This window comes from Vicia villosa, linkage group LG7, assembly GCF_029867415.1.
Source record: "Vicia villosa cultivar HV-30 ecotype Madison, WI linkage group LG7, Vvil1.0, whole genome shotgun sequence".
Taxonomy (NCBI): Eukaryota; Viridiplantae; Streptophyta; class Magnoliopsida; order Fabales; family Fabaceae; genus Vicia; species Vicia villosa.
In genome coordinates this window covers 64,857,572-64,929,660 of record NC_081186.1, presented here as the reverse complement: position 1 = coordinate 64,929,660, position 72,089 = coordinate 64,857,572, and the positions used below count along the sequence as shown (strand labels likewise).

The window sequence follows — 72,089 nt, the reverse complement described above, 5'->3', positions numbered from 1 at the left end:
ACAAGTATTATTTAAAAGAGAATATTAAAAGAATATCAAAGATATTAAATTTATCCAGAGAAGGCCCAAACCCAGCAAGTTATGGAAATTAGGAAAACATGATTTCAGCTAGCTAGGATAAATAAAATAGACAAAGCTTATATCACGAGTTAATTTATTAAGATTACATGTCAAAATAAGTTTGAAGCTAATTATTTTCACAAAACATGGTGGTATAGTCAGTATTGTAACCAAATCGACAAGTTATGTCTTTTTAATCTTTTGCAGGCAAAATTTTCTAATCCCAAGGAATACAGTTTATACTCCTTAGAAAATTTCTCATTCAATTTTTCTGTTTCCAATCCCAGACTTGATATTTTCAATTCAATGGTTAGTACCAAAAACATGACATGTACCTGGTGACGGCGAACCAGAGGCGGAGGGAGAACGGCGACCCAGCGGCTGGGATGGAAAACCAGAGGCGGAGACGGCGAACCAGAGGCGGAGGGAGAACGTGGTGGAGTGACAGCCATAGCTGCAACTGAAGATGAAGGTCGTGGCGGAGGGACGGTCGGAGTAACTGTGGATGAAGGTGGTTAGGGTTTCAGACGCGAGGAGAAGAAGAGAGAATGAGAAATTAATTGGGGAAAAACGTGTTTTTGTGTTAATTAGTTTAATTAATTTAATTTTAAAATAGCTACGAGAGCGCTTTTGAAAAACGCTTTAGTAGCACCTCCTATACCAGCGCTTTTTAGGAGAAAAGCGCTTTCGTAGCCTACCCCTATAGCAGCGCTTTTGAAAGCGCTTTCATAGCCCACCCTATATCAGCGCTTCTATAAAGCGCTTTCGTAGCCCAACCTATACCAGCGCTTTTGAAAAGCGCTTTCGTAGGACCCCCATATACCAGCGCTTTTTCCCTTGTTTTATAGTTTTGTCTTTAGAGAAAGCTATAGCAGCGCTTTCTCTCAAAGCGCTGTCGTAGCTACGCTGCTAAATGTAAGATTTGGCGTAGTGTCAAAAGATTAATATTCTAAAAGTAAAATAAACTAGGGGTGGACAAAAATACGGGACCCGTTATATCCAATCCAAAATTTGTTGAAACGACGAGTATAGATGGGTTTCGGGTGAAAAAACTGGAAAATTCGAGTTCCAATGGGTATCTTTGGTTTGTTTCTGATGATGAAAATTGATCCAATGAAACCTATATCTGATCGAAGTGTGATATTACTTTGATTTGAATAGTATGCTAGTATGAATAGATAGCTATTTCCTAGACTTTGACATTCACAAATTATTATGTAAATGTTCTTTAATATAGTTTCTTTTAAAACAATGATGATGTTCATGTTCATATCTAACATGTTCCTCCTGATATAACAGTTACATAATACATCAGATCACCTCTATTACTAACAGTAACTAAGTGACACACCCAATCAAGCCCACCAAAACCATAAACTAACAAAAGAGCAAAAACCACGCCCAAATATACCAATAACTGTGAAATAGACACCTCAACTGTGCTACAACAAAGGATTCCTCCTAACAGATATACATATCACACTATTGAGAAGTATCGTCATGCCGTCGAAGAAAAAAATGCCATATCCAGCTTTTAAAACATGTTAATCTCCATGACGAGAGTTTTTTCTTCCACCATTTTTATTCCCCGTTAACATTTCTATACATTATTCTGTAACTATTTAATGACAAGAAGAAACACACATTGTTATATTGTTCTTGTACTCGGATCTTCTCTAAAGATACCATGCATTTCAAATCTTGCTTAAAAAATAAGAGTAATATATTTACAAATATTCAAAACAAAAGTTAATGTATTACTTTATTTTAGTTAATTTTTTTAGTGTTTCTCATTTCAAATGTATGTGTTTCTTGGTTGGTTGGTGCTTTTATCGTTTTTTATTTTGATTTTTTTTTCAATTTGTGATGTTCTCGGATGAACCCACTCGTGAAAACCGTTATCCTAAAGAACTGCCACCCACAAAAATTGATACGTGAAACAGGCGGTAGTGTATTGAAATATCAAATCTGGCAGTCTTGAGCGGTGGCAAATTTTTGGCCTAAAAACGTCTACAGTTGACAGTTGTCCACCCCTAAAACAAACCAACAAGATTAAAAATGATTATAGATGATAGTTGTCATTCAACACTCCCGTCGGATTTGGTAGCATTGCCAGAAAAAGTCTCATGTAATCTCTCTCTACTACTATCGATTCCATGAGAGGTATGATGAAAGCCATCAACCCCTAGTCTCCAAGCTGACAGCTCCATCCATATTAGGTATAAATAGAATAACTATTTATTATTCTTAATGGGTCCACATAGGGGTGGACAAAAATTCGGGACCAGCCCCAGATCCCTTATATCCCATATGAAATTTGTTGAAATGGACGAGTATAGATGGGTGTCGAGTGAAAGACTGGAAAATTTGAGTTCCAATGTGTACCTTAGTTCGGTTCGAATGATGAATATTTATCAAATGAAACCCATATCCGACCTAAGTGTGATATTACTCTGTTCTGAATAGTTGAGTTCCAATGTGTACCTTAGTTCGGTTCGAATGATGAATATTTATCAAATGAAACCCATATCCGACCTAAGTGTGATATTACTCTGTTCTGAATAGTGTCCTAGTATGAATAGATAGTTGTTTCCTAGACTTTAAAATCCACAAATTATTATTTAAATGTTATTTAATTTAATTTCTTTTAAAACCGTGATGAGTTCCATGTGTCTTTTATGATTGAATTTTACTTTTTCATTTATATACTCTCTATTCATTTTCTTCTCACATGATATCTGCATGACGAGAGTTTTTTCTTACACCATTTTTATGCCCCATTAACATCTATATACAATATATCATAATTATTTTCTGACAAGAAGAAACACACATTGTTATTTTGTTCTTCTACTCAGATCTTCTCTAAAGATAACTTGCATTCCCGATCTAGTTTAAAAAAGAAGAGTAATATATTTACAAATGTTCAAAAAAAGTTATTGTATTATTTGATTTTAGGTAATTTTTCACTGTTTCTCATTTCAAATGTATGAGTTCCTTTCTTTTGGTTGATTGGTGTTTTTTCGTTTTCGATTTTTTTCAATTTGTGATGTTACTCACTTGAACCCACCCGTGAAAACTATTATCCGAGAGAACCTCCACCCACAAAAACCGATATTTGAAACGGACAACAATATATTAAAGGTTAATACCTATTTTCACCCCTGCCATATGGCGTTGGTTTGAAAAATCCCTCTGCCAAAAAAAAGTTGCAAGAATTCCCCTAACAATTGAAGATTCTCTCATTTTAAACCTTGTAAAAAATTTATTTTTAAAACCAACCTTGCCACTTGAAGGATCTATCATTTTGAACCCTGTAAGTTATTTTTTTTTAGTAAAACCAACCTTGTCCATCATATTCCAGAGGGTTTAAAATGACATAATCTACAAGATTATAGAGTTTAAATTGAATGAATATTCAAATGGCAAGGTTGGTTTTAAAAACAAAATTTTTACAAGGTTTGAAACGAGAGAATTTTCAAATGTTAGGGGAATTCCTGCAACTTTTTTTTGGAAGGGGGATTTTTCAAACCAACCCCATATGGCAGAGGTGAAAATAGGTATTAACCCTGTATTGAAATATCAAATCCGACAGTTTTGAGTGGAGGACAATTTACATGTCAGAACGTTCGCAGGTGGCCATTGTCCACCGCTACCAATCACATTAGAAAGTGTTTCCTAGGGCCATTTTGTTTCAGCTTTAAAAAAATGGATTTTTTCTTTGTATTTTTTAAAATAGATTTTGTAAAACCGTTTTTCAAAATATTACAAATTTTTTTATATTCGTTTTTTCTAAAATGAAACATTAATTTTGACATCTTATAACATAAACATACATAATTGAAGACCAAAACTTAGTCAAAATCATAATTTTTTCAAAAAGTTGTATTTCAAAAATGATTTTTATGAAAATCTATTTGAAATAGCTTCAAAATTAAGTGATTTTTTGAAATTTTGATATCCAAATTTTTTTCCCATAAATAGATGAAATACCTTAAATCACATTTTAAGAATAACTGTTCAAACAAAATTTTCATTTGAAGCTTTTATAAAAAGTTTCTTTGTAAAAAATTTTTTCACAAAATTTGGTAACATTATAAAAATCATTTTTAAAAAAAGCCAAAACAAACGGCCCCTAATAAATCCAAAATAATATGAAGTAATTTGTCCACTTTGCAATAATTTAGGAACTATGATTGGAAACTTTGGTGTACGTGTTTTGCTATTCTTTTTAATATCATTAAATAGTACTCCCCTAAAAATGCGTGAAGATGGCAAAACACAACTTTCTATTTTACATTCCTTAAGATAATAATTTTATGCCATCAAGTTCTATCTATCAGGTGCAATTAGCCTATATTGTTTCTAAATAGGTTCCAAGAAATGCAGAAATTACTTTAATCTCGTGGGCAGAAACTGTCCCACTATTGATCGTGATTTGTGACCATTATTTTATGCAAGGAAGATAAAATATGAGTTGTACCTAACATTAGGTCAAAATTTAAAATGTTAAAAACTACATGTTGTAAGCCCACAACGACTTGGATAAAGAACTGTTAAAAATATGGATTACTACCTATTATTAGAATTGATTGTAGCATTCCTATGGTTATGACAGTTAAAGAATTAATTATAGGAATTATGGGTAGTAGTAGAATGTTACAAATATATATTAGATGTTACAAATTTATGGGTAGTTTTATTTCATTAATTTATGTTTGAGAATTTCTTGTATTTTAAGGTTGTTAGTAGCACTGAAATGTGGGTGGTTTCAGTTTTCAATTTCATAAGTTGTCTAAAATTGTTTCTGAATTTCATAATTTTTGAAGCATGGTGTCGCCATAAACCTTTTTTTCAAAAACTTCAAGTTTTTAGTTGTATTTGTGTTACTTATGTGCCAAAGGTAAATAAAGATGAAATAGATAAAGAAGGCAATGACAAGAATTCTTTCAACCACAAACTAGTAGGATTCTAATAAGTAGAGACATTCATTTGGCTGAAGATAAACATTGGAGTTGGGAGAAAGATGAACATAATCAATTTTTTGATTTATCTTTAATTAAAGATGAAAATGTTGATGATCCATCTGTTAGAGGAACTAGATTACTTTCTGACATTTTTGAAAAATGTAATGTTACTGTGTTAGAGCCTGAAATTTTTGCAGAAGAAAATAAGGATCCAAAGTGGATAGATGCAATGCAGGAGGAGCTCAATATGATCAAGAAGAATGAAACGTGGGAATTGGTATCTAGAGCCCTACACAAAAATGTTATTGGGGTAAAGTGGGTGTTTAGAACCAAACTCAACACAAACAAATCCATTAATAAGCACAAGGCCAAACCTGTAGTGAAGGGATATGCTCAAATATTTAGAGTTGATTTTTCTGAAACATTTGCTCCAGATGCTCGACTCGATACAATCATATTGGCCCTTGCTTTGGCATTACATAAGGGTTGGAAGGTGTTTCAACTTGATGCGAAATTCGTCTTTCTCAATGGTTATTTGCAGGAGGAGATATATGTTGACCAACCAAAAGGATTTATTGTTAAAGGGCACAAAGACAAGGTTTATTTGTTAAAAAAAGCCTTGTATGGTTTAAAGCCGGCTCCAAGGGCCTATATAGTAGGATTGATGAGTACTTGATGAATATTGGATTTACAAAGAGTCTCAGCGAGTCAACTATTTATTTGAAGTGCTTGAAATCTAATATTTTAATTTTTTCTTTATATGTGGATGATCTTTTAGTTATAGGAAACAATGTTGGGTTTGTTGAGGAGTTTAAACAAAATATATTGAAAGTCTTTGAAATGACTGATTGTGGAGAAATGGGAATCTTTATCGGCCATAAGAAATATGCAAAACATATTTTGAAGAAGTTTCATATGGAGAGCTATAAACATGTGGATACTCCAATGGTTCAAAAATTAAAATTATGCAAGGAAGATAGTGCATAAAAGGTTGATGAGACTGATTTTAGAAGTCTTATTGGCTGCCTTATGTACCTTATAACAACAAGACCCGATATTTTGCATGCTGTGAGCATTCTCTCAAGATTCATACATTGTGCAACAGAAATGCATCTTCAAGCTGCTAAACGCGTGCTTAGATATATCAAAGGAGCTCATGATTATGGTGTATGGTTCAATTACAATCAAGAATGTAAGTTTCATGAATTTTCTAACACTAATTAGGGATGATCATTGGATGATATGAAAATCACATCAAGATATTGTGTTACATTAGGTTCCAGAGTGTTTTCTTGGTCTTTGAAGAAACAAGAAATCGTGGCACGATCAACTGCAGGAGCAAAATTCATCACTGCTGCTGCAGCAGTTAATCAAGCTTTTTGGCTGAGAAAAATTCTAGTTAATCTACATATGGCTCAAACAAAATCAAGAAGGTGTTCATAGACATCAAGCAGCAATTTCAATCTCTAACAATTCACACATTCATAGTAAGACTAAGCACTTTTATATTAAGCTGTTTTTCCTTAGAGAAGTCCAAAAGGAAGGAGAATTCTTGTTGCAAAATTGCAAGACAGAAGACCAATTGGCAGACGTCTTCAGAATGGCTCTTTCAAAAGGAAAGTTTAAAAACTTGAGAGGGAAATTTGGTGTCAATAGCTACTAATTCAAGGAGGAGTGTTAAAAATATGGATCAATACCTATTATTAGAATTGATTGTAACATTCCTATGGTTATGACTGTTATGGAATCAGTTATAGGAATTATGGGCATTAGTAGAATGTTACAAATTTATATTAGATGTTACAAATTAATGGGTAGTTTTATTTCATTAATTTATGTTTAAGAATTTCTTGTATTTAAAGGTTATTAGTAGCAATGAAATTTGTGTGTTTTTAGTTTTCAATTCATAAGTTGTCAAAAATTGTTTTCGGAATTCCAACAAGAACTCTCCCATATATGAACCGAGTTTAGTTGGTAACTTTACTGTGTAGTTTATTTGATATAGACATCATAGATAATGATATAGATAGGGAGACTATGATTCTATTGAAAAAATATATTTCTAAACACAACTCGTATTGAGTAACCTTTCAATTTTGTTGCAAAAAAAAGTACATTGTCATTGATAAATTGAAAAGGAAGATGCTTTATAATATAATAATAAACTAAAAAATACAAAAACTTTTGATTAAGAAATTTATGATCACGTCAAAAAATATTTTGTGTGATCCATTACCTTCATTGTCCTCCTACATACTGCATAAGCCTAATGTGTCCAATTGCAAATTCGAATTGGAAGTGTAGGCTTTACTCTAGTTTGATACTTGGATAGACTTTATAGATCATTTCAATATTGTCCTACATTTCTTTGATAGAATTGCAAATTATAGACATAGAAAAATTGATTTTCATTTAAGGACATAACTAAAAAGTTTTTAGTTTCAAAATCAATTTCAAATTCTCTGTTTTCCTCTATGGTCCAAAGAAAATCTGATTTATCTATTACTTCACCATTAACATGGTGAGTAGGGACAAACAGATCATTTATTAAGTTTCCCATCATTCAATATCAAGACTCTGAATGAGTATTTTAAATATAGCTTTCCACAATTCAAACCTATCTCCATTAAACAGTGGATGTGTGTCTAGAAAAATCCTCTTATTAAAAATAGTGTTGGAAGTCATCTTTCTCATAAGATGGCTAGTCTTTAAACAAGAGGTAGGCCCTGATACCATTTGTTGAACATGTTACTCCATACACAAAGGGGGTGAGTGAATTATGGAGGTTTAAAAATAATTTATTCAAATAAAATTATTTTCGAAATTAGAGTTTGAAAGCATTTTTTCAAAAACGTTTGAATAAGTAGCAGAAATTCGAAGTAACAAAATTAAGTGGAAAATAAAATACATAAGAGAAGAGAGAACGACACCAAAATTTTATAGAGGTTCGGTCAAAAGAAGTGACATACTCCTTTTCCTAAGAGCTGGTCTTGAGAGTATCCACCATTTTCTTGAGAACTTTTAGAAGGTTAAGCCTACGAACCCCCTTATATAAGAAAGTGAATATTCAGGCTAACTTCCAACCAAATAACGAACTAAGGCTTGAAGCAGTTAGTCTTCAAACCAAAAAACAAACAGGGCTTCAAGCGGTTAGTCTCCAAGTCAAATGAGGATTTCGCCTAGGCGGATCTCGAACCAAGATGGATTTCTATGTTGACTATCCTCCGAACTGAACCAAGGTTTTATACTGGCTGATCTCGAACTAACTGAGCTTTTAACTGGGTTGAACTCATAAAATGAATGAGATTTTACACCATCCTGATCTCGAACCAATAAAGCTTTTTTTTTTCGGGCTGAGCTCAAGAACCTTTGTGAAGATTTTTCATTAGTTATTCTTCACGAATCTAAACATAGAGCTTTTCATCAATGGTGGAGGTCACAAACCAAATTGAGACTTATTCTAATCCCCAAATAATAACAAAGAGCATTTACAATGGTTTAGGTCACAACCAAGATAATCATTTCATAAGGAAGAGTGATTTACTCAAGAGAAACACTACTCTTGGTAAATTTACATTTAAACCCTCACCCAGAACAAAATTCCTCTCTAAACTAAAGAACACTCTCAAAGCAATATGGCTTAAATATGTTATAAACATATAAATGATTCAGCGATATTATGAGAGAAATGAAAAATGATATTTTTCATGTTTTTTTGGATGATTTGAAATGATTGAGAACTCTCTATTTATTGGCCAAGAAATGATGTAAATTTGGAAACAATATGCGGGTCAATTAATTGACCTAATCGATTAGGCAATGTAAATAATTGATTGTTGCTGCTCAGATTATAAGGTTTTGATAGAGTTATTTCCAATTATTAAAAGGCTATCACATTCTAGTATAAAATCGATTATGCATCACCCAATTGATCAGGCTATAAATCTAATCAATTAGACAACTTTAATAATTTTTCTTAATTAAGCAGACAGTCTCCTAATCAACTAGCTAGCTTCCAAAAATATTTTTTTGGTTGTTTTGACTAAAAAGTGAGATGATTCTCTATGTTTTAAGTGTACGTGTGATTTAGTCATAATTCTTTCAAAAATTCTTTTCTATCTTTATAATAGACTGATCACTCAAACAAACACAATTAAATGAGCTTTCACACTTCCTTTATTTCACACTTTGTTTTATTTCACACTTTAAAGCTTCAAGTCTGGCATTATCTTTTGACTTTATCTCCACAACCTTCGATCTAGTGACCAAACTTCCCACAGTTGAGACATAACAAATGCAACCCTTCCTATTCCACCTTATAAACTCTATCTCTAATCGTGAACATAACAAGTAACATTTTTGACAAGTCAACCTCCACACACAATCTCACATACTTACCATGTTCCTGAAGAACCAATATTCTTGTCCACCTTCATTATTCTACCAATTTTGTTAATATTGAATGTAAGAACTTTATCTTCATAATATTCAATTACTAACATAGACAATGTCACCCAAACCACCACCTTTTCAATTTGATCACTAACCAGATGAAAATCAAGACTCCATTCTCTAACATTGAGATAATGATCTTATACCAACCAAATGTCATCCAATAAAGCATGGTATTGGTTATCTTTATCAGAAAAAATTACAAGAAAATAATTCATCTTTCTTTCTTCTACCAATAGACAATTTTCCTCATCAACACTAGAGAGATTATTTATTTCTTCATTAGACAAAATAACTGTCTGTTGTAAATTTTAATTATATTTCAAAAGTTTTAAATAAGTTTATTTTTAATTTTTAAAGTGATAAATATTTTAAAGAAAATTATTATTATTATTTAATTTATTTATAATTTATGACAATATTTAATTTGGTTAATAAATATTTTGACTTGACTTAGTCAAAGTCATTAAACATATTTCTCTCTCTTTCTTACATAAAGGACTCTCTTACTTTTGGATTATATATAAAAATATGAACAAATAACATGAATTATATATATATTTTTCTTTTCTTCTGGTCACATCTTCCTGCTATATCTTTAAGATTACTTCTTGTTGTTCTGATGCATCATATTCATATTAAGAATATGAGAAGAACCTGTTGAATCCTGGGGGGTTTGCGCTTATGAGGCGGATAAATCCTTAAGGACAGTGTGCTTACACGCCTCAGGTTTATTTAACTGTTTATTATTTTGTAGGTTTAATACAAGAAAAGAGGATTGGAATATGTAGGTGACCAAATTCAACAACAATCTTAAGGATTTATTCTCAAGGTTGATGCTGTTAAATCTTCAGGTTCTATACTTTCAAACTCATGTTATATATATTTTTAATGATGGCTAAAAGAGGCTTATGATTTTAAATATTTTAATGTTATTTATCAGTAATAATATTATGTGAAAATAATTTTGTTCATGTTCCAAAATTATACATTTTTATATTTTGTTCTTGCATACTTTTCTAAACATATTATAGGCATAATATTTTGTTCGGCGTAATCAAATTTTATTTTTTAGAAATAAAATAAAAATGAAATATGACTACCCTTAAATTTGGTTTGTTTGATAAATCTATTATATGATTTTTTTTGTAAAGTATTATATGATACTTTTGTTATTGAGAAAATACAATACGGAAATATTGTTAAGAGTTGATCAAAAGGAAAAGTGGTATTATTATGAATTACCTGTTTAATTTTATTTGGATGGTACCATTACCAAATATCAACATAATTATTTTTTAAAATATTGATTATATATCATAATTATATAGTCTTAATTATTAAATTAGTATTATGTTATTAAAATAAACGTTTCTTTTTACATGGTATAAAAGTAACTTAAAAACGGACCTTATAAATGTTATTATACGGTCATTAAATATATTAATACAAATTGATTATGTTTCTAAATTAAATGCCTTTCACAATTGCTGATTAATTGTAATTTTTGTGCTTAATTGAAATTGAAATTTGTTATCAAATAAAATAAATATTTATAATAATAAATATTTATTAGATTATTATGTGACCTTGGAAAGTTAATATATTGTTGAATTTTTTATTTTGTCACAATTATTTAGTTGAATATAAATATGCAGTATATTCTACTAATAATTAGATAATTTTTTTTTAATTGTTATGCATTTAATTTACTTTTATAAGAATATTATTATTGAGAATATTTTTATAAAAATATGTTGTGAATATATATACCATTTTTATTAAAATTGTGTTGTAGTTGGACATTTTGGTTATTGTTTCAAAAGTTGCATCTATAAAATTTTGGACACGTTTCTATTTTGATTGAGTGGATATGAAGTACCTATTTATATGAAGTTTTTGTGCTAGGCTTATTTATGAAGAATTATTTGTGATATTGAAAATAATTTAGATGCTAATGACGATACATTTATTCAATTAATGTATTTTAGTGGTTTTGAATTTAGTATTTAATTCTTATTGATATTAGTTAAATATTTAATTAATATTATTTAATTTAAATACTTAATTGAGTTAAAAGTGTAGAATTGAGATATATTTTATTATGGCTCAAGTTTTTATGAGTATAAAATATATGTACTTTTGATTTTGCCAAAATATATTTTATTGTGGGGTATATAATATTAGGAGACTTTTTATTTGACATTTGGATACATGTATGAATAAAGCAATGAATAAAAAAAATTGAGATATTTTATTTTATTATCAAATATTATTTGATTATTTTATTGACTTATTAAATCATTTTTGAATATATGATATGAATGAGAAAAATAAATGAAACAGAAACGTGATTATTATTATTGATATATTTTTGTAAGTTTATAAGATATAATAATTAGAGAAACTTGAAATAATATTGTTCTTAATATGGGAAAAAATCCGTATTATTGAAAAATTATTTATTATTTATTGAGTAGTGTGAAAAATAATGGTATGGTGATTTTTAATCATATGATATATGATATATTTTTTGAATGATAATTTTGATATTTCTTATAGTGTGGATGATCCAATGTGTTACAATAATACATTGATGTAAATATATGATTCAAATGGGAATAAAACCAATGTGAAACTAATTTTCATTGTGGGGGTGTTGTTACTTGAAAAAAAAAATTCAAGCACACCTTTATAATAATATATTAAATGTGTTTATATTTATTTTATTGAGAAATAATGATGTCGCTTATAAGTCATATAAGCAGACCTGTATACATTTAATTATGGAGATCAAGTTTAATATTAAAACTTGAGTAATATTTGAGATTTATTGACTTAGAGACGTCTTAGTCAATATTTTTAGGAAGAAAAAGTGTGGCTTCCTCATTTGAATATAAAGTAGCTACTAAACGATGAGATAATATCGTCAATTTATTTGAAGTTAGATCAAAATGATTTCAGTTGATCCTCTAACAAAATCCCTAGGAAGAAATTAATTTGTGACACATCGAGGGGAATTGGACTTAGCCAATTGAAATTAACAAGTGATGGAAACCTAACCTTTGTGATTGGAGATCCCATGAAAAAGGTTCATATGGGTAAGAACAAGTCACTTGTTAGTTCTTCTAGCACCAAAAAATTATTTGATTAATTTTTGCTTGTGTCCTTTTCCTATGGTGTAGATGAGAAAGGGCTAGACACTGCATTACTGAGAGGATAAGCTTGCGTAGCTTTTAATGAATTTCATATCCTAATCGGAGGTGTATGATTTGCAGCATACACTTGATGAAATCACCTATATGAGTGTCGAGTGGGGCCGCTTGTATGAGATCTTGGCAAAATCTCTAGAGCACTCATGAAATAACCAGGCACGCGCACGGCCTATTAGCGCACCATAGCGACAACAACAAGAATTGTGGGGGTGTGATGTGAGTGATAGACCTCTAACATACGTTAAGTGATGTTGATTCATATAGCTTGCTACACCAATCTCACTGTATGTTAAGTACTACCATTCTAGGACTAGTTCATATAGCTTGCTACACTAGTTTGATGCATCACATTCATGATGTGAATCCAGAAAAATTTATTTATTCTACTTTTAAACTTTTGAAATATATGTGGGGGATTGTTGTAAATTTTAATTATATTTCAAAAGTTTTAAATAAGTTTATTTTTAATTTTTAAAGTGATAAATATTTTAAAGAAAATTATTATTATTATTTAATTTATTTATAATTTATGACAATGTTTAATTTGGTTAATAAATATTTTGACTTGACTTAGTCAAAGTCATTAAACATATTTCTCTCTCTTTCTTACATAAATGACTCTCTTACTTTTGGATTATATATAAAAATATGAACAAATAACATGAATTATATATATATTTTTCTTTTCTTCTGGTCACATCTTCCTGCTATATCTTTAAGATTACTTCTTGTTGTTCTGATGCCTCATATTCATATTAAGAATATGAGAAGAACCTGTTGAATCCTGGGGGATTTGCGCTTATGAGGCGGATAAATCCTTAAGGACAGTGTGCTTACACGCCTCAGGTTTATTTAACTGTTTATTATTTTGTAGGTTTAATACAAGAAAAGAGGATTGGAATATGTAGGTGACCAAATTCAAGAACACTGTCAAGGTACTATTACTCTACTCATCTCCATTAGAATTCTGCATAATTGAATCCTTATAAAAAATTTTAGGTGCAATTATTCCTTAATTATGCTTCTCTACTGCAATCACACCCTCATACGCCTAATGCATGCCAGAGCCTTGTTTGAAATCTTGGTCTCTCCTTTAATTTTCATAAAGTTGTGTTCCAAAACATCTTGTTCATCTTATAAAATTCCATGTTTTTCAGCCCAAACCTTAGCTGAGAATTTATAGCCAAGCAAAATCTAGCAGACATTTTAAACTTGTTTTCTATTGTTTCCTATAATTCTGAATTTGATATATTCAATCAATTAATAGTTTATAATCCAAATTTACAAATAATTATAACTTGAGTTTTTTTTTTACACTAATAATCAATTGAATTATATCAAATTCAAAATTATACGATGATAAAAAATAAATAAAGTTTAATAAAAGATTGTGTCCAACCAAAAAAAAAAAGTGAATTAGATATTTTCAATCTATTATTAGTGCAAAAAGATGATTTAAATAAAAGGTGACTGAAACTTGTAAAAGAAAAAAAAGATGATTTGACATAACTTCATCAAAAAAATTTAATAAAAACAATTAGGTTGACACCCTTGATCATTAATAAATCAAACGCTCCATATCCGGCACGTGTCTAATCTTTTTTTGATTAAAAAATTTAAAATTATAAAATAGTCAACATTAGAGGTTGACCCGCTTATCTCGCAAACCAGATCTGAAGCCTGATTCATCCAACGGCCGAAATTTCTCCAAACACATGAACCTTTCCCGCTCTAAACACAGCAAATCCGAACCCCTCATCATCTTGATTCTTGAACCATAACAAAAAAACCCTAATAAAAAAACGTGTTTCAGAGTCACTGAACCGAACCCATTCCTCGCCGGAGCTGCATCATCAGGTTCATCCTTCACCGAACCATTTCTTTATCCAATTCAATGTAGTTTCAATCATTGTAGAGTTTCGTATCGAGTTACCAGATTTTCAGATTTTCATTATATTATGCTTAATTTCATCAATGCTGAATATGATTCCGAAATTTTCAACAAGATTCTTCATCTATGATGTTATTTTTAGTCATGCAGTTAGTTAGTTGTTGAGTTTTCTGTTTAGTTAGTTTTCCTTTTTTCTATATATGCATGCAACAATAATTGCGGCATTATGCAGCTACCAAGGTTTTAAATAACTGGGTTGTGTTGTGGTCGCGTTCCGGCCGCGTAAAGTAAAGGCTTTCGCGATTTCAGTCTCCTTACCAAGGTTTTAAATAACGGTCGCGGTCGCATAACGGTTTTTGCGATTTCGGTCTGTATCGGTACAGACACTGCTTGTGATTGTTGCGGTCTGAAATAATCAATTTTTTCTTTATCATAAAATAGGTGAATAATGACATCGGTACTTTTTTTATACCGTTTTTGTAGCGGTCGTTTTTGCAGTATCGGAACGTTTTTCAAAACTTGCTTCTTACTCTGTTTTTGCTTAGAAATAAAGTTAATGAATAATTTAAAATGTTATTCACATGGATATTCAGTAAGCCTTTTTAAAGCATGTTGCATGTTTATTTATGTTGACATTTTTTTATCTATTGAAGCTTGAAGCAGAACTATTTTTAACCTCCATTAATCATGAATCAAGATGCTGCTCAAGAAAACAGTAACGTGAATTCGATTCCCAAGAAATCGATTCCACCCTACATGAAGGCACTTTCTGGCTCGCTTGGTGGGATTATGGAGGCTGCTTGTCTCCAACCCATTGATGTGATCAAGACCAGACTGCAGCTTGATAGGTCAGGGCAATACAAGGGAATTCTTCATTGTGGGAGTACGATTGCACGATCTGAGGGGGTACGGGCTTTGTGGAAGGGTTTGACACCTTTTGCCACACATTTGACATTGAAGTATACACTTCGAATGGGTTCAAATGCATTGCTTCAGTCTGCGTTTAAGGATTCTGAGACGGGGAAGATCAGTAATCATGGGCGGTTTCTTTCTGGGTTTGGCGCTGGGGTGCTTGAGGCTGTTGTGATTGTTACGCCATTTGAGGTTTGAGAATTTTTGTGTGTATTTAATTACTGATTTTTCAAGAGCATTTAGCTTATTATTAAATTAAATTTGAATTAAACAATCAAGAATGAATAATCCATGAAGAGAAATGCATACATATGCAAATTGCCATGATGCTGATTTCATATAAAATAAATTGGTAGTTATTTAAGCTGAAATTATGATGTGGATGAACAGTGATGATTGTCTGGATAGGAAGTGGTGATGTACTTGCAAAACGCTATGAAACCATACCATGCGTCCTTAGTGTTGTTTTTATAGTTAGGGTGGTAGGATATCGATAGGACCTGATAAGGCTATGTGGAATCTGTTTCCTTTATGGAGATAAGTTCTGCTTGTCTTTTGTGACTCAGTAGTAATCAAAATTATTGCGGTTATTGTGGGAAGGTAGAGAGTCTCTAATATGAAAATCTGCGTTGTCGATGGCGGATAGCCAAAAATCTTCCATATCTGCCGTAAAACTCCATGGCGCATTTATCCTGACAAATTGGCCATGGTGGTTGTCTAAAAATCCGCCACTGCACTCTGCCATTACGCCCCCATGGGTAATATTTGACAACACTGATAAAAATGATAAGGATTATCCTCAATATAGGCAAAGAGTGATGACATTCACATTTAATGGGGTTTCAGTCTGCAATGCTAGGCCTTGACTAGGAAACCAAGCCAGGATACTAGTATTTGACATTTGTTGCATTTCTCAGTTATGGTATTAGATGGGGAAATTAAAGAAATAATAATCAAAGAAATCACACTCTACCCTTTTATTTATATCAACTCTGATAGTTTTAGTTGTATAACAATTCTGAATTCCGGTTTGACTAATCAATGAGTGTAAAATATTTTTGGGATCGTTTCTAATTTTGAGGAAACGAGTCTTGGAGTGAACAGTAGTAACATTTCTGAATTACGGTTTGACTAATCAAGGAGTGTAAAATATTTTTGGGATCGTTTTTAATTTTGGGGAAATGAGTTTTTGAGTGAACAGTAGTAATTGGTGTCAAGATGTTAGGATATAATTTAGAAATTGAACACGATAGGGAAACGGAAATTTGGCTGCTGATGCACCGTCTAAAGTTGTTGCTGGGAGATACAATTGGTGATAGGCCACTCAGGGTAATCCTACAGGTTCTCACAATAGATCCTAATGCTCATCCAGGTTTTTCCTTTTCTAAGCTGTGTTTATAGCAGAAGGGAAGAGTGGTGATGTCATCTCAATCCTCATTAGTTACTTCTTAGCTAGCTGAATTTCATTCTTCTCCATGGGGTGGGCAGTTTCATTCTAAGGGGCGGCAGTCTCCGCATTAAACCATGTACATATAATAGCTCTTTTAATTCAGTTTGCAGTTTATCTCGAGTGTTGCAACTATGATTAAAAGCTTCTTATTTTTTAGTTGTCCAAGTGATTGCAACTAATGGCTAATAAGCATATAACATCAGACACATCCCTTCATAGTTTGTCCTTGGCGTGTGGAATTACAAGCTTGTATTGAATACCCTGTGTTCTTCTGCAGGTGGTGAAGATAAGATTGCAACAGCAGAAAGGGCTAAGCCACGAGCTTTTAAAATATAGAGGTCCTGTGCATTGTGCAGGAATGATCATAAAGGAAGAAGGTTTCCGTGGGCTTTGGGCTGGCGTTACTCCTACCATAATGCGCAACGGGACAAATCAATCTGTCATGTTTACTGCGAAAAATTCCTTTGATGTGCTTTTATGGAAGAAAAATGAAGGCGATGGTAAAGTTCTTCTACCATGGCAGTCAATGATCTCAGGATTCCTTGCAGGTACGGCAGGTCCTATTTGCACCGGTCCTTTTGATGTAGTGAAAACAAGGTTGATGGCTCAGGTTAAAGTGGGAGGTGAAGTAAAGTATAAGGGTATGATCCATGCCATCAGAACAATACATGCAGAGGAAGGACTTGTTGCCTTATGGAAAGGTTTGTTACCTCGGCTCATGAGGATTCCACCTGGACAAGCCATTATGTGGGCTGTGGCTGATCAAGTAATTGGTCTGTATGAGAGGAGATATCTTCAAACTTCATAATTTTAGGGTTGTTTTTCCTCTCTTTACATTACTAATGATTTCTCCATAATAGACAAATTCCATTGCAAGCATATAAAAATAATCATTTTAGCCTCAAGTCAACCCACATAGTGGAATAAGGCTAGGCGGCTGTTGTTGTTGTTGTTGTAGCCTCTAGTCAATATTTGTTTATTTTTCTCTTGGATTTTATTTGTTGATCTAAACACTAAAGGGTCATACAAAAGCTTCATTCCTTGGGGAATTTTAGCTTAGAGAAGTGTTAATAGTAATTGCAAAACTACTAGCAAAGCCCTTTAGGTCTTTTTTTGGCTATATGTTGAGATCTAAAGTAATGTGAGATGCTTTAGTTTTAAGGCTGCGGTTTTATGCACTTGTTGAGTTTGACTCTGAAGTTTGTTTGTTTGTATTTTCTTGAAATGAGTGTGTTAATTTTTTATTTGGTTGGAGGTTGTTATTAAACCGAAGACTATTTTGAATCAGTTTGTGTTTATAGGTTATGTTTTGAACCAATTCTAGACTTTAAATGTTTTTGAATCAGTTTTAGATTTAACGGTTTGTTAATGGATTACTTTTGAATCCTTTTTTAATGTGGATTGGTCTGATCTGAAGCTGTTAGAGTTGGCTTGACCAAATATAATTTTGCTGATTCAAAGATTATATGATTTTGAATTTCTTGAGTTCTTTTTTTTCTTTTCTTTTTATAGAGTTAATAATCATATGCTACATAGCCTTCACAATGTGTATATATAATCTATTCTAAATAGTTTGAACTTTACTCAAACTCAACCAATAAAAAGTCTTCAACTATTAGTTCAATGATATGGGTTAAATTATATTTTAAGGAGCCTTAAGTAGAAAGTCTTGCAAGTTCAATGATATGGGTTAAAGTATAATTCAAAGAGCATTAAGTAGAAAGTCCGGGTTTGTCCGCATTTCACATTGATAGATTGTCCAAATGTTGAATATACAAAGACAATTTCTTTATAGACCCCCCGAGGTGGAGTCCTTCTTGAAAACCCTAAAATATTCCTAAATTTCGGAGATGTATCTACGAAATCATTTTTTTTCTTCACATTTTCAATTATTTCGTTATTTCGGAGATGCATCTCCAAAATAACCCGTTTTTGGATGTTTTTCGAAAATGCATTTTCGAAAACAAATACCTTTCATGACCATGGTTCTTCTTCTCTGAAAATACACCCCCTTTCTCCCTCACGACCTCTGTTCATCGTATCTCTCTCTTCAGAGCTTCAAAACTCTTTCTACAAGCTCCAGTTCAACTACTTTCAAAGTGCATATCCGAAATCACTTTTATTCATAAAAATATCCAAATTATACAGACATTTATGGAACTTCACCGCGAGTTCCTAAGGAAGGGATCTATAAAAAAATTGTCATATATAAATGTGTTTGCATAACTTTGAGGATTTAACTTTACCGCCTCCAAGTTGAATCTACTATTTCTATTTTTTATTAATTCTTAAATTGCCCATAAATAATTTTGGGTGGCAAAAACAAAGTTTTCTATAAACTTTTTAAAATTTTCAATAGCTCATTTGTAACAAAGATATCGTCCAACTAGACAAACATTTGTATATTAACAAAATTATTTTGGAAAGCACGTTAGTGCTTTGAGCTTCGTTCCACTAACCAATTTTTATAACGACATGCTTCACAATTCTTTAAAAGAGAACACAGAAATCAGAGTACACATTGTTTCTCTTTCTTTGAGCCATTCCATTGAACATGTCAAAAAATTGCTCACAATCAATCACAACCAGGGATACAAAACAAGATACAAAGTCCCCATTCCAATAATAAATACGGTAAACGAGCTACCAAACTGTGCATCCTTCTTTCAAATAGAATAGCTTCTTTAACTATGCCATATACAGATACATTTTAAAACCACCAAAGGATTTTGAGGTTCTCTCTTTACAACAAAGTTACAAAATCACGAGTCATAGAAAGAAGCCTTAAATATAGCCTTTCAACCTGGGATCAAGCTTCATTGAAAGAAGCCTTACGTATAGCCTTTCAACCTGGGATCGGGCTTTTCTCATTTTCTTGACAATTTAGACCAAAAGTACACTATAGTAAAACAGATTAACGCAAAAACAACCACATGAACAATATGGTTTGAACCACTTTGGATAATGCTCTTGTTCAATCTTCTGAAATTATTCTTCACTCCAGCTTGAGCTTTTATCATTGTCATTTGCTGTATCAAAATAGATAAAACTATAATGTTAACAAGACAGTTGGACAATTACGGGCTAAATAGTAGATAAATTAATCAACCACTACTACTTAACATAATATAAAAATCAATTTTACTCTATTTTATAAATGACAGTATTATAGCAGCGCCACGAATGAGGTGGTGGTGTTCCTTTATCCAAACTCTTAAGACACTTAACACAACAGCAAGTTGATCCTAGTTGTCTAATTAAGAAATTATTCCTGTCACAACATTCAGCTTTCAAATTCTAAGGACATCAACATTTCAAGAATAAATCTATTTTCCTGAATATGCAACAGGTGTAATCATTTTTTTCCACTACAAAAAACACGCCTATGAGCCAACAAACAATAACAAAACAAGCGATTGTTCAAGAAATTATATACCAGTTGTTCAAGAAAATCTTTCTGATACTTCATTTCTGTCCCTATCTCCTCAGCAACCTGTGCCAGAAATATTTGATTTAGCATGATAACTAACAAAGCATAGAAGAAAAAGAAAAAGGGAGAGGAAATAAGTTTAGAAACATAACATGATTTCATCAAACTAGTTTCAATAACAGGAATTGTTAAGATCTGATAGGAGTCCAAACAGAATATTAAGGAATTAATGGATAAAATACTGAATAAAGGGAAAATAATGGAGAATGTATCAGTATGATATTTTTGGAAATGGAAAATACAATTTGTGGAATAACATCCACACTGCCTAGAGCTATGCACCTACAGAGAAGGATACTCTTAAGTCTTAACCCTCACGTCAACTACAGATATGAACAGAGCAATCTTGACAAGGCCGGATCAATTCTTATCTTTTAACTAACTAGAGGGGTTAAGTTAAGGCTAACCAACTTCTAGAAGCAAAAATTAGCAGGACATAGTTTAATAAGTTAAGCTGTATAACCGAAGAATCCATAACTAGTAGTAGTTGAAAATTTAACTTAACTTTCCATAAGTTACCACAACATCAAGCATATATGCTGCAAATTCGCAATTATAAATATTCTAATTCTACCAAATATTATTTTCTGGAATGTGGAAAGGAAAAAGCCAGATAGCATACATAAATCCATGATACAACAAGCATATTCATATTGTTCTCTCCGTTGACAATTTTTTTGAGGACATGAAAACACATATATAACATATTTCTTCTCAAACAATAAAGTAACCCAAAAGTTTAGATAATTATATCCCAAGTTCCAACTTCAAAAGCATTAAGATTCCGCCCATTTCTTTTGCAGTACTTAGAAAAAAACAAAACCGACACCAACACTTTTGATTACATTTAATCAATTTATTTTTTCAAATTATTAATGGCGTCAATGTGTCAATGTCGGTGTCGTGTTTATGGCGAAAAAAGATATCCCCTGCACAAAACCTTGTTTGTTCTACAGAATCTTTGGAACCAAAATGAAGAAGGTTTTTCATTGATCAAGGTTATCTCAAATCAGTTCCAATTATAATCAAATGTAAATAAAAATCAACATCATTTCAAAATTGCATATATACGCAACACAGCATCAACTACGAAGTGAAAAGGAGGTTGAAAACCCTAAAATAGCGGAAACTTACATGTTTCAACCTTCTAACTTGGTTATGAAGACCGGTGAGTTCATCGTCCAAGTCCATGGGATCAATCCGCAATTGGATCTCTTCGGATGCAGCACCGGGTCGGGTGCTAAGTCCATCTCTGCAATCAAACACATACACAATTCAATATATATACCACGAATTTCGAGGGATAGAGATAGAGATGGAGAGGGAGATACCTTGATCGGAAAGGGACGGCGCCGCCGTAAGAAGAACCAGCTCTAAGAGAATTTGCGGCCATAATTGGAAGAAAGAAAACCCTAATTGTGATGAGATGAGGATCGATTGTTGTACGGAGTGGTAGTTGAGTAATTGAGTAATATATGAGAAAGAAACTTTACAGAAAGAATTTGGGGAAGAAGGAAAGTTCGTCGATTTGGGATTTCACACGTTTCTTACCTTTTCAATTTTTTTAAAAACCCATAAATTGATTTTTTTTTTCTTTTTTTCTTTTTCAATATTAATTACTTTTAGTCAATGTTTTAAAATTGAAAAGGAGGTTGAACCAGCACATGTTTAATTTTTTTAAGAGCAAAAATAAGATTAAATTATAGAAAAGTTAAGACAACACATAAGACATTCCTAAACCATACAAATTACATTCAACTTATAATTCAACATATATAGTAAAGAATGTCACTACCCCTTGAAAAGATAATGAGCCGACCTAAATTCTAGTAAGCATATTCTTAACTAAAATTTTTATTTTATCATAAACTTAGTCGGGAATATATTTATTAGAATTTAGATCGTTTTATTATCTTTTGAGGTAGTGACATTTTTTTTGTTATATAAGTTGAATGAGAAGTGATTGACTACCTTTCAATTTGCATGTTTTTGAAACTTTGAGTCTATATCTCTCTTAATTATTTTTTCTCTCTCATCTAATTTTTTTTATAATCATTCATTTAACTTCTAATTTTTTTTTATAATCATTCATTTAACTTCTAATATATACTAAAGGCACCAAAAAGTATCAATAGTAAAGGTAGTTGATCCTGAGCCACATAACATACTATTCCAATCTCTACACCCTAAAGCATCGACAATTAATATAAACAGAAAGACACATAACGCTTGCTGAATAAAATACATAACAAATATGAAAATTGTCTAAAAATTTACTCATTATAAACCCTTTCAGACACGATGTGCAAATTGAATTCGGTCAAACTCCATATGCGCTTTGATGGAAGAAAACCATCTCTTATTGTATATCCACCAAGAATCACATCAGATAATCTAGAGAAACAACTACAACTCTTAGCAAACTTGTTGTAATTAAAACTCAGAGACTTCATAACAAACATCCCCAAGATGTCTTAAAATCACACAGGGAAAAAAAATAGGCAGCCTTGCCTAGAACCACATTCCATGCCTGCTAAAATCAATACAACTATAAACCAATCGAAAAACAAAACAACCCTATAACAAACTGGATAAGGAAAATGTTGTTAGCTTAAAGACCATGCTCAACCAACAAAGCTGAGATTGATACCGTCCTCAAGAACCACATATTCTAAGCTCGAAGCAACTCGCAGTTGGAAAACATTGGCTTCTCAAATCAAAACAACCACAAGACTCATCTGCTTCCAACACATGAAAGATTAGGCCAAACTATTGCACCCTGTTTCCAATACGAACCCGAAACGCACAGATGAACTCGGAACGACTAGGCACTCCAAAACTAAACAAAACCAGTTTAGTATCTATGCTCAAGCACTACTTAATTTACTGCACCAATCTGCATAATGATCATTGCAACAACTCATATGCTGAACATAAGCCACACCTGAACTCCACTCCTGGTCACTTGACAGAGAAAAAATCTTGGATTTATGTACCATTGTAATAAAACAACAATTAAGGAATTTAGATTTAAGCTAAACCAATTCCACAATATTCTTTGAACTGATTCAAAACATTTGTTCAACATAAATAGTCTTATTATTAAATATATTGTTGTTTCTTGCTTTCTAGCTGCTCCAAATGCAGGCAAACCACATCATTATGACTTTGTTAACGAAACTTCTTCTGCTGCTAATGAGAGCTTCAAATTGATCTAGGTGATCCAATCAATCTTTTGGTAGCACCGCAAGCAAGCAAAACCACACGATAACATGAAACTAAATACCTGCAAAAAAGTAGGACACCAAAAAAAGGTGAGAAACTAATTCTTCAACACCGAACCCGCCAACATATTGGATATTTGCCTAACCAATGACACCTCTCATAACTTTTAAGAATTTGTCAAAATTATACAATATGGATGTGGCATGGTGAAGGAGATTAAAAAACAAAAGGTGACGTCACAAAGACATGAAGTTGATGTAGATATTGATGATCGAATACAAGATATAATTTGTGATATTGGAGAATATTCTTTTAGGAAATCTCATTTTTATGATACTTTATGTAATGATAAGGATAAACCTTTATATAAGGGATGCACAAGTTCTACACGATTGTCTACGGTGTTAAAATTGTTTAATCTTAAGGCAAAAAATGATGACGAATAAAAGTTTCACATAATTGCTTGGGTTACTGAAACAAATGCTTCCACAAAATAACAATTTGCCATATCTTAGCTATGAGGCCAAGAAGATTGTATGTCCAATTTGTTTGGTGTATATAACAATACATGCATGTGGCAATGACTGTAATTATACAAGAAAGAGTATAAAAATTGAATCAATGCTTGAAATGTGGTGAGTCGGGCTACAAGGTAAAGGACAACAATGATGATGACGATGACGATGACCATGTTAGCAAGAAGTGCCATCATGCCAAAGTTTTATGATACCTGCCAATGATTTAATGTTCAAGAGATCGTTTGCTAATGTGAATGACGCAAAGAATATTGGATGACATGCATATGAAAGAAAATGTGATGGAAAAATTATCCATGTAACTTATTCTTTGTAATGGAAGAAATTTGATTCGTTGTTTCTGGATTTTGGCCATGGACCAAGAAACTTTAGGCTTGGACTTGACATTGATGGAATGAACCCCTTTGATAATTTGAGTACTAACCATACTTCGTGGCCTATTCTTCACACGATTTACAACCCATCTCCTTGGTTGTGCATGAAACGCAAATATATATCTATGATAATTTCGGGACCGAAACAAGCTGGAAATGACATAGATGTTTATCTAAGTCCATTAATTGAAGATTTAAGAGTTTTGTGGGAGGAATGCGTTGATGTTAATGATAAATATTTAGGTGAAAAGTGTAACACCCGAGGCCGAAGAAGGCGAGGGGTGGTTGCACCGCATGGAACACCTGAGGCCAATGGGGGCTAGGGTGGTCGCCAAATCGGAATGAGAGGAATCCTGATGCGGTGCAGGTATGGGACTGCATGGTTGAAGGAAAGCTTATAAGGATTGATGGGTACTACCTATACCAACAAGATGCATCTTCTTTTCGGGAGCCCGTTCAATAAGAACTCCACAGTTAAGCGTGCTTGACTTGGAGTAGTATTGGGATGGGTGACCTTCTGGGAAGTTTCCCGGAAAGCGTGCGAGTGAGGTCAAAGCATGCTGAAAAGACTTGTGTTGGTTTGTGGGGTCAGTCGATCATCCCGAAAGCAGTCTGGGGCGTTACAAAAAGTTTAAGATGTGTGCCATGTTATTTTGCACAATCAACGACTTTTCTGCATATGGTAATTTGGCTGGATACAATTAAAGGACATAAAGTGTGTTCTATGTTTGAATCTAATACGTGTTTCCACCAACTTCAGTTTGGAAAAAAGATTGTTTACCTTGGACATAAAAAATTAATGTTGTCTTTAGAAAGAATAAAAAAGTGCATGTTGAAAAAAATATTTAGAAAAAGAGGTTGATGTTCTTTGATCTTTTATATTGGTCTATCCTCGATGTTGGACATTGTCTTGATGTGATGCATGTAGAGAAAAATGTATGATAGTTGATTTGAACACTTCTAAACATTTTAGAAAAGACTAAAAATAATAAGAGTTCCTGTCTAAATATGACGGTGAAGGGTATACGACAATAGTTTACTCCAGAAAAACTAATAAAAAGAACTTATTTATCCCTGACAATATCACACACTAGTTGGTAGTTGTGCCATTAAATTAATTTAGCTGATAATTGAACATGCTCAAATCCGCAACATTTAACTTGTTTATCTCTAAACCATGAACTCTAGCCACTAAATTTTCACCCTAATTATCACTATCACATATTCATAAAGAGACTAAAATATTTAAAAAAAATGTAAAATAAAAGACTAAAAAACTAAATATTAAAATAGAAAATTAAAAAAGTTAAAACCATCAAAATAAAAAATTAAAAGTGTATTCAATGGAGATTTCATTCTTGATTCTTAACGCGGTGTTCTAGGAGTGTCTAGTCCATTCCATTACGCTTTAGACAGCACTAATGACAAAATTATTATTTTAATTTATTAACAAAAAATATTAGTGAGATACACGGAAGCCTCGCATAGCACACGAAATGGACCAAGAGAATCTAATGCCTAAGGTAGTCCGTCATCCGTCCACTAATTACCCAATTCATTTCAATTTGAAAACTCAACCAAATGCATTGACCCCAAAAAATAAAACCCAAAAAGGAAAAAATAAAATAACATAAATTCCCCAATGCTTTAAATTGGATTCAATTCATTGCCACCACAAACCTCATTCATTCTATTCGCAATAATTCTTGGTTTTCTCTCCAACCATTTCTCCAACCACCGTCCAGAAGCAACAGAGATGGAAAACCAAAACAAGAACACGGCGGCGAGAAAACCAAGAATTATGTGCCTTCATGGCTTTCGAACAAGTGGAGAGATAATGAAAAAACAGATTCATAAGTGGCCACAAAATGTTCTTGACAAACTCGATCTTGTTTTTGTCGATGCTCCTTTTCCCTGCACAGGAAAATCCGATGTTGAAGGAATTTTTGATCCTCCTTATTACGAGTGGTTCCAATTCAACAAGGTATTTTGTTTTTATTATATATATATGTAATTTAATTATATTTCATCTATTGTTGCTGATAATTAACATGTTTTTTTTGTTATTGTATAATAACAACAGGAATTTACAGAGTACACCAACTTTGATGAGTGTTTGCAGTTTATTGAGGATTATATGATCAAACATGGACCGTTTGATGGTCTACTTGGATTCTCACAGGTTAGTTTGTTACAATTTGAATTATTATTGTTGTGTGTGTTTGATTTCTGATAATTGACCCGATTTTACGACAGCGAAACGGCCGCCACAAGATCATCTGTTTCGTTAATTCACACTGCAATGACAGAAATCACAAAAACTTTTAGAGCAGTCCATTTTTTAAAATCTTGATTATTGAAATATGGCTTAAGAATCTGAATCTGTGTTTGATTTTTTACAAATTAGGGGGCGATATTATCAGGTGCACTGCCGGGTCTTCAGGAGAAGGTATGTGTTAGAAAACTAGAAACTTTTGTTGACTTTGAATTCCTTTTTCCACGTTCCACTATTCATGCATTTTATATTTTATTTTATGATTCTTATAATTCTTATAAAAGCATGGATTTTTTTTATAGGGTGTGGCATTGAGGAAAGTTCCGAAAGTGAAATTTCTTATGATAATAGGAGGGGCTAAGTTTTTGGAACCTTCAGTGGTAGAGAAAGCATATTCTTCAAAAATTAGTTGCCCCTCTCTCCATTTTATAGGTACATTTTACTTCACCTTTCAGTTTAAAATGGACTGCACTGTTACATTGTTGTCTAATAAAAAAGTCAAATTAAATTCTGTCATTTAAATAATTTTAAAATGTAATTTGGAGAATACGCGTTTATTGAATAACAATGTAAAATAATATATTTTTGGTTTTTTTTTCATGATTTTAAATTCTTTAAAACATTTTTTTATAAAGTTTAATCACTACAAATAATTTAATCTAATAAAGTCTTTTTTTTTTTACAAATCTATTTTAGTCTTTGAATTGCTGAAAAATTGATATTTTAGTTTTTGAAATTACTAATTGAGACTATGAACATGTTTGTTTATTGAATTATAATATATTCTAAAATTTCAATGTACCACTTTAGAAAAAACTTATTATATTTATTATGAACTTAATTTTTATATAAACTTTGGTTTTAGATTTTTTTTTTCTATTGACATAATGAGTATGTATTTATTTAAAAAAACGTTTTTTATTATTTTTAATAGTGTTTTCTGTAAGTTTATTAAAATATCTCTTATTTTGATAGTTTTTTGAAACCTATTTTTATTTAAAAAAATAAAGAACTTTATTGTAGGAATTTCATGCATAATTAAAAAAAATTAATATCAAAACAAGCGAAAGTTTTTGCCATTTGATTTTTTGAAAAATCTCTAATATTTTATAACAAAATTATTTTTTAAAAATTCAAAGTAAACGTCCATAGTGGATTCAATTCCACACTCCATTCATCTAGGACTAACTACTCGATTATATTATGAGGATATTTTATTTTACTCCGAATTGATTTATCTATTTTATGTGAGTCAATAAACTTTTTTTTTGGGGTTAGGAAATATGGTTTTCTTAAACATATTTTATTATAGTAGGATGGGGTGTGGCTAGGAAAATATGGATTTTGTAAGAATGGTTGATGGAAATTGTGTTTGTTATATTTGGGCTGTTTTCTAGCCCATTAATTTCTGTAATGTTAAGAGGTCATATTAATATGAGTTGATAGTGGAATATACTATTTGATTAGAACAAAATTATTACGAGTAATAATTTTATATATTTTAAATTATTTTTACTTTAATGCAGGAGAGAATGATTTTTTAAAACAGTATGGGAAAGACCTCATAGAATCATGTGTTGAACCTGTGGTAATTCATCACCCAAAAGGACACACAGTACCAAGATTAGGTAAGATACTAAACTACTTTATGTATCTTGGTTATTATTTTCTTGTAATTTTTAATAAATATGTTTATTATACATTTATAGTTTAACAATCTCTCCCAAAAATAGTGGTGTAATTAATAATTATCTTTATTTTTCAGATGATAAAAGCTTGAATATTATGACAGACTTTATCGAAAGAATTCAAAAGGATATATCTCATTAAAGAATGGACTGAGTTTGAAGGACGAGCTAATAATTCAAATCAATTTTTAAAATGATTTTTCATTTTAGCGTAAGGTATTAGTTTTGATATAGACTTGTATTTGTATTTCTCATATGATTATGCCCATACTTTATTTTTTTTCATTATTCTTTATTAGACAGTTTTTCTTTAAGCAAATAGGGGCACATAAAGGAAGTCCTCTGCAACATTTTCACCTTAAGTAGAATAAAATTAAAATAAAAAGAGATATAAAATACTTTCTCCGTTTTACAATGAGTGTCGTTTTAGTAATAAAATTTGTTTTAAAATAAATGTTTTTTTTCATTTTTCAATGTAATATTGATTGCTATTTTTCCAATTTTATCCTACAATTACTAATTTATACACTACTAACATTACATTTATAAGATTATTTTAGTAAAAATATAATATTTTATAAAAAAATTATTATATTTTTTAATGTGTGCAAAAATCTTAAAGGACACTTATTTTTTAACGGAGATAAACATAAATTTGACCTAATCAAATCACATCAAATATTTACAAACTAAACACTTTAACTAAACACTTTCCAACCAAAGTGTGAATATGCATGAAACAGTATAACAAAACAAATGTTGTGGGAGCCTTCAAAATTTGAAATTATGGCTAATACATCAACTCTAACATAAATTGATTCACGTACAAAAACTTGGATGAAAAATTGAAATCTCATAGTAAATTGCAAACAGTTTTTCAAATCAAATAAACTTAAACCACCATGAATTATAGTCAGACGAAAAGTACACAACATGACAATGACGAGGTTGTGATATACAACAAAATCATTGGTGTGACTGCGACAACCAATACGCCTTGAAAACTATAACTATCAACATATTTAAAAAGAATAAGAAATTAGAGACAGGCCTAGCTCTACGAGCAGACAAATTAAGCCTTTGCCTAGGACCTCTTACTTAATTTTTCTCTTAAGTTTATTATTCAACACTAGCATTTGTTTGTAAAAAAAAATCAACAATGTTTCATTATTGTTATTGTTAATGTCACTATTTTGTTCCTTTTCAATAAAGTGACCATTAGTACCTTTAAATATAGATGGACCGTTAAGCTATTCATGAAATGAAACCATTATCTTAATTTGATGACTCTATAATTTTTATTTTATGCACAAGTATTGCATCTGGTGTACAAGAAGAACCACTGAGACACACAATATCACAATCAATTGGATTTGATAGTTGGCACGACGCATTATAAATCGTTATATGTGCTCTCTTCATTTTGGTTTGTAATCCAATAAGTTGAAAGGTGATCGGTTGTTTCAAGCGGAGCAGTTTTTTAATTTTTATAATATGCCTCCGGAAAATCGTTTATCCTTAATATCCTTTTACATGAAAGGTGATGCCTTAAGTTGGTTTAAATGGATGCATAATAGTCATTTATTATCTGATTGGGCCTCTTTTACAAGAGCCTTAGAATTGCATTTCGGCCCCTCCACATATGAAAATCATCAGGCAGAATTGTTTAAGTTAAAGCAAGAAGGAACAGTAGTTGAGTATCAAACGAAATTTGAACAGTTGGGAAATCAAGTGGTGGGTCTCCCTCAAGATGCTTTACTCAATTGCTTTATTTCTGGCCTTAATGTTGATATTCGAAATGAAATGGCCATTCAACGACCCACACATATCTCCCAAGCTATTGGATTAGCCAAATTGATTGAAGCAAAGCTTAAAGATTCTAAGCCTAAATTCTCCAAAACCTATGTTAGCCCATACCCCAAAACCAATCCTACTTCATCTAATACCCCATACCAAAAAGGCCTTCCTAATAATCCAGCCCATACAACCTTCAGACCCAAAAGTCCTAATTCCCAACAACCTTCACACCTGCCCATAAAAAAATTATCTCAAGCCCAAATTCAGGAACGCAGAGCCCAAGGGTTGTGTTTTAATTGTGATGAAAAGTTTATTCCCGGACATAAGTGTGCTACAGGCAGATTCTTGATTCTCTTATGTGATGACGAGGTTTTGGAACATGCTCAATTGGTCGATGAACAGCAGGAATCTATAGAAGAGACAGAACCAAGAGACACTTATTTTCAGCTATCCACCCAAGCACTAACAGGTCAATTTTCTCCTCAAACTCTCAAATTTCGAGGAAATATTGGCGGATTACCGGTTATGGTTTTAGTGGATACAGGAAGCACCCACAATATACTACAACCTCGCATCGCTCAGCACCTTAATCTCTTAACCACCCCCATTCCTCAATTTTCGGTTATGGTTGGCAATGACTCTCACCTCCAATGTCAAGGAATTTGCAACAATGTCAAATTGGTTTTACAAGAACATCTATTCCAATTACCTTTCTACCTCCTACCTATTGAGGGAGCTGATGTAGTCCTAGGCATGGCTTGGCTAAGGACACTTGGCACTATCCAGGCTGATTTTTCTATCCCCTCAATCACCTTCAACCACAACAACTCACCTATGACCTTACAGGGGGATTCCGCCACACTTCCCAAACACACCACTTTTCATCAATTCAAACAACTTGTCCACCAAGATTCCATTGCATCACTACATCTCATGATTTTTCAACCCAGCCCACCTATTATACCTCACACACAACCTCACCCATTCGAAACCCTACCCAAAGACACGCCCCCCAGCTTACCAAACTACTTCACAAATTCTCCAAAATATTTCAACCTCATATTGGCCTCCCTCCACCCAGACCCCATGATCATTATATAAACTTACTTCCCAACACTGCTCCAGTTAACGTTAAGCCCTATAGGTACCCTCATTCCCAAAAAACAGCTATGACTACTATCATTGATGACATGCTTAAAGAAGGCCTAATTACTCCTAGTCACAACCCTTTTTCTTCCCCGGTTTTATTAGTCAAAAAAAAGGACACCACTTGGCGTTTTTGTGTTGACTATAGAGCCCTTAATGCTGTCATCGTTAAAGACAAATTCCCAATACCCACCATAGACGAATTACTCGATGAACTTGGTTCAGCAAAAGTTTTCACCAAATTAGATCTACGCTCAGGTTATCACCAGATCCGAATGACATCAGAGGTTACACATAAAACGGCTTTTCGTACTTTCGATGGACACTATGAATTCCTTGTTATGCCTTTTGGCTTGACTAACGCACCCTCTACTTTTCAATCAGCCATGAATGATCTTTTGCGACCCTACTTGCGAAAATTTGTTTTAGTTTTTTTTGATGACATCCTAATTTACAGCACTAATTTTAATGATCACATTGCTCACTTGCAGATTATTTTTCAGCTACTTATGACCAATTTTTATGTTGTCAAGTTTTCAAAGTGTGTGTTTGCAGTTTCTAAAGTTCATTACCTAGGTCATGTCATTTCAAGCGGCACAGTGGCACCAGATACAGAAAAAATCAAAGCTATTCTAGATTGGCCTCAGCCACAAACTCTCACGGCACTCAGAGGATTTTTAGGCCTTACCGGATTTTATCGTCGCTTTGTCAATAAATACGCCACTCTCGCCGCTCCGCTCACCGATTTGTTGCGTTCCACTAAATTTGTTTGGAGTACAGAGGCGGCCGCAGCCTTTACAGAACTACAAAGAAGAATGACCGACATGCCGGTTTTATCTTTACCTAATTTTACAAAGAAATTCATAGTGGAAACAGATGCTTCGGGTGTGGCCATTGGTGCTGTTTTGTCCCAGGAGGGTCATCCGATTGCCTTCTTCAGCAAAAAGTTATGTCCTAGAATGCAGGTAGCCTCTGTTTACGTTAGAGAAATGTTCGCTGTCACAGAAGCCATAAAAAAGTGGTGTCAGTATTTAATCGGTCAAGAGTTTCATATATACACAGATCAAAAGAGTTTACGTAATCTGTTGCTCCAGAAAATACAAACCCCTGAGCAACAGAAATGGGCCTCAAAACTTCAAGGATTTAACTTCGAGATTTTTTACAAACCTGGGAAATCGAATCTGGTAGCCGATGCTCTGAGCCGAAAATACTCAATAGATGAACCCATGCTGCTCGCCATCTCCTCACCGATTCCAGACATCCTTTCCAGTTTGCGTGCATTTTATACCAAAGAAGCAACAGGAAAGGAAATGGTCAAGAAACTTATCACAAGTGACACCAACCAAACAGAATACAAGTTTTCGAAAGGGTTGATTTTTTTCAAAGGAAAATTTTTATACCTGATACAGACCAGATCCGCTCTACTCTACTCAAGGAATTCCGCGCAACACCAACTGCTGGACATTCTGGTCTCAAAGCAACACTAGCACGGATCTCTGCATCTTTTGGTTGGCCTGGTATCTACAAGGAAACAAAGTCTATGATTCAGCAGTGCAACGAATGTCAACACAACAAATACTTGACAGAAAAGAAGAAGGGACTATTACAACTGTTACCTGTACCGAAACAGGTGTGGGAGGATATCTCAATGGACTTCATCACACGTTTACCTAATTCATCGGACACACAACAATATGGGTCATCTGTGACCGTCTCACAAAATCTGCACACTTTATTGCCATGCCTTCTCATTTTACAACACAGGATCTAGCTAAGCGCTTTACAGTGGAGATTGCACGCCTTCATGGTCAACCGAAGTCCATAGTGTCAGATCGGGATCCATTATTCCTTAGTACTTTCTGGAAAACATTTTTTAAAGAGCAAGGAACAACATTAAAATACAGTACCGCTTACCATCCTGAGACAGATGGTCAAACAGAAGTCATTAATAGATCGATCGGTACTTACCTTCGTTGCTTCGTCAGTTCTCAGCCACGAAAATGGTACACCTTTCTCCACCTTGCTGAATATTGGTACAACACTTCATACCACTCTGCCATTCAAATGACGCCATTTAGAGCACTCTACGGTCGAGATCCTCCTTCCTTGATGGACCATATCACCGAATCCACTTCAGATCCAGCACTGAGAGACATTCTCCTACAGAGACAAGAGATATTCAAAACGTTAAACGAAAATTTGCAGAAAAGTCGGATTCAGATGGAAAAACAAGCGAACTCTAAAAGAAGAGAGTTTACCTTTCAGATCGGCGACCGCGTTCTTCTAAAGCTCCAACCGTATCGTCAACAAACTGTCCAGAAACGCCAATCGCCAAAGCTTACATCTCGTTTCTTCGGTCCTTTCACAATCATTGTCTTCTCGCATACATCCGGTGTTCCATGTCTCCCTTTTATGACCGTACTATGGTTCCAATCCGATTCAAGATTTCAAACCACTGCCTCCTCACCACCATCTTCCGATTCACACCGATCCGGACAACGTACACAACCCGGATCAGAACACTGTACTCAACATAAAGACGAGGGGTTAGCATCAGAACACTCAACACACTTAAAGGAAGACCATCAACTCACAGAAGAACTTACCAGCACAGAGAAGCAATCGGAAGAAAAAGATCCCTTTGTGATGATGGATAAAGAGAGAATAGATGTGAAGGAAACTGAGTTGGAGTGTTTAGAAAGAGAAGTGGAGAACAAAAAAAGAGAGAACTTTGGTAAAGAGAAAGAAGGAAGTCCGAAAGATTCTGAGAGAGAGAAGTACTTTAAGAGGCCTATGTGTTCCAAGTCTCAAGTTAACGTTCCTCTTCACGTTAACCAAGTACCAAGGGGGCCCACCACATGTGACTTATCCCATCCGCACAAGGCTCAAGACGGAACTTCACGTGATTACTCTGTCTTCAACGTTCCTTTTACAGCTCATACACAGCTGTTTTCCAATTCATCCGCGGCGCTCTCTCAGCATGACAAGTGTCCCTCCTCTTTCTCTCCAAACCCTAATGCTTGCATAAATGCACCCGGCCCAAATCTGCAGATTCCACATCAAGGCCCAACCGATTTTGCTTCTCCTAATCCGAACCTTGAGGACAAGGTTCTTATTGGGCCTATGAGTATTGATAAGAAGTTGGACAGGCCCAAGAGAGAAAAGAAAGTTTCAGTTTTACTTAAAGATTTTTATTATTAAGTAGGTGCTGTTAGTAGTTTTATTGTTCACTCTTTATGTTTTTGGGCCTATTACCTTTCAGCCCATTTAGTAGAGAAAAACCCTAACTATTTATATTGTAGTTTGCTGAATGTTGAAGCTATGAAGAAAGTATGAAGTTTGTTTAATGTCAATTTCTTTTTATGCCATTTAGATCTAAATTTAACCTAGCTATATCTAACAACAACACAATTCGACTATAATATGTAGGTCTTCGACCCATTCTCTGTCGAAACAAGAAGCTATTCTTCGACCCACTAGATTTCAATCCAATTCTCACAACTCTCCACCTTGGAACAAACTCTAACATCAAAGAACAAACTAACTTTCTTCATGCAGCTGTATCAACTGCATACGGTGGAAAAACATGCAACTGGAGAATGTCTTGGTGATCATATCAGCAGCACTGTGATCTGTCGAAATCTTTAACACTTGGACTTCTCCATGCTCGATTACTCCTATGATGAAATACAACCTCACATCGATGTGCTTGGTTCGCTCATGATATGTTGAGTTCTTTGACAGGTGTATAGCACTTTGACTATCACATTTAACAATGATACCTAGACCTTGAAGTTCCAGCTCATTCGCAAAATGTTCAAGCCACACTGCTCCTTTTACAACTTCGGTTAGGGCAATATATTCCGCTTTAGTGGTTGATAAAACAACAACCTTTTGAAGTGTTACTTTCCAACAAATTGTTGTGCCAAACATAGTGAAAACATATCCAGAAATAAATTTTATGGAATCAATACAACATGCATAATTCGAGTCGACATATCCTTCAATTGCTGCTTTACTATCTTCACCCAAGGATCCACCATAAATTAAGACTTTGTTCAGAGACCCATTTATGTACCTTAGAATCCACTTCAATGCTTGCTAGTGAGCCTTTCCAAGATTCACCTTGTACTTGCTTACAACACTTACTGCATATGATATATCGTGTCCTGTGTAGACCATAACATACATCAAAGAACCTACTATATTAGTATATGAAATGCTATTCATATTTTCTCTTTCGACATCAATAATGGGACACTGATCAATACTCAGCTTGAATTGAGGGTTTGTCGAAGTCACAACAGACTTTGAATTCAACATACCAAACTTGTCGAGAATCTTCCAGAGGTATGCCTCTTGAGATAAGCATAACTTCCACTACTTTCTATCTCTTCGGATGTTAATCCCAAGAATCCTGGATGCTACTCCCAGATCCTTCATATCAAACTCCTTATTGAGTTCAACCTTCACCCCCATTACATCTTCGAAAATGTTTCTTGCTATGAGAATATCATCCACATAAAGCAACAAAATAACAAATGAATTACCGGGTCGAAATCAAAAGTACACACAGTGGTCGAGCTGGCTTATGTGTGCCATGAACTTGTCGAATCTCCTATTCCACTATCGAGGAGATTTTTTTAGCCCATACAAAGATTTATTTAGCTTGCACACATAATCTTCCTCCTCCTTTTCGACATACCCTTCAGGTTATATCATCAGGATCGTTTCATCTAGATCACCATATAAGAACGCAGTCTTCACATCCATTTATTCCAGCTCAAGGTCGGACTATGCCACTATGGCAAGAAACATTCTAATGGACCTATGTTTCACATCAGGAGAAAACACATCATTGAATTCGAAATCTTATTTCTGAGTGAAACCCCTTGCGGCCAACCTTGCCTTGTATATTTTCGACGTCACTCCTTTGATTCATTCCTTAACTTTGAAAATCCATTTACAACTGACTAACCTTGCCCCAGCAGGTTTCTTGATCAGTTCCAAAGTGTGATTATCATAAATATATTTCATCTTATCATCCATGACCTTCAACCATTTAGTCTTATTTCGACTCCTCATAACTTTCTTATAGTCTCTAGGTTATTCTTCTAGAACCTCACTTGCAAAGACTAAGGCATAAGCTATAAGATCTACATATGAAAGTCTCTGAGGTGGCTTGATGACTCTTATCGACCTATCTCTTGACTAAAGGTAGTCATTGACAGTTTCTTTAATTTCCTTCGCATCTTCTGCTCCTTCTTTGACATCATCTGGGATATGCAATTCAACATCAACATGCTCCACCTCAACAGGAATCTCTACCTGCTATAACTCTTATTCAGATATTTCTACACATTGACCAACATCGTCAGTTTTCTTAAAATCCATTTCAGCTTCATTGAAAATTACACTTGGACTGTTGATACTCTTCTTGTGATTTGGCTTAAGGCACCATAGCCTATAAGCTTTGACTCCTTCAGGGTATACCGTGAACATGCATTTCAAAGCTCTAGGTTCGACCTTGTCTTTCCTAATGTGAGCATAGCTATTAGGCCAAATACTCTTAGATTGTCGAGATCTGGTGGATGTCCCAACCAAACTTCTTCAGGTGTCTTCATATCTAACACAGTCGAAGGTCATATGTTTATCAGATATGTTGTTGAAACAGCCTTAGCCCAAAACATTTTCTTTAACCCAACACTAGTCAACATGCACCTAACTCTCCAAAATAGTTTGATTAAACCTTTCGGCCAAACCATTTTGCTATGGAGTACCTGCAATAGTTCTATGTCTTACAATACCAGAGGCAGCACAAAAATTATTGAACGCCTCATTACAAAATTCAAAACCATTATAGGTTGTCAACCTCTTGACCTTTCTAATTGTTTGATTTTTGACTAGAGTCTTCCAATTTTTGAAATTCTCAAAAGTTTCATCCTCAGTCTTCTGGATGAATACCCATAATTTTCTGGAATAATCATCTACTATGGATAGAAAGTACCCCGCTCTTGAACGTGATGGACACCTTGCAGGCCTACAAAGATCAGCATGGATGTAATCAAGAGATTCATATGTTCTTTGTTTGCCTTTGTTGAACTTCATTCTGCAATAATTTCCAAGTACACATGGTTCACAAAATTTTAATTTTTCTACTTTGTCTCCATGAAGCAAATTGTGTTTTCCCAAATCAACCAGACCCCTTTCATTGACATTACCCAATCTGATGTGCCAAATTTCTGTTTTCGACAAAGGTTTCGTGGATGCAACATTTGTCGAACCACTTGCAACTTCACCCTCAATGGTATACAAGTCTTGTTTCTTCAAGCCTCTCAATAATTCCTTCGACCCCTTCATGACTCTTAGGATACTTTTAGCTCCTTAAAAAACATATCCTTTTTTGTTGAATTCACCAAGAGAAATAAAATTTCTCTTCAAATCATAAACATACCTGACTTCAGTCAACAACCTTATTGACTAATCATGAAGCTTGAATCTCACAGATCTAACACCTGCAATCTTGCAAGCTTTGTTATTTTCCAGAAATAAAGATCCACCATCTTGATCACATAATCCTCGAACAAGTCTTTGTTTGGAGTCATGTGCCAAGTGCAACCTAAATTTATAATCCACTCCTTACCCGTGTCACTGCTTGGAATCACAAGAACATTAGATGATTCAAAATCATCTTGAACAATGGATGCGTTGCCATCATCCTTACCTCCATGATCTTGCAGGCATTCAGGACACAACTTTGTTGTGGGACCCTCCTTCTTAGAATGATAGCATCAAATACCATATGCTTCTCCACTGTTAGACTTCTGCTGAGTTTAGCCTTTCTTCTTATCGAACTTACTATCCTTTCACAAGAATTTTCCCTTAATGGCCAAACCTTCACCAATAGTCGAATGTTTATGCTCCTTTAGTTCGTTCATGTCCTTAGAATACAGGGATGATTGAACTTCTTCAAAGGTCAGGGACTCCCTTCCATATAAGAGAGTTTCTTTGAAGTGAGCATGTGATCGAGACAAAGCACACAACAATAATAATGCTTGATCTTCATCATCGATCTTCACATCAATATTTTTAAGATCAAGAATCATCTTGTTTACCCAACTGCTCAGCCAACACTTTGTCTTCAATCATCTTGAATGAATACAAAGTTTGCTTCAGGTAGAGTCAATTACCAACGATTTGGTCATGTACAAACTATCAAGTTTCACCCATAACCTTGACGTCTTCGTCTCCTTTGATACCTTTCAAAGAATCTTATCACCAAGGCTCAACAAAATTACGCTGTGGGCTTTCTCTATTATGACCGTATTTTCTCTTTCTATTAATGCAACATCCATAGATTCCTCTCCCTTCAACGCTTTCAAAAAACCATGCTAAACCAGCAGGGCTTTCATCTTCAAGCGCCACAAACCAAATTGTTCACTCTGGTGAAATTTTCAATCTCATACTTTGTTGAAGACATCTTCTCCATGCTCACCGCACCAATTTGTTGTGAAAACGATGCCAAGAACATAGTATAATAGGGAACACAATAGGATGGTAAGAATAACAACAAGGATTGATTATAACTGCTATTCTTTACTTTCTCTTCAAATCAATGGTACAAGTTTTACAAGAATAATAAATAATCATCTCACCCTAAATTAGGATTTGCAGTATGTAATGATGAGAGACTAGTATGCTATTTATAATAAACGTAACTTACTAAACTAATGGACTTTTTCACAAATACCATTACAATCCAACTTAGGGTACAAGCTAACTTAAACAATTTGGCATAACAAACATACCCAATTCGAAATACTTACAACCCTAGCATTTCGACACCCACATACTAGAACACACTTCGACTACAATATGTAGGTCTTCGACACATCCTCTGTCAAAACAAGAAGCTACTCTTCGACCCAATAGAGTTAGATCCAATTCTCACAAGTATGTAGTATATTCGGTTATTCATGTTATCGGGTGGCAGGAGTAGGAACAAATTTAAAGTTTGTTTGGCAGATGTAGTTTGGCAGTGGAGTCGAAGTTGCTGTCAAGTTGCATATCTGTTGTGTCTTGGGTAGTGTTGCTTTGTGGGGGTTATTATTGTTGAAGTTTAATTGCACATTCAGTATTTACTGTTAGTTTGTTTTAGGCCGCGTGTGTTGGGTTTTAGGATTGGTCCAATATGGATTTAGTATATATAGCATTTTTGTTTTGTAATGATATATAGTAGAATCATTTATTGTAAATGTCTTTCAATCGAGTAAAAGTTATTTACAATTTATTTTTTCTCTTTCTTCCATCATCATCATCATCATCTTCATCACCAATTTGAATTGTGCTCCAACAATTGGTATCTAGAGCTCCGATTCATATCAACGGGAAGGGAAACACGAGCGTACATGAGGTGTGTGGTTTTTTAAATTTTGGATTCATTCAATTCATAGTGAATTGAAGATCAGAATCGTATAGGAATAACATTTCTTGATTTTGAAGGATCGGGAAACACGAGTGTTTGGTGAGATCTGAGTGATTTCTTTCACAATATTGATGATGAACGGTGGAAATGGTAGTTTGAATATGAAACTTCGGGTGTTTGATGGAAATAATTGGAATTCGTGGAGGATTCAAATGCGTGTGTTGTTTAACGCTCAAGATGTGCTTGATCTCGTCAACAACGGTTATACGGCGGTTGTTGCGGATGCATTGATACATAGTGTAGGACTAGACACATTTGTGAGAGATACACCACTTATTCATCCAAAACCTTAAGATTTTAGGTGGATAAGTGACGTGCCTCTCACATAAGTGTATAATCCTCGACTTTGTATCAATGTTGATAGTAAATTCTAGAGTTAAATACGTTTTTAGTCTCTATAAATATGCGACCCTGCATTTCTAGTCCCTCTAAAATTTTTCTTCAATGAATGGTCCTTCTAAAATTTTTATGCATGCAATTTAAGTCCCTGCTATTTTCTAAAATTTTAAAAACTGTTTAATTACCCTTTAACTTTTAAATTTTTAAATAATTTTTTTTATATATGTTTAGAATACTGTAAAATATTTATTTATCAAGTTTTAGAATTTTTTAAAACGAGAATAATTAAATATGAATTTTTCAAATTTTAAAAAATAATGATAAAAGTAACGAAAATCTCAACCTAGAAATTAAATTTTGAGTTTCTTTTTTTTCCGGGAACTTTTTAAAACATTATGAACATGTCTTCAAAATAATTATTCTAAAATACACATTGGTTTGACAGTAATGACTGAAACTAGGTGCATAATAATTTTATAAGGACCATTCATTAAAAAAAAAATTATAGGGACTAAAAATGCAGGGTCGCATATTTATAGGGACTAAAAACATATTTAACCCTAAATTCTATAACAAGTTACAATAGAGAAGATGATATATTGTAAATAGACGATAGAGTGACAATTGTAAAAAAAAAACCTACAAAATTACAAGAATTAAATGTTAAAGAGTATATCTAAGACTAAAACCTTGTAATATCTTATTTTATTAACCAGTGGAAATGGATCCCCTGCTGCTCTTTTGGTCCCGCCTCATGTGCTAATCCAATGAAAACATAAGCCCTCATGTGCTAATCCAATGAAAACATAAGCAAACAAATGGAAAACGTCACTATCTGTCTCTTTCACCCTAATTTTACAGTTGACAAATTTGTCACTTTCTTTAGTTTCTTCCTATATATATTAACTCGTCGTCCCTAATTCTCAAACTGTCTGCAAAGTATTATTTTAGTTTCTTCCTCTACAAACTCATTTCCAAGGAACTTCTTCACCACCATGAATTTGTTTCAACCCACAGTATGTCTTTTTGGAATAAGCAATAGTAGTGTTGATATTATTATTCATTACCTTTATCAATTTCATTACAATTTTTCTATTTTTTTGTAGGTTGTCATGAAGATTATGGTTCTACTTCTTCCATTCATGGCAATAGCTGAGGACAATTCACCCTCCCCTACTATTCCTATTATTATCCTACCTTCACCTCCAACACCACTACCACCAACTTTCATTTCAGCTCCACCACCACCACCGCCTTTCACTTCATTTACACCTTCCCCATCACCTCATGCTTCTCTGTTTCATTCTCGGCATTTTGCAAAATTTATGATTTTTGGAGCTTTTGAAGTTTCTTTAGGGTTTCTCAGTGTTACAGGTGTGCTTTGGGTTTTGTACAAACTTACTACATGGTGGTATAGCTCTACATAATCCTCACATCTTATATATAAGTCTTATATTCAGTATCGTGTGGTCGGATCGAAATCAATTTCCGGGTCTTATGTTTCACTTTTTGATTTTCTGTTTGGGGTGTCATGGGTTCATGCACCATTTGCTTGGGATTAGTATTTTAAACTCATTAGTGTGGTCTGTTATTAATTTTATGAACCTTGATTTATGCATTTCAGTTTCTCTCCAAGTGGCTTAGGCCCATTTAGTTGCTAGTATTTATAGTGTAATTGGGAAACAGATTATGATATGAAAAATCTGAGTTTATTTTATTTTCTTTCCATGTCTAATGGTGAGACCCTAATTGGGCAGTACGTAGCCGCTGAATCTATTTTCTTTCAATGTCTAATGGTGAGACCCTAATTGGGCAGTACGTAGCCGCTGAATCTAGCTTACATCAAGAGGAGTTTGGCGGGTGTGGTTCTCTACTATTTTGAGATTGTAAGATGTAGAAGGATAGTTTTTACTGCTGGTGTAGTTTTTCTCAGCATATCCTATGCTATTGTTGCTATTGATATGTCTTATCAGCATAACCAATGTTCTATTATTTCTGATACCAACTGCGGAATGATTTTTGTGTGGGTGAACTATAGAAGTGGCAGAGATGTGATCATATTGCAGGAAGCTTGTTTTTGATGTGGAAAAGTCACGTATCGTTCTGGTAGTAACAGTTAGTGATCTATGTTTTCAGTATTGTTACTGTATAAGGGGCTTGGATAGGAGTTGTATCATGCATCCAAAGTAGTAGAGATGGGGTTGATCTTGTTCTGTAAAATGCTTTGAAGCTGTTATAGGATGACTTGTAATTGTAAGTTCTTATGGCATTACTTATGCCTTTATTTAATTAAAGATTTCAGTTTTGGCCTTTCAAAAAAAAAAGAGGAGTTTGGCGGTGTATGGAAAAAAGAAGTGCTAGTATGGAATTGGATCCTCTCCAATTTTTTCTCTCATGATTTCTCTCCTGTGCAATTTTAAATGGTTGGATTAATCCAACACTTAAAACACATTAAGAAAAAAAGACATCATTTAAAGAAGAGAGAGAAAAAGTATTAGTTTTATTTTTGTTCCTATGCTATATAATTTAAAACAAAATACCATAAAAAAATCAAACATTTCTTATATAATTTGTTTCACGTAAGTTATTCTTTTTTATTTTAATATTGTTTTTATTAAATTAATACTTTTATATATTTTTTATTTGTTTATAATTAAAATAATTCCATACTATTTAATTAACTAGTAAATTTTTATAATTTAAAAGTTGAGAATAATCAGAATAATAATTAATGTATCATAAACTTCATAAGACAAATGTATATAATTAAAAAAATAGTTAAATTTTAAATTTTATAATATTATCAACATAAACAATAATTATAATTTACTATAAATCAATTATAATTTACCATACATCTTTGTTTAATTTTTTTTAATTATATCGCTAAAGATGGACTTAAAACGTACAATTTGTATATATGTGAAAAAAAAAACTATTTTTCACTAATTTAATTAATTAAATCTATGTTTTTGTGGATATAATTATAATGTATAGAATACAGTTTGGTGGATAAATAATAAAATTAATATTTCTTTTCACATTGTCAACATGAAAATTAAAAAATAAAACTTATTATATATCACATTTTAAATTTTTAACGTTCTTTTATTTGAAAGAGTCATTAATTAAAAAAAAAACTACTGAACCAAAGAATTCATCCATTGAAAAATATTGTTTGTTATAATAAATTAGATAATTTACTATTATATATTTTATAAATAAAAATAAGAATAGTTATAGTATATTTATTGTTAAAACATTTGATTAATAAAAAAAAGAGAAAAGGGGTGATGCACTGACAGTGTAAAGATTTTTTACACCGTCAGTGCACTACCTTTTAACTCTAAAAGAAAATAAAAATTGATAATCGTTATTTTGTTTTAAGTTATATAGGATATTAACAAAATAAAAGAAAATTAAAAGTAATAATTTTCTCCCTCTTCTTTAAATGGTGTCTTTTTCTTTTATGTGTTTTAACTGTTGGATTAATCTAACCATTTAAAATTGCACATGAGAGAAGGCATGAGAGAAAAAATTGGAGAGGATCCAATTCCGTGCTAGTATCTATACGTAATTTGGAATGAGTTAATATCAGCAGTAGTTAATTATTGATATATCATTTCAATTTTCAACAGTAATTATTGATATCAGCAGTAATTAATTAAAACTACCATGTTAACTCAAATGTATTAATTACTACGAGCAATCACAAGGCAAACACATTTCTCTTGAGGAGATGAATTTTCAAATTACGCTACGTTGTGAGTGGCTTTTTCATTACAGTGTTAAAAATAATTGTAATTAGTTAATGCGGCGTTGTAATCAAGAACTGGTATATTATGATTTTGACTGTTCTTCTATTATAAAATCAAAAATCACTGCCTCAAAATCAAATAATTTGCTTTATGATATAAAATGACATGTTACTAATAGTAGGTTTATTTTATTCTCTCTTTATAGTAATTAATAACTTCACGTGTCACTGAAACTACTTTATGTTGTACATACAACCAGTGTTTTAAAAACCGGACCGGACCGGCCGGTCGAACCGGGAACCGGCTTGGTAACCGGTCTGGTTCAATAGTCAGATCGGGTATGTCATTAAACCGGTGAAAACCGGAAAAACTGGGAAAACCGGAAAACCAGTGGTTTAATTGCATTTTTAATTTTTTTTAAACTTTTTTTTTAACTTTTCTTTTAAACTTTTTTTTTAATATATTTAATTGTGTATTACTTAAATAACATTCTCACATAGTTTTTTTCGTTAGTGACAAATTAAAAACTTTATTGTCTATTAGTTATCTTTGCTAATAAATTTTGTTAAATAGCATAAACATATTGAATTTTATTTGATTTTCTTTTTGGTAGGATCCTATTTTGAATTAAATTTGGTACACATTGGAGTTATTTTGTTATAAACTAATCAATTAAATTATGTCGTAATTAGACTTTGTTTGCAATTAGACTTTGTAATTTTTTATTATTTTGTTATGTGTGATACCTTTGTTTAAAATTTGAATTTAAATTATAAAATTGTGAATTTATGATATGATATTTTTAAAAAATGTAAAAGCTAGTTATATTTTTTTAGAGACTGAATCATCCGGTTCGACCGGTTTTATACCTATATAATGACAGGTCTATTCAACCGAGTTATCCGGTTTAATCCGGTTTGGTCGTGCGGTTCGACCAGTGACCCAGTGGTTCGACCGATAAACCAGTGACCCAGTATCCTCACCGGTTCGATGACCGGTCCGGTTTTTAAAACACTGCATACAACTTTCTTAATTTAGTCATTCAACAAAGCTTTTATATATGTATTTGCACAAAAACCGCTCAAAAATAATTCATAGCATAGAAGAGGGATTTCTCTGGTTCTCAGAGGCCGACGCGGGGAAGTGAAGATCAATCGGAGATGGATGAATTTCGTGGTTTTATTAATGCTATGGAGCTGGTGGATCCGCCCTTAATTGGGAAGAAATTCACTTGGTTTAGTCTGGATGGTCGTTCTATGAGCCGCATTGATAGGTTTCTCTTGTCAGAAGGGTTGGTGGATGCTTGGAACATTTCTGGATCAGGTGGTGGGGGATAGAGATCTTTCTGATCACTGCCCAATTTGGTTGAAGAGTTCAAAGAGAGATTGGGGGCCAAAACCTTTTAAATTCTTTCATGGTTGGACTAATCATAGAGAGTTTGTGCATTTTGTTGAAATGTGTTGGACCAACATGCAATTTAAAGGTTCGGCTTCTTTTGTGATTACGCAAAAACTGAAATCGCTCCGGAATCACTTAAGGAAATGGAATAAGGAAGTGTTTGGTCATTTGGATTTGGAGGTGGATGAAGCGGTAAGGGATCTCAATGCTCTTGATTTTGAAGTAGCAAATTCCAAAGGAGTGATTAGTAATGACATAGTGTTAAAGAGATCAGTGGCTAATAATAAGGTTTGGAATTCCATGTTGTAGAAGGAAAGTTTTCTGCGCCAAAAGGCAAGATGCAGATGGTTGAAGGAGGGTGACTCTAACTCAAAAATTTTTCATAGTCACATGAAACATCGTTATAGAAGAAATTGCATTGCCGGCATCAATTTGCAAAACACATGGGTAGATGATGTGGAGGTAGTAAAAGAAGGTATTGCGAATCACTTTAAAAGTCGTTTTGAGGAGTTTGATTTTCATAGACCGAGGTTATCGGGGGCTGTTTTCAAGTGCTTATCGGAGGAGGATAAAGTGTTGTTAGAAATGCCTTTTTCGGAGGATGATATTAGAGAAGCGGTGTGGAGTGGTGATGGCGACAAAAGTCCGGGACCGGATGATTTCAATATGGATTTTTTCAAGACGTGTTGGCATGTGGTGAAAAGTGATGTGATTAAGTTTGTGGAAGAATTTCATAGGGTCGGTTCCACCTCGAAATCTATTACAGCTTCTTTCTTGGCGTTGATCCCCAAAGTGGAGAATCCGATCTCTCTTGATGAATATAGGCCAATTTGTCTTATTGGTAGTCTCTACAGAATTTTGTCAAAAGTCTTATCTCTTAGGATTCGTAAGGTGATTGACAAACTTATTTCCCCTTGTCAATCTGCTTTCGTGTCAGGTCGTAATATTCAGGATGGGGTGCTTGTTTTAAATGAGATATTGGATTTTTCTAAAAGGAAGAAAAGAAATTGTATGTTACTAAAGGTGGATTTCGAGAAGGCGTATGATTGTGTTTCCTGGAATTTTCTGAGAGCCATGTTGATTCGTATGGGTTTTGGAGATAGGTGGAGAGGATGGATGGAAGCTTTAGTTTTTAGTAGTTCGTTTTCCGTTCTTGTGAATGGCAGCCCTACTAAGGATTTTTCTGTATCTAGAGGTCTCCGGCAAGGGGATCCTCTGTCTCCGTTTCTTTTCCTGTTGGTTGCTGAAGGTTTAGCGGCTATGATGAATATGGCGGTGAGTTCTGGCCACTATAAAGGTTTTTATTTGGATGATGAGTCTCATGTTGAGATCCTTCAATTTGCGGACGACACAATGCTCATTGGAGAAGCCACGTGGGGTAATCTATGGAGTATTAAATCCCTCTTGCGGGGTTTTGAATTAGTTTCCGGCCTTCGTATTAATTTATCAAAAAGCAGACTCATGGGCATTCATTCTTCGGATAATTTTCTTCAAGCTGCCTCGACATTTCTTACTTGTGAGATTGGCTCTAAGTCTTTCTTCTTTCTTGGCATTCCGGTGGGGATTAATCCGCGGAGGAGGGAGTTTTGGAAACCGGTTGTGAGTAAAATTAGAAAACTTCTTTCTAGTTGGAATCACAAGAATGTTTCAATAGGAGGTCGTGTGGTTCTCTTAAATGTTGTGCTCACAAATATACCGGTTTATATGTTTTCGTTCTACAAAGCTCCGAAGTTAATTGTTGATGAGATTATAAGGCTTCAGCGTATCTTTTTATGGGGAGGAAAGGAGGAAAAGAGGAAGGTTAATTGGGTCAGTTGGGATGTGGTGTGTTTACCAAAAATCAAGGGAGGTTTAGGTGTGAAGCATTGTGGAATGTTTAATTTGGCATTGCTTAGTAAGTGGAAGTGGAGGATTTTGACCGAGGGAGATTTTTTATGGACTAACATTCTTTCATGTAGGTACGGAAACATTAAAAGGAAGATGATTGAAAGTCCTTCTAACCGGGAAGAGAAGAATTCTTCTATTTGGTGGAGAGATATCCGCTTACTTGGATGTCATGGTTCGATAGTTGTGGAAAATTGGTTCTCTTCATCTATTTCGTTCAAGTTGGGTGATGGCAATCTTATCTCTTTTTGGCATGACCCTTGGCTTGGAGGTGAGCCTTTTTCGGTTCTTTTCTCGGAGTTAGTCAATTATGCGGATCCAAACTATAAAACTATTAGCGAAAATGGTTTTTGGCTCGATAATTGTTGGTGTTGGAATCCGAGTTTTTTGGTGAATGTGGAGTCTTTTTCAGATATGATGGCGGCTGAATTTTTGGAGCTTATGACTATTATTCAGCATGTTCAACCAAAGGTGGGCAGCCCCGACACTTTTGTCTGGTGGAGACACTCAAATGGTTTTTCGGTAAAAGCAAGTTATGAAGGGCTTATAGCTTCCATCAATCACACTACGACTTTGTCAACACACGTGTTGGATTCGCTTCGATCTCTTTGGGCTTCGAAACTTCCAAGTAAGTCTTTAATTTTTGGTTGGAGAATTCTTCTAGATCGTCTTCCGACTAAAACCAATCTTTTCCGCCGTGGCATTTTGGGGGAAAATGATTCCTTATTGTGTCCCTTTTGTTTGTTGGAAGAGGAAACTTCGGATCATATTTTTAGTTCTTGTTTGGTGACGGTTAGGTGGTGGAATCAAACGTGTGATTGGCTCCGTTTGAAAATGTCTTTTCCGTCAAATTCGGTGGTGGAAAAACTCTCCTTTTTTGAGAAGTTATGCAAATCTAGTTTTCGCTTTTTTCCGGGTTGGTTGTTTGGTTTAGCGGTGCGTTGTGCTATTTGGAAATGCCGGAATGCTATTATCTTCGAAGGTGGTGATCTCTCAAGAATAGATGGTTTGGGGTTAATAAAACTTATGTCGTGGGAATGGTTTTTGTTTAGTTGTAAGTTAGATTGTGATGTTCTTTGGTCGGAGTGGCTTGTATCTCCTACCTTAATAGGCTAAGCTTGTGTTTTGACTCTTGATTGTTGGGTTGTGCACCCCTTGTGCCGTTTTTAATTTTTTTTGCTTGCTTATAAAAAACAAAATTCATAGCATAGAAATTAATTGAAATTGTATACAATAGCGTGGTTTTTCGTTGGGGCTCCGTTCTCTCTCCTAGTGCTCTTTTCGTTGTCTTTTTTTTTTCTGGGCTTACTGTAACTTGTGTTTCGATTGTTTTTCTGAGATGGGGTCGGAATGACAATCGGTGAAAATGAGGGGGTTTCGAAATCTGATTTCTTTTTGGGATGTCTACCCGTTGAACCGTAGGAAGTTAGGGCGTGAGGAGAGTTTTATCTCGTCGGTGTTCTTCTCAGATTTTCCAGAAACAAAACTACTGAGGATGTGTTTGGATTATTTGGGTGCATAGGTAACATTGTTGAAGTGGTAATTTCACCCAGAAGGAACTAACATTGTAAGAGATTTGGATTCACAAGGTTTGTAGAGGTGGAGGATCTGAAGAGGTTGGCGATTAAGCTTGACAATGTCTTCATTGAGGGGAAAAAAATCCATGCTAATCCTCCTAGGTTTGAGCGTGGTGGAGGTAAGGAGGCGTTCAGTAAATAGAAGAAGGGGGAGGAAGGAGAAATGGAAGGTTATTTTCAACTTAAAGTGACTCCTTTAGGCCGAAACTTATGTCTGTTAGAAGAAGGGGAGGAAGGAGAAATTGTAGATTTGTTTAATGGAGGTTCTTGGTGGTGGAACCAATGCAAATCAAAAAACATAGCGCACCACTGTACAACCTTAAGCAGCGCCGACACATCATCTCGCCTCCGACGATAACTCAACATGATCCTTTCTCCGAACTCCAGAAAATGAAAGAAAAGCGATGGATGATAAAATTATAAATGGTGATTAAACTGAAAGAAAGAGATTTGTACATTTACCGATAACATCTATGAATTTTCAATAAAGAGATTCAAATTCTACGAACTTAAGTTGCTGAATTAAAAAATGTGATGATGAATTAGGGGAAGTTAAACATTTACCTGCAAAGAGAAACTTTTGAGTGAGATAATTGTATATGGAGAAAAAGATAAACTTTTGAGTGAGATAATTATTTGTGGAGAAAGATAAGGAAAATACTTACATGGACACAACCATAACACCTGTACTTATTGTCATACCCCAATTTTTGACCTAAGATACCACCTCATATCATTGCATACGCATCATTTGCATCTCTAACAAATTGCATTAGCTTGTGTTTGCTACTTGTGACTCAGCAGGGTTTAATCAAGAAAACACTCATCAGTACAAGTAACAATCAATTAGGGTTTTGTTCTCCCTTCATCTCAAATGAATCATCTTCATCAACAATTAACATTTGGTCCTAAAAAATCCATCTCAACAAGCTCAAAGGCTCTGAATCGACTGAATTAGGGTTTTGACTGAAGTTAGCATACTCCTGACTTTTGCTCAGGATTTGATCTAATGACTTGGGACATGATATCAAGACCTCAAGTGCACCATTTTGACTTAATCCATTGGCTCATAACATCTTCTGCACAAAGATTGATCAGACAAATCCTCAGATCAGGGTTTTGAACTATCAGGGACTGAAATCAGGGATCACATTTGGGAAACCCTAAAAACCCCCAGGAAGTCAATCAAAGGTTTCAATCATCCTCAAATAATCCCTATGACAATATACAATGGAAATTACATCTCAATTCAAGATCCACAGTCATCAATTTCATCAGGTCGACAATTAGGGTTTTTGACCTAATTCACTGAACCACTGACTTTTTAATCAGGACATGGTGCTACAACTCAAACCATGGCTCAATATCCTCTAATGCTTCAATGTGATCCATTCATACCATTCATTTGGTGAGATTAGCCTGTTTCATTTGAAATCTCCAGAAACGCGATTCGTCTGAAAAAGTCAACTGTACAAGAACACCTTTGACTTTTGGGAATTTTGGTCAACCATGACTTTTGAAGTTTTGAATCATCAATATATGATATATGAAGTCATTTGATCAAGAAAAATCAAGAAAATCAATCAAAAATCAAAAAGTCAAAAGTTTGACTTTCCATACTTAGAAAAATTTCTAAGTGTTTTTCATGGTTTTTTTCCAAACTTTGAAAGGGAATTTCTCAAAATTTCACCTACAAACTGAAAAAAACTTCCAACATGAAAGTTGTAGATTTTGATCCAATAAACAACTTTGACACATATAATTTTTTTCCATAAGATCAACCATTGAAGAGATATGGAGCTTCAAAGTTGGCATCTTATGAAAATTTCACTTAAAACTTCATTTTCTTCAAAGTTCATGGATCTTTTTCACCCATTTCCTTAAAGGTCTTGAAGAAACTTTCAACTAGGCTTTTGAAGTGTGTAACATGAGCTTTCCAAAATGTCAAAGAGCATGAAAAAATATGGAGTGTAGCCATGGTTTTGAATTTTGCAATTAGAGGTCATTATGCTTAAAGTTACACACCATTTTCACCAAGTTTCAACACTATATAGTCTATAATCCATACAATGACCTCTTGCAACTCCAAAGGGCAAGATTCTTATCATAAAAGATTGGATAGGAGAGAATATATTGTCACTTGAGATTTCTAACCATGGTTAACATTTTTAACCTAATGCATTTAATGAAAAATATTCTCTTTATCTCTTAAGCCAAAAACCATCATTACAATCTCAACTTGCCAAGGCTTATGATCCAATTTCGTGGCCTATAAATAAGAGATGGAAATCACATCCAAGAGCACACCAAAGCATTGAAAAGCTTGCTTTCTCACTTCTTACCTATTTGCAAGTTCTTTCCATTTTTCAAAGAAGTTAGAACTTCAACTTTCAAATCTTGAAAGTTCTAACTATTGGTGTCATCCAAACATATTCTAAACATCATTTTGAATTTGTTTGGACCATTAAACCATCACCAAACTATCCAAAAGTCAGTTTCATCACAAAAACTCCATAAGTGCACAAATTGAGCCTTAAACCTCCAATTCTCGATCTACTCGTGTATTTACCAAACTATCACTTCAAACATCTTCCATACATCAATTAGAAGTGATCCAAACATCTGGAACGTTTCTGGATGTAGAGAAACACCATGGCCGTTTTCAGTTTGGAGCCAAAACAGGTGGAGGTCCGTAGAATGATTCAGAAAGTTTCGAGCAAGTTTAAGAACATCAACATGATCCTTGAACATCACTGAAGCGATCCCAATCATTTCCAAGCTTTGAAGCTTCCTGAATCATGCCCAGTAACTCACGGTTTGCTCAAAACTTATTCGGTTCGATTATGATCAATCATGCTTTTTAAATAACTTTTGAATGTATATTATTGTTTATCGTGATGTTCTTAACGTTTCTGGATGCTTAATTGCCATTTGGTTACATATTTCACGAGTTGCCATTCTAGGGTTGCGAAGCTTCAAAAATGGGGATCTGTGATAGGGGCCAAATTAGGTGACAACAAAGGCATATTCGAGCTCAGGGCATGTCACTTGATTGATCTGGGTTACTGTTTTGTTTGTTCATCTTGTTTCATGCAGGTTTGAAATCGGAGATGATTAGCTACAAAATAGCTGGGAAGAATCCGTAGCTAATTTGTAGCTAAAACTTTTACAGGTTTGTAAGGAAGAAGACGAGGACGTGGCGTCCTCTGGTTGGTCTATTTGCGCGCGGGCGTTTTTTAAAATTCAGACTAGTCATATGCTTTGTTGACCACGCTTTTACCATGCTCCTTGCTTCAGCAGCCGTCTGATCAATCTTGATCATCATCCAACAGGCCTCAGCACGCAGGCTCATCATAGACCCTTGGGGGTCTGCCACACAGGATCACATATATTAATATTTTCTTAACTAATTTAATTTTCTTTGCAAAAATTAATCAAAAATAGTTTTAAAAAATCACAAAAATCATTTTAATTTCACTTTTAGGTTGATAAAATATTAAATTAATTTTTGACATGAAAATATTTTATTTTTTCTTCATAATTAATTTATTTTGTTAATTAATTAGTAATTGTGTGAATATTTGCTATTAATTAATTTTCAACCAATCAAAAACTCCAAAAAAATATTTTCTTTTTATATTTAGGTTTATACTTGTATAATCTAATTTGTGACATAAAAAAGAATTATTTTTCTTGTTAAGTTTAATTATTTGTATAATTATTTGTTTAATTATCTTATTAATTAACTTAATTCCATTAAAAAAAAAACACAAAAAAATATCTTCTCTTAGATTATTTTCTTTTGAATTTGATATCATCATATAAACTTCGTGTAATTAATCATTTGAATTTTCATATTCTGATTTTTGATTACTGTTGCAGATCACTTGAATAATTACAATTCATTTAAGGTTTCGAGATCTGTTTCTTTGTCGTTTTCTGGCTTTGTCTATTTTTCTGTCTTCCATTTGCTACAGAGGATGATCATGAAATAATTTATTTCAAGCATATCACTTGAAGATCACGGTAACACCTCAAACTCAGAAATCCAAATTTCTCATTCTTCGAGGTAAGCCCAAAACTCAATCAGCTGTTTTTACAACAGTAATCAATTCACTTTCAAATCATTTCAACTCTTTTTCAAAACGATGTGGGGCCTCTCGAATATTAGAGAGTATAAGTCCCTTTTCTTTTCCTTTTGTACAGTTTTTTAAACAGAAAACTTTTTCCAAATTACTTCCAAACAGTTTTTAAAACAATAAATCTCACCATCTTTTTTTCAAAACCATCCACCCTGTTTTATGAAAATAAAACAGGGGCCTCTCGAATATTAGAGAGTATAAGTCCCTTTTCTTTTTCTTTGTACAGTTTTTTTTTTAAACAGAAAACTTTTTCCGAAACTTCAAAACAGTTTTTTTTAACAACAAATCACACATCTTTTTCAAACCATCCACCCTGTTTTATGAAAATAAAACAGGGGCCTCTCGAATATTAGAGAGTATAAGACCCACTCCTTTTATACAGTTTTTCTTTGTACAAAAAACTCTTTCAAAACAATACTTTTCAAATTGTTTTCAAAACAACAAACGACGCGTCTGTAAGTAAAACGATCAACCATGTTTTGTAAATATACCATGGGCCTCCATGTAGGTATAAGTCCCGAGCCCTTTCGTACATACCCACTCTAGTACATGAAATTAGGTATTTCATTGTACGCCTTTTGTACATATCTCGATCAGTTTGATTTTTAACTTTGAATAACAAACCAAAAATGAAGGTTTCTTTAAATCTTCCCAAAAATATCATGGGCCTCCACGTAGGTATAAGTCCCAAGCCCCTTTGTAAATACCTGTTTACACAGCTTTTGAATAAACTCAATGGGTCTCTCCCCGAGTATGAGTCCCGAGCCCCCGTGTATACAAATGGATCATGCTTACAGGTATATTTCCTTCATAAACTCCATTATATACACACATTTTGTCATATATGTATAACTGTTCATATTTGTTCATGTACTTGTTCATATTTGTTTGTACTTGTTCATATGTGTGATTGTGTTATATACTTGTTCAACTTAGTATAACACTAGGTTCCCCATAGCCTCCTATTGGGCTTCATGCAAAGAATCTCCACTAGTTTAGGTTAGGACATAGAGTATGGTTTCCCGGTGAAATCGCTCTAAGAGCTCAAACCAACTATACCATGCCTCCCCTTGGGCTTTGTACAAACGAGTGACCCTCCCATAGCCTCCTCTTGGGCTTACAATGCAAGGACCCTGGATTGTCCCTCCCATAGCCTCCTCTTGGGCTTACAATGCAAGGACCCTCGGATAGCCTCCTCTTGGGCTTCGTACAAGGACCCACGGGCTTCTTATAAGCATCCCCAATATCCAAATCAAATACCCTAGGAGATTAGACATTTTTCATCTCTATGCTAGGAGTATCTCTTTTATATCATCTCAAACAATCAATCAATCAATCAAACTTTTTGCCACAAGGCTGGCTAATCAATCAAACTGTTTTACCACCGTACTGGATGATTAATCAAAGTTTTTGTCACAAGGCTGACTTCATTGAAACTTTTGCCACAAGGCTGGCTGATTAATCAAAGTTTTTGTCACAAGGCTGACTTCATTGAAACTTTTGCCACAAGGCTGGTTAAACACAAAAACATCTTTATCATTTTAAGCACCCTAAGTGGCATGGCCCCGGGCTTATAATGAAAAGATTTTCAAACAAATCAAACAGATGTATGTGATGATATAGATTAGATACATCTAGCATTTAGACGACATTTGTCTATTTTTCTTTGCTTCCACTAGCATAAGTGGGAACTACGATTGCTCTGACTTTCTCAACATCCCTTTGAGAATACGTAGGCACAAGGTCGATCCTTGGCGAGCAAAACAAAACAAAAAAAAACCATTCAAACCTTAGCACCCGTAGACCCCGAGCTACAGATGCTCTGATTCCCTCTAAGGGATATGTATGCAGAGGATCGCGATGATCTTTGCGAGCATAATCAAACAAACACCTTAGGTCCCACCTATTTCACAACAGAACCTTCACCGTAGCATAGAATAAAAAACAATAAAGAACCCTGTAGAGTACTACAGATACGTTGGGTGCTAATACCTTCCCTTCGTATAACCAACCCTCTTACCCAAGATCTCCCCCCACTTTTAGGTTATTGCAGCTTTTTTCCTTTTCCTCCTTTGGAAATAATAAAAAGTTTGGTCGGTACAAAAGAAAAATCATTTTTTGAGCACTCGAGCCCAAAGAAGGCATCAGGTGTCTCATCCACAAAAAAGAGGAACAAAACGGTTTTTCGCCCGCGACACTTATACACAACCAATCACATTTTTTTTTATTAATTAAAAATTAAAAATAAAATTGTTTCTCTCCTCTTTTATCTCAACCACCCCCATGATGTCAATTAAAAACGAAATTAAAATTAAAAAAAAATTATATTCTCCCTCTTTTCATTGGTTGTGCCTAAAAATATGGATTTAAGTTCGTATCCATGCAAGTATTTCTCGAAAGATAATCCTATAATAAAGAATGATAGAGATAAATATGATTTTTTATTGGAAGAATCAAATAGATAGGAAAAGTTGTAGTTGTGTGCATATGAAAAGTGTCTATTCTAATTCCTAACATATGCATGAATAATGTAGTGCAAAACTGAATGTAGTGCAAAAATGAATTAGTGAAGGAATTAAATTCAATTCTTCCGTTAGTTGAACAATGAATTAGTTTGACAATTAAAGAAAATTCACGATTAAAATAAAAAATGTTGCAACAAATTGCTATGGGATGACTGTGTTAACAACATACGTTGACAAGTCTTTTTTATCCCTTGAATTAAAAAAATTATTATATTTTATCAAAAAATTAAATTTGGAATTTTCAAATATTTTATTTTTTATAGATTGATAATAAATGATAAATATTAAAAGAAAAAACACACGTAACAAATCACTTCTCGACACTATAAACATAAAATACAAATAAAATGTTAAATTGTCAAAGTCCACTAAATTCTTTACATTAAAAAAAATTCAAAACTTATTTTAAACTCCTTATCATATCCAACACTTTAATTTTAAAAGTAATTGTGACACTCTTCCAATCGAGATTCCATTCTTGAATCTATACGCGGTGTTCTAAGACTGTAGTCCACGCTACACATCGCATAGCACAAAAAATGAACTCAGAGAATGGAACTCCTAAGGTAGTTCGTCATCATTCCACTAATTACCAAATTCATTTCATTTTGAAAACTAAACCATATGCATTGACTAGGAAAAAGCCAAAGGAGAAAAAATATCACAATTCTTTATCAATATTCTTGGAGTTCTCGTTATTAAAGTGATAAGTTTTTTTAAGAATTGATATATTTAATTTAATGAAAATTGTAATATTAACTTTTATAAAAAATATATTTTTATTTAATATTATTAAATAATATCATAAGAGCACTCGTTAGCAGGATCCATTCTTTAAAGACAATTTCTTTGTACCTCCATTTAGGGTGAAAAACATCCCTGAAAACCCTAAAATACGCTTCGGTGATGCATCTCTGAAGACACCCATAATTAGATTTTTAATGATTTTGGAAATGCATCTCCGAAGACATCAATAATCAAATTTTCAATGAATTCGGATATGCATATCCGTAGTCAGCAAGAAGATGTTCAGAGATGCATATCTGAAATATGGTCTGATATGAGAGTCAATTTTTTCAAAACAACAACATATTAGAAACAAAATTAAAACATCCTACTATTCGATAAAATGTAACGGAAATAAAAAAATACGCAAAGTATATTGAAAAATCGATACTATAATATAGACGTAGTTGTTCGGATAAGTGCACAATGTAAAAATATTACAACACCGGATAAGAAGTCATAAATAAAACACAAATAGGCATCTACTACTGAGTATGCCTAATGCGAACTCCCTGCGACCTCCTCTGTCTCCTATGTTAGAACAAGATTTGTTCTGATCAATATTCTTAGTTTTGATGATAACAAGCATATGAATTTTGTATGAGATAATGTGGTACTCTAATACTATGCAATTTCTGTTTCAGGAATTATATAAAGAGTATGCACAAAATCAGCGCGAGAAGCATTGACTCAGAAGGTTCAGCATGCAACATCAGAACATGGTCTGGCAAGACATCAGAAGATGGTCAAGCAGAATCAGAACATGGGTCTATGGAAGCATCAGAAGAACTTGAGATCAGAAGCAGAAGCACTGAAGTTCTCTTGGTATCACGCTCAGAAGCACTTCAAGGTCAGAAGACAAGAAGATGCTCTGCACCAAGTTGTTTGACTCTGATGATATTCAAACGTTGTTTACACAAACATCAGATCAGAAGCAAGTACAAGATGGCAGACTACGCTGCTTGACAAAAGGAACGTTAGAAGCTATTAACGGCAACGTCAGTAGACACAGCAGAAACAAGGCTCGAGGTAGTTGACAAAAGAGTGAAACATTAAATGCAATGCTGTACGAATTACGCAAAGCATTAAATGCTCCCAACGGTCATCTTCTCAAGTGCCTATATATATGAAGTTCTGATGAGAAGCTACGTTACGAATTCTGAGAATACTTGCACATTATACAAAAACGCTGTGAAATTCAAAAGCTCTCAAACTTCATCATCAAGCTCACTACATTGCTGTTGTAATATATTAGTGAGATTAAGCTTAAACTTAAGAGAAAATCACAGTTGTGATAATAGCTTTATAAGAAGCATTGTAACTCTTAAAAGAATTTATTTACATTAAGTTGTAAGAACTAGAGTGATCAGGTTGTTGATCAGTATACTCTAGCAAGTCTTAGCAGGTGTCTAAGCAGTTTGTAACTAGAGTGATCAGGTTGTGATCAGTATACTGTAGAAAGTCTTAGAGGGTATCTAAGCAGTTTGTTCCTAGAGTGATCAAGTTGTGATCAGGATACTCTAGAAGACTTAGCAGTTGGCTAAGTGGAAAACCATTGTAATCAAGTGTGATTAGTGGATTAAATCCTCAGGTGAGGTAAATCACTCCAAGGGGGTGGACTGGAGTAGTTTAGTTAACAACGAACCAGGATAAAAATCTTTGTACAAATAGTTTTTATCTTACAAGTTTTAAAGCTACACTTATTCAAACCCCCCCCCCCTTTCTAAGTGTTTTTCTATCCTTCATCCTATAGCCCACCGCATGGGACGCCTCACCGACCATCTTCTGCACTATGACAACCGTCTCTAGACCGCTCTACTCAATGATCCCTCTCTCCAATGCCTCCTGCCCTATCAAGTGTATCCGCTGATACATCAGCAAGAGATCAGTGACATGGTCATCCTCGGCCTGCTGGTTCTCTAAGAGCTCCCTATGTGCTGGTCTAGGTGGACGCACAGGATCATCGGGTGTCATGATACGATGTGACACCTGATAGAACCATGTCACATACCCATCTACACAGTGTCAGCTCTGGGTGGCTGTTAGGAGTAAATTAATGGTAAACTCATGTGTTAATATAAGTGATTTCTTCTCTAAACTAATGCAAATTGTGATGAATCCATAGGTTTTTATGAAGAATTGAACTGAACAAGTTTAGTTCGTGTATAAAGCAAATCGAATCACTTGTGGGTGTTATTTATGCAGGTTTAGAGCTGAACTGAAGCTTTAGGAAAACATGAGGAGGAAAGGAAGCTGGAAGTCTCAAAGGCAAAAGAAAAAGATGAAGTTTGACAAGGGCGCGCCGCGGGAGTTCTAGCCAGCGCCGCGCCAAAGTCTCTGTTTGTGAGCGCGCCGCGCCAGCCCGTTGCCGCGCCGCGGCCTCGGCGTTAAAAGCCCAAAAGTTCTGTTTTAAAGCCCTAGTTTTCCAAGTGGGAGATATACTTTGTGGGAACGAAATTAGGAGAGCTATCTGATTCTGAAGCTGAGAACAACAATTGAAGGTGGATTCTTTACCAATCGAAGACATTCTATTGATGAAGATGAATTCCTCCATTGATTCTTGTATGTTCTTCATGTCTATGGAGAGCTAAATCCCTCTTGTTGAGTATAAGGTAGTAGTTAACCTATGAATATACATTACCATTGATTAATTCCTGTGAACAATTGTTTGAATTTATTATTAATAAGAAACCTTGCTTTTAATTTACATCATTGTTGAATCTTTGATCAAAAGAAAGGATTTAACTTTTGCCCTAGGTTACTATATTGATTCAATTGCAATTTGCAGAGATGGAATTGTAATGGGGTTTTCATAATTATCGTTCTTAATTACTATTATCGTTATTGTGATTTGGAGAGATCGAATCTCATACCGGTAAAAGTTATCTAATTTGATTTGCAGACATGGAATCTTATTTGAGGATAAGTGAAGATAATGATTCAAAGGATTGTTCTATTGGGAATCAACTGATAATTGTATAGGATTAGGTTGATGAACCCTAAAGACTCAACATCTTTCTTTAATTGTTAACACAAAGTCCTTTACTTGCTTTTATTTTATTATTTGCATTTGATATTATTATTAGTATAAAACAAACCAAACCAAATTTCTTAACTCAAAATAAACAACTATAGAACGGCAGTGATATTAACCAATCCCTGTGGATACGATATATTACCGAAAATATTTACCCACAAATACTTTCAACAAATTGGCGCCGTTGCCGGGGATTGGTGTCAATATTGCATGCATTGCAATAGTTCTTATTTTGAGTTTTTATTTTCTCTATTTGGTTGTTTCACGTGTTTGCTAGTTTTGCAGAAGATTGTGTATGCGCAGCAAAGTTTCTAGCGATCAACTTCTTTTTGATCCCGAGATCGAAAGGACCGCTAGGAGGTTAAATAGCAAAGCACGAAAAAGAGCGAACATAGCAAAAGCAAGAGACAACGCAACCGCGACATCGTCACAACAACTTGAAACCATTGACGAGTCGCAAGAAGGATTCTTCTTTCACGAACTATTCACGGAGGAAGAACCGGAAGTTTTTATACAACCTACTGTTGGCAACATGGCTGCTAATGGTCCATGTGCTAATAGTCCAAGACTCAATCCTCAGTTCGCGAGAACTGCCGCCAACGGGCGACCGACAGAACTGAAGACCGGTATCATACAATTGATTTGTGCAAGTCCTTTCGCCGGATTGGACCATGAAGACCCGTACACGCATCTTACTCGATTCTATGAGTTAGCGGGTACTACGGGTGTCGCTCAAGCTGATGAGGAAGCATTATTTAAGAGGTTGTTCCCACACTCTTTGCTATCTAAGGCAAAGGATTGGTATCTGGATCAACCCGAGGTAGTGATGACAAATTGGAACACATTGGAAGAAAAATTTCTGGAAAGGTTTTACTCTCAAAACCGATTCTTCCAAGCAAAAACAGCAATAGCAGTATTTTCTCAAGGTAGTAATGAATCTTTGAATGAAGCATGGGAAAGGTATAAAGCTATGTTGAGAAAGTGCAAAGGACACGGTTTTTCAGACGTTGACCAAATCCATATGTTCCGTAACGGTCTCACAGCTACAAACAAGACACTTTTGGACGCCACAGCTGGTGGTTCTCTCATGTCCAAAACACCTGAAGAAGCTACTCAGATAATAGAGCGAATGGCTCTAAATGATCGTCAAGGCAATCATGATCGAACGGTAAGAGATAAGAAACCCGGAATGTTAGAGTTGAACAACAGTGATGCTCTACTTGCGCAGAACAAATTGCTAACTTCACAAGTGGAACTTTTGACACAACAAATGTCTAAATTACCACAACAGATCAAGGAGCTGAACTGGGTATCTAATTCATATCAAGTTGCTAAGTGCGAATTGTGCAAGGGAGATCATCAAACAGGATTCTGTCCACCAGTGCAAGAAGAAGAAGTGAATTACATGAATAATAACCAAGGACAAAGGCAGAATCAATATCAGAATCAGCCATACCAACAAGGTTATCCCCCAAGATACAACAACCAAGGGTACCAACAAAGACCACCGAATCAAGGGTATCAACAACAAGCATTCCAACCATACATTCAACCACCACAACAACAGCAAGGAGGACAATCCAAGTTGGAGGAGACAGTGAATCAATTCATTCAAACATCAGTAATAAATCAGAAGAATCAAGAAGCGGCTATAAAGAGTTTAGAAACTCAAGTGGGCCAACTTGCTAAGCAGATTGCAACTCATCAATCAAATGCAACTTTCTCGGCCAACACTCAAGAGAACCCAAGAGAACATTGCAAAGCAGTGGTAACAAGGTCTGGACAAAAAGGTGGCAAGGATGAAACGAAAACTAATGAGGTTGAAGACGATAAAGAAAAAGAAGATGAAAAACATGATGGAGAAGATGAAGAATATGAAATTATTAGAAAGGGGGATGAAGAGGAAGATTTGAGTAGAGAAGTCAAGAAGGAGAAATTAAAAAGAAGGAGTGCTAAAGATAAGATGGCGAACAACACGATTCCGAGTCAACATTTGCCATATCCTCATGCTCCTTCAAAGAAAGACAACGCTAGACAATATGCCAGGTTTATGGAAATTTTTAAGCAGCTACAAATTAATATTCCATTCTCTGAAGCTATTGCCCAAATTCCAAAATATGCGAAATTCATGAAAGATATCTTGACAAAGAAGAAAAGACCGGAAGAAGAAGAGGTTGTTATACTTGATGCACAATGTAGTGCTATCATATCGCGTCTTCCTCAAAAGGCGAGAGATCCTAGAAGAGTCACTTTACCGGTTACAATAGGGAATCAAAATATTGGGAATGGATTGATTGATCTCGGATCCAGCATAAATTTAATTCCTTTATCAATAGTAAAGCGGCTGGGAAATATTGAGATGAAAGCAACAAGAATGACTCTGCAACTAGCTGACAAGTCTACCACTCTCCCATATGGAATTGCACAAGACATGTTAGTGAAAGTTGACAAATTTTTGTTTCCGGTAGATTTTGTGGTAATCGATATGGAAGAAGATAAAGTCTCACCTATCATTCTTGGAAGACCATTCATGAAAACAGCCCGGATGATGATTGACATCGATGACGGTATAATGAAGCTAAGAGTCCAAGATGAAGAGGTATGTTTTAACCTCTTTGATGCCATGAAACAACCCAAAGACAAGAATGATTGCTTTCGCATGGATGTAACTGAAACAAGTGTCGAAGAAGTAGCAAGCCAAATTCATCTTTCTAACCCTTTAGAGAGGTCTCTTGCTGAGTCATTTAATGTACTCACTCAAGAAGAAGAAAAAGAAATTGAGTTGTTTCTAAAAGAATTAGAGAAAGGTGGCAACACATCCAACAAAGAAGACAAAGTGGAGGATTTGGAGCTGAAAAAAGAAGTGAAAGAGTCGAAGTTAGAATTAAAAGTGCTTCCAACTCATTTGAAATATGTATTTTTAGATGAAGAAGGAAGAAAGCCGGTCGTTATTAGCTCAAAGTTAAATGCGACCGAAGAGGCAAGACTCATACAAATCCTTCAAAAGAATAAAGCAGCAATCGGATGGGTATTGGCAGATTTGAAAGGTATCAGCCCCGCATATTGCATGCACAAGATTATGTTAGAAGAAGACTTCAAACCAGTGGCCCAACCACAACGAAGACTGAACCCAACAATGAAAGAGGTAGTAAGGAAAGAGGTAATCAAACTCCTTGAAGCAGGAATGATTTACCCAATTTCTGATAGTGCATGGGTAAGTCCGGTACAAGTTGTTCCAAAGAAGGGAGGCATGACGGTAATCAGGAATGACAAGAATGAACTCATACCATCTAGAACTGTGACCGGGTGGCGCATGTGCATAGATTACCGGAGACTCAATAAAGCAACGAGAAAAGACCACTTTCCATTACCATTCATGGATCAAATGCTTGAGAGATTATCGGGGCAGAATTACTATTGCTTTCTGGATGGATATTCCGGATACAATCAAATCGTAGTCAACCCAGAAGATTATGAGAAGACAGCATTTACATGTCCATTTGGAATCTTCGCATATAGGAGGATGCCATTTGGACTATGCAATGCCCCAGCAACCTTTCAACGATGCATGCAAGCCATATTCTCTGACCTTATTGAAAAGAGTATTGAGGTATTCATGGATGACTTTTCAGTGTTCGGAAAGACATTTGATACATGCCTGAATAATCTGGACGTGGCACTTGAAAGGTGTATTGAGACCAACTTGATTCTTAATTGGGAGAAGTGCCATTTTATGGTAACAAAAGGAATTGTACTCGGACACAAAGTATCTTCAAGGGGACTTGAAGTAGACCAAGCCAAGGTGGAGGTAATTTCAAAACTCCCACCTCCAATCAATGTCAAAGGAGTACGAAGCTTTTTAGGTCATGCAGGATTCTACAGAAGGTTTGTTAAAGATTTTTCCAAGATTGCCAAGCCTTTGAGTAATCTACTCAACCAAGGTACGTGTTTTAATTTTGATGAATCTTGTGTTAAAGCCTTCAATGACCTGAAAGAAAGGCTAGCCACCGCACCTGTGATAGTAGCACCAGATTGGAAAAACCATTTTGAACTGATGTGTGATGCTAGCGACTATGCCATAGGTGCGGTGTTAGGCCAACGGAAAGGAAAAATTTTTCATGTCATACACTATGCAAGCAAGGTGCTAAATGACGCTCAAGTCAACTATGCTACCACAGAAAAAGAATTTTTAGCTATAGTGTATGCTCTTGAAAAATTCAGATCCTATCTCATTGGGTCAAAAGTGGTGATTTATACTGACCATGCAGCAATAAAATATTTGCTCACCAAACCGGATTCGAAGCAAAGACTCATTCGTTGGGTCCTTCTCTTACAAGAGTTTGACATAGAAATCCGGGATAAAAAAGGGTCAGAGAATGTGGTAGCAGACCATTTATCTCGGTTGGTCAATGTAAATGTCACCAACCAAGAAGCTGAAATAAATGAGACATTCCCGGATGAACAACTTTTTGAAATACAAACAAGACCATGGTTCGCCGATTTGGCTAATCATAAAGCAACCGGTATGATACCGGAGGACTTTGACTGGAACAAAAAGAAAAAGTTGTTAGCCGATGCAAAGTACTATGTGTGGGACGACCCATACTTGTTCAAGATAGGTAAGGATGGAATTCTAAGAAGATGTGTGACTGAAGAAGAAGCCCAACAAATCTTGTGGCATTGTCATAATTCACCAAGTGGTGGTCATTTTAATGGATGGAGGACAGCAACAAAGGTCCTCCAATCCGGATTTTTCTGGCCAACAATTTTTAAAGACGCCCATCACCATGCAAAGAGTTGTGACAAATGCCAAAGAGTTGGAGGGATAAGCAAACGGGATGAGATGCCACTTCAAACCATCATTGAAATAGAAGTTTTTGATTGTTGGGGCATTGATTTTATGGGGCCATTTCTTCCCTCTTTTGCTAACGAATATATTTTAGTTGCAGTAGATTATGTTTCCAAGTGGGTTGAAGCCATCGCTACACCAAAGGCGGATGCCAAAACAGTGCTAAAATTTTTAAATCGTAACATATTCACACGTTTTGGCATGCCTAGAGTGATCATAAGCGATGGTGGATCTCATTTTGTTAATGAACAGGTGGCAAAAGTGCTGGACAAATATCATATCAACCACAAGATAGCTTCGCCTTATCATCCCCAAACCAACGGGCAAGCAGAGATTTCCAATCGAGCAATCAAGAACATTCTCGAGAAGACAGTGTCAGAATCCCGTAAAGACTGGTCGGTAAGGATAGATGATGCCTTGTGGGCATATAGGACAGCATACAAAGCACCAACGGGTGCATCGCCTTTTCAAATGGTTTACGGTAAGGCATGTCATCTACCGGTGGAGGTAGAGCACAAAGCACTATGGGCCCTTCGTTTCTTCAATAGAGATGATAGTTTGGCGTATAAGAAGAGGAAGAATCAACTCCATGAACTTGAGGAATTCAGGTACCTAGCATATGAGTCTAATAAAATGTATAAGGAAAACATGAAAAGGTACCATGATAAGAGAATCAAGAAGAAAGAGTTCAAGGTAGGCGACCCTGTATTACTATTCAACTCCAGACTCAAGCTCTTCCCAGGCAAATTGAAGTCTAAGTGGTCAGGACCGTTTATAATCAAGGAAATTAAACCCTACGGGGCCATTACTATTGAAGATGGTAAGACCAAAGACAGTTGGACCGTTAATGGAGAACGGTTAAAAAGCTACCTTGGGGGAGAGTTTGATAGAGAAGTATGCACAATCTCCCTGTTGAACTCCTAGTCAAAGGGGTTTAACCGTCGAGCCATGCGACGTTAAACGAAGCGCTTGTTGGGAGGCAACCCAACAGAGTAAGCATCTTTCAATTTAAGTAATTTTCTTTTATCTTTTTAGTTTATTCAGTTATCATCAATCAGTGCCATCAGCACAAGGGAAGTTGCAAAAGAGCGAAGTGGGGGAACAAGGAACAAAAGATTTTTTTTTAAAAAAAGGATCGCGCCGCGGGCGTTAAGCGCGCGCCGCGACGCAAAACAGAAGTATTTGCGCGCCGCGGTACAAGGCTAAAAATAGGTTTTATTTTGAAAACCCTCACTTCCCCCTCATTCTATCTTTTACAACTTCCAAGTCCAAAAGCGCAACCTCCGGTTCAGAGCTCCAATCAATCACCCAGTTCGCTATTTTTGCCCATCATTACTCAATCTACAGCAAGGTATGTTCCTCACTCTCCACTCTTGTGTTCTAGCCGCTGTGTTTCACTTGAAGGTAACCCTAAATCATGAGGTATTAAGAATTAAATGATATTTGTGTGAACCCTAGGGTAGAAGACATTGTTTTATTGTCCAATTGCTATGCTATGGTCTGACTAAGGGCGTTAGGACCTTCAAAGAAGGTTCAGTGCAGGGAAGGAACCCTTAGATGCGCCGCAGCCGCGCCGCGGGAAACCGCAGTCGCGCCGCGGCTGGAGATTGTTGACAAATTTTGTTTTGTTTATCTAACCCTCTATGCTGCTCTGTCATTGTTTGTGATAATTGCAGATGAATCCAGCCAAGAGAGTGCGCACCAAGTCCACAAGCTCTGGTCCCAGAGGATCCCGTGCTACTGCAAACCAAGCTGATAGATTTCTAGGTCGGGCCCAAGCAGACAGGTTCAAGAATCTGGGTTCCCGCACCATTTTAACTGAGAAAGTGGTTGTCCCCTTAGGACAAGGAGGGGGTCCTTTTGCTGCTATGTGGGATTTTCTTGAGAATAGGAACTGGCAACGTGTGTTCGAACCACACACCGTCATTGACTATGACATAGTAAAGGAATTCTATGCAAACGCTATCAAAACCACCGATGAATCAGTAGCCTACACATATCAATCCTATGTAAGAGGAAAAACTGTGGCATTTGATAGAGCTTCAATCAATGAATTTTTAGGGGAACCCCTCCAATTGACGGACAATGAGAGGTGTTTCTACAGACAAAATGTAACTAACTGCGTCAATCTTGTGGAGATGATGTCTGAAACAATTTGTATTCCAGGGAGAGGACCAGAGCTTAGCCGGCAAGGAAATCCAACCCACTACAACAGGAAGGATCTGAGCATTCATGCAAGGGGCATTTTGTCAGTGATCCTGTACAACATCAGGCCAAGGACACATGTCACCACGGTTCCGCTCGAATTGGCATTCCTGATAACCGCCATCATGACCGAGAACACTGTTGATGTTGCCTTCATTCTTTCGAATGAACTGCGCCGAGCTGCATTGAGTGACACACAACATGGCATTAATGCCAAATGTGTGTTGCCACTACCTGGATTGATTATGGGGCTTTGTAAAGAAGCCGGAGTGGAAATTCCTGGACAGGGACATCACGTTATTAACACTTTTATTGATGATGTTTATATTGACAGGTTTTGTGCAAAGCCATACTACAGGGATCAAGCAACCGATCCTCCTCCAGCTGGACCTTCTGTTTCTGCAGCACCCCCTCAGGGTAGTGCAGCCCCTTTTGACCCTCTGGTAGCCCATCATTATTATTCTGCTATGTTTGAAGCAAATCAGAGGTCCCAGATCTTTCTGCACGATGCTATGCAGCAACAATTCAGGAACCTGTCTGTAGCTCCTGAAGAGAGAACTTTCCCAACCAGGGAAAGCTATTTCACTTACTGTGGTTGGCCGGAGACCAACCCTTTTCCTGTTGGGGGGGATGCAGGTACTGGTACAGGTGCAGATGCAGGTGGCACTGCTGGGGCTGATAACCAGGATCAGGAGAATGAGGCGGATATTGAGGCTGATATTGATGCGATGTTTGTGTGAGGTGATGTAAGAGAGGAGTGATAAGAGTTTAGTTCTGGTAACTGAGTTGATGATAATACTGCTGCTGTTTTATTTGTTTTTATCTGACCTGTACTCTGGTGAACCTTAGGGTCACTATGACTTGTTTATTGCTTTAAAATTTCTGTTAAGTATTGCAATTAGTTGTTTCTTCTCTGTTTCGATTTAGAGTGAGTAGTCCCATAACATAATGAAAATCGCAAGCAAAGTACCAACAATGGAGCAACATGCGTGAAAGTGGTAGTGAGTGACAATTTTTTTGAGAAAATTAAAGTTTCACTTTCTTTTTCAATAAAGTGACAAAGCAGGTATGAATTTTTAAACTCAAACTCTTAATGTGTGCAATGAAACTTAAGGTGTTAGTAAATACTGTCAGAAGTTCTTTATGATACATTGTTTGTTGGATCGGCTTAGCCTTAACCATTGTGAGGAAAGCTTTCCATTGTTTACTATATGCAGGAGACCATCAATTATTTTGACGTGTTTGTATCATGCTAAACCGTTTGTTGCATCGTTTGTGGAAATCTGTGAAAGTGATTGAGGCACTTGTTTGAATCTGAGAGTTCTTTTAGCCTATTCCAATGAAAAAAACTTATTTGCTTCTGTGAGAGTGTGATCCTTTGCTAACCATTCTTTGAGCCTGAGGTCAAGGTAAGTATCATAATATGCACCAAGGAAGTACCTGGTGAGTATTGATCTCAATAAAAAGTTTTGTTTTGGACCATCAACCATAAAATTTGGTGATGTGTTTTCTCTTTGACCTTTTTAGAAAGTAGGGGAGCATTCATATAATCTGAATACAGGTTGATCTCCAAGTTGGGGAGAGTCACATTCAAAAGAAGAGTAAGTACTTATGGTAATCGGTGAAAGATAAAAGAAGTCGTAGCTTGAGAAAAAAGAGAAGTAACAACGTTAGAATATAACGGTTGCTGAAAAAAAAAGTGAAAAAGAAAAACCAAGCTACGAATGAAAAAAAGATGGACAGGTAAAGGAAGTAGAGTTTTAGAGAAAAAGAAATAAGTTATGAATTGGATGCTTCCCTATATTAGGAACAACCCTTGATTATCTTCTTTTCTTTGAATCTAAACCACATTACAACCATAGAAAGACCTTCTGATTCTCAGATTCCACAAGACTTGATGCGAGCAATTTGGTGAACGTATGATATGGATCTCTGTTGATTTAATTGTTTGGATGAGTGTTTAACCCCTCTTTTATTCATCATACTTTTTGATGAGAGTGATTAGTGCTGATTCAATTACAATTGTGTAGTGTTTTGAACTTCTGGAGGTAATTTGCTTTCAACGTTTGTTTCATGTGTATATTCTGAGTTTGCAGGTAGAAGAGGAGTATTTGACTTAGTTACTGGATTGAACCACTTGAGAAAAAAAAAAAAAATTTTTTTGAAAAACCTGTTGCATGATTGTCGGTAAGCTTTGCTGGAGGTAAGTAATTTTGTTTAGGGACAAACAAAACTCTAAGTTGGGGAGAGTTTGTTAGGAGTAAATTAATGGTAAACTCATGTGTTAATATAAGTGATTTCTTCTCTAAACTAATGCAAATTGTGATGAATCCATAGGTTTTTATGAAGAATTGAACTGAACAAGTTTAGTTCGTGTATAAAGCAAATCGAATCACTTGTGGGTGTTATTTATGCAGGTTTAGAGATGAACTGAAGCTTTAGGAAAACATGAGGAGGAAAGGAAGCTGGAAGTCTCAAAGGCAAAAGAAAAAGATGAAGTTTGACAAGGGCGCGCCGCGGGAGTTCTAGCCAGCGCCGCGCCAAAGTCTCTGTTTGTGAGCGCGCCGCGCCAGCCCGTTGCCGCGCCGCGGCCTCGGCGTTAAAAGCCCAAAAGTTCTGTTTTAAAGCCCTAGTTTTCCAAGTGGGAGATATACTTTGTGGGAACGAAATTAGGAGAGCTATCTGATTCTGAAGCTGAGAACAACAATTGAAGGTGGATTCTTTACCAATCGAAGACATTCTATTGATGAAGATGAATTCCTCCATTGATTCTTGTATGTTCTTCATGTCTATGGAGAGCTAAATCCCTCTTGTTGAGTATAAGGTAGTAGTTAACCTATGAATATACATTACCATTGATTAATTCCTGTGAACAATTGTTTGAATTTATTATCAATAAGAAACCTTGCTTTTAATTTACATCATTGTTGAATCTTTGATCGAAAGAAAGGATTTAACTTTTGCCCTAGGTTACTATATTGATTCAATTGCAATTTGCAGAGATGGAATTGTAATGGGGTTTTCATAATTATCGTTCTTAATTACTATTATCGTTATTGTGATTTGGAGAGATCGAATCTCATACCGGTAAAAGTTATCTAATTTGATTTGCAGACATGGAATCTTATTTGAGGATAAGTGAAGATAATGATTCAAAGGATTGTTCTATTGGGAATTAACTGATAATTGTATAGGATTAGGTTGATGAACCCTAAAGACTCAACATCTTTCTTTAATTGTTAACACAAAGTCCTTTACTTGCTTTTATTTTATTATTTGCATTTGATATTATTATTAGTATAAAACAAACCAAACCAAATTTCTTAACTCAAAATAAACAACTATAGAACGGCAGTGATATTAACCAATCCCTGTGGATACGATATATTACCGAAAATATTTACCCACAAATACTTTCAACAGTGGCCCGCGTATGCCGATACTTCTCTGGGACTAGATGATGTGCTCAATCCCCAAAGATAGCAGTGAGCTCCCGACGGATAATGGTGTCAAGAGCAACCTCAAGCGGAGACCTCAATATCATCTGCACACCTCTAAACTGTCTCATGCACCGCTCCGACAGATACCTAACCATGGTGTTGGCCCCACATGCCAACCATCCAGAATATAATACGATGCAGTCAAATGAGACAACATTGCCGTAATCACTGAAGGGCGTTCACTAGATGTCATCGTGGGCAGTACGATCGAGGTATACACGATATGGTCGCACTTTCTAATTCCCCCTCTTGAGGACATATCATGCAGCCCTGAGCATGACATCAATATAAGCGGGATCAGAATTGTAGTCGTGGATGCGGTATCAATAAGAGATGTTAAAAAGAAATGTGATATAATACAATGTGATATAATTAATAAAGAAATGTACCGTAAGGAGTGTGCAAGAGCCAGTCAATTGTTCGATCTTCCAGTTGGAGGCTTCATTCAGCTTTTGGTATAGGTATACTATAATGGTGGCGCCCCAGTTCCACTCGTGAACTGTAGTCAGATCAATAAAGTACCAGAGATAAGTCATGTCCATGCAAGTTGCACTTCTGTCCACAAAAAGTGCAGTGCCTACCAAGAATATGAACCAACACCGCATAGTGAAACCACGGTGATACTCAACAAAAAGCCCGTCATCGTCCTCCTCGGACTCCGCTTCCTCCACCAAGTGGTTCTCAAAAAGCTCTTTCAAGGAGGAGAACCGAATATGTGCCCCACTTGTCGCTTTGCACTCATAATCCTCCATATTTGGGTCCATACCCATATAATCCACACTATCCACTCTATGGCCTCAACCCTTCGTATTCGAGAATGATCCAATAATATCCCTCTGATCGGCCGGTGGAGAAGACAGGCCACATCATGTAGGGTGATCGTCAACGCCCCAACATGAAGGTGGAAAGATGAAGTCTCCTTGTGTCATCTTTCAGAAAATCCCCTACATGTCGTGGCTGATGGTACTATATCCGATCATGCATAATCCACAAAGCCTGAAATCAGCTACAACGTCATTAAACCATTGAGCCTGTGGTTTAAAAAGATCAAATTTTTTCCGCGCATGGTTCACAGATTTTATGGTCTCCCATTCCTGTCACAACAAAAAAATGTTGGTTAAACTGTTTGAAGAAAGTGCAATTAAAACAATAATTAAAAAAGGTTAAATTAGAAAGTGCAATAAAAAAACAAACTCACCCTACCAAACTCGTCAAGCGACATGGTCATGATAGTAAATCAACATAGATGTGTCTGAAGGCCCTCCTGGGTAGCCCTCCTCCTCCCCGTCCTGAGCATCATCCTCGCCGTGCTCAGGGTGAACATCGAGTACCTCCTCCCCTCCTCCTCATGTCCTACCTCCTCACGTACCTCTTCCTAACGAGAGGAAGACATCAAATACAGCCGAATTCTTGATACAGATGAAGATCCTGTAGGCGCGTCATCCATTTGGTACTTAGACTCGACCCCGTCCCCGAGTCACGGCTTGCTGTGCAGCTCTCTCGCGTCGAGTTGAGGCTGTCTGTGTCTCCCTACCTTGTCTAAGTCGAGTGGCCGGTGCGTGGTTGCCTATCATTTTCCTGAAAAAATGCAACCGGGAAGACTTTGAAACAAATTTGAAAATAAAAAAAAACAGTTTAGATCATATTTCGAAAGTGCATCTCTGAAACTGGTCAGAGGTGATTTAGAAAGTGCACTTCCAAAAACACATGCGAACAACCATTTTTGACAGACAACCATTTCTTGCCCTAACTCAATCAAAATTCAACTTTTGCCAACTAAACACTATCATTGACTTACAATAACTTCACCCTACAATATTTTTCTAATTTCTAACAGTCCTAATAACATTTCCAAACTAGAGTTGAGAGTTATGGAAACTTAAAATTTGTTGAAACTGTGAATACTTTTAGAAGGAGTTGTAGAGTAAGAATACTTTGAATACAAGTTGGCACATATGAGTTTATGTGAAATTTTTTTTTTGAGGAGAATGAAAGTGAAGAGGTGTTTGTTTGAATTTTTTAAAAACGCAACATTTTTCAAAGATGCATCTCCGTAGACACTATTTTTTTAAAACAATGTTATTTCAGAGTTTTCACCGCATGTAATGTACCTAAGAAGGTGTTAT

General features: G+C 35.0%; 3 protein-coding genes across 4 annotated transcripts; 2 read left to right on the top strand and 1 right to left on the bottom strand.

Annotated features, from left to right (window-relative positions):
• Positions 1–13,608: 13,608 nt before the first annotated feature.
• Positions 13,609–18,197, top strand: LOC131620654 (mitochondrial succinate-fumarate transporter 1). Of its 2 annotated transcripts, none has more exons than XM_058891788.1 (3): positions 13,609–13,629; positions 15,239–15,689; positions 17,225–18,197. In XM_058891788.1, the coding sequence occupies exons 2-3, from the start codon at positions 15,273–15,275 to the stop codon at positions 17,753–17,755; spliced, it is 948 nt and encodes a 315-aa protein (XP_058747771.1). In that variant the 5' UTR covers positions 13,609–13,629; positions 15,239–15,272; the 3' UTR covers positions 17,756–18,197. The 2 variants fall into 2 exon arrangements, with proteins under 2 accessions (XP_058747771.1, XP_058747770.1); XM_058891787.1 differs by lacking the exon at positions 13,609–13,629 and adding an exon at positions 14,401–14,551.
• A 1,342-nt stretch (positions 18,198–19,539) lies between these two features.
• On the bottom strand, positions 19,540–22,003 carry LOC131617324 (bet1-like protein At4g14600). Its single transcript, XM_058888632.1, has 4 exons — positions 21,769–22,003; positions 21,572–21,689; positions 20,384–20,440; positions 19,540–19,976 (listed from the first exon to the last, which is right to left on the bottom strand). Exons 1-4 carry the CDS (start codon positions 21,828–21,830, stop codon positions 19,815–19,817), a joined length of 399 nt encoding a protein of 132 aa, XP_058744615.1. The 5' UTR covers positions 21,831–22,003; the 3' UTR covers positions 19,540–19,814.
• A 4,133-nt stretch (positions 22,004–26,136) lies between these two features.
• Positions 26,137–28,820, top strand: LOC131620653 (uncharacterized). Its single transcript, XM_058891786.1, has 6 exons — positions 26,137–26,556; positions 26,656–26,754; positions 26,980–27,021; positions 27,150–27,279; positions 28,374–28,475; positions 28,613–28,820. Exons 1-6 carry the CDS (start codon positions 26,329–26,331, stop codon positions 28,675–28,677), a joined length of 666 nt encoding a protein of 221 aa, XP_058747769.1. The 5' UTR covers positions 26,137–26,328; the 3' UTR covers positions 28,678–28,820.
• The last annotated feature ends 43,269 nt before the right edge of the window (positions 28,821–72,089 follow it).

Excerpts from the sequence above, each read along its gene's own strand:
- LOC131620653 (XM_058891786.1), top strand. The coding sequence starts at position 26,329 with ATGGAAAACCAAAACAAGAACACGGCGGCGAGAAAACCAAGAATTATG. Across the intron at positions 26,557-26,655 it reads AGTGGTTCCAATTCAACAAG|GAATTTACAGAGTACACCAA; the intron begins GTATTTTGTTTT and ends TAATAACAACAG. Across the intron at positions 26,755-26,979 it reads GTCTACTTGGATTCTCACAG|GGGGCGATATTATCAGGTGC; the intron begins GTTAGTTTGTTA and ends TTTACAAATTAG.
- LOC131617324 (XM_058888632.1), bottom strand. The coding sequence starts at position 21,830 with ATGGCCGCAAATTCTCTTAGAGCTGGTTCTTCTTACGGCGGCGCCGTC. Across the intron at positions 21,690-21,768 it reads GCCGTCCCTTTCCGATCAAG|AGATGGACTTAGCACCCGAC; the intron begins GTATCTCCCTCT and ends GTTTGATTGCAG. Across the intron at positions 19,977-20,383 it reads AAGATTTTCTTGAACAACTG|CAAATGACAATGATAAAAGC; the intron begins GTATATAATTTC and ends ATTTTGATACAG.
- LOC131620654 (XM_058891788.1), top strand. The coding sequence starts at position 15,273 with ATGAATCAAGATGCTGCTCAAGAAAACAGTAACGTGAATTCGATTCCC. Across the intron at positions 15,690-17,224 it reads TGATTGTTACGCCATTTGAG|GTGGTGAAGATAAGATTGCA; the intron begins GTTTGAGAATTT and ends GTTCTTCTGCAG.